Source organism: Ranitomeya variabilis, chromosome 5, assembly GCF_051348905.1.
Source record: "Ranitomeya variabilis isolate aRanVar5 chromosome 5, aRanVar5.hap1, whole genome shotgun sequence".
Taxonomy (NCBI): domain Eukaryota; kingdom Metazoa; phylum Chordata; class Amphibia; order Anura; family Dendrobatidae; genus Ranitomeya; species Ranitomeya variabilis.
In genome coordinates, this window is record NC_135236.1 from 129,784,305 (window position 1) to 129,853,939 (window position 69,635).

The window sequence follows — 69,635 nt, forward strand, 5'->3', positions numbered from 1 at the left end:
TCTCCATTCTTCCTCCAGACTCTGGACCTTGATTTCCAAATGAAATGCAAAATTTACTTTCATCTGAAAACAACACCTTGGACCACTGACAACAGTCCTGTTCTTTTTCTCCTTGGTTCAGGTAAGACGCTTCTGGTGTTGCCTATTGGTCATGAGTGGCTTGACACAAGGAATGTGACACTTGTAGCCCATGTCCTGGATACGTCTGTGTGTGGTGAAGCAATGACTCCAGCAGCAGTCCACTCCTTGTGAATCTCCCCCACATAATTGAATGGCCTTATCTTAACAATCCTTTCAAGGCTGCGGTTATCCCGGTTGCTTGTGCACCTTTTTCTACCACACTTTTTCCTTCCACTCAACTTTCCATTAATAGGCTTGGATACAGCACTCTGTGAACAGCCGGCTTCTTTAGCAATGACTATTTGTGGCTTACTCTCCTTGTGGAGTGTGTCAATGACTGCCTTCTGGACATCTGTTAAGGCAGCAGTCTTCCCCATCATTGTGGAGCTACTGAAACAGACTAAGGAACCTTTTTAAACGCTTAGGAAGCCTTTTCAGGTGTTTTTTGTTAATTATTATAATTTACTGAGATAATGACTTTTGGGTTTTCATTGGCTGTAAGCCATAATCCTCAACATTAACATAGATAAACACGTGAAATAGATCACTCTGTTTGTAATGACTCTATCTAATATATGAGTTTCACTTTTTGTATTGAAGAACTGAAATAAATTAACTTTTTGATGATTTTCTAATTTTGTGAGAAGCACCTGTACCTGGCCTAAAGAGAAAGGTCAAGCTCGGTACTACGGACCCATGCAGTTGTCAGCTCCATCATTGTCAGCTGGAGATTTTTCATCCCTCACAGAACACGTCTCCTCCAGAGTCCAGTGGTGGCCGTTTTACACCACTCCATCCGACGCTCGGCATTGTGCTTAGTGATGTACGGCCGCATGCAGCTGCTCGGTCATGAATCTCCCGGCAGGGGCGCAGTGCTTGTGCTGATACCAGAGGAGGTCTGGACTCTGCAGTTATGGAGTCAGCAGAGCATTGATGACTTTTCTGCCCTCTGTTCCTCAGCTTTGGCCCCCCACTTTCTAACCTTATGGGGTCTCCACTTCATGGCTGAGTTGCTGCGGTTCCTTCCTCTTCTAAATAATATAATTCACAGGTGATGGGGAAGATTCAGGAGGAAGAAATGTCATAAACAGACTTATTGCCCCCGTGGCTCCTATTAAAGGACTACGCTGGTATCAGTGAGCTCTTGCCCACCGGCAGGCGGCATGACGGGGGGCTGGAGGTTATACACCGGGGTTTGAGGGGCCACATGTTATACTCCAGGAGCGAGTGGCCAGAGGTTATACACCGGGGATGAGAGGCCAGAGGTTATACACCGGGGTCATCCGAGATAACTGCTGCCCATATAGTGTGTATGGAGCCTTTAGATGTGGGAAGCAATTCTATTCTCCATATCGGAGGTGTATACAGAAATTTACAGAATGTTTATAATAGTCTATATTCAAAATTGCTTTTTGTTCCGTGATTTGTGATGGATGACTGCAAAAGTGTGCATGCCTTAGTACTAAGCTGTGCAAACACTCCAGGATATGTTATAGCCAGTGACTATTGTATTGGCTGTCAGTGAACGCCTCCTCTGGGAGTTAGAGTATATACTGACTTCTCTATCACCTTGATACAATGTCTGGTTACTTCACTGTCCTAAGTGATACATGTAATCCCTGATGGATAGCAGCCTGCTGATGGATGGCAGCCTGCTGATGGATGGATGGCAGCCTGCTGATGGATGGCAGCCTGCTGATGGATGGCAGCCTGCTGATGGATGGCAGCCTGCTGATGGATGACAGCCTGCGGCAGGACGCACAGAGGAGGTTTCTAGGCAAATATCTGCTTGGTTTATGGAATTATGAAAGGTTCTAGGCGGCGGAATATGGAGATGTGAGAAAAAGTTGGATTCTTGGGATGTATCACCTACAAGTAAACTATACCACTCAGTCTGCGCCTAACCTGAAATGGCTGATAACAGAGAGAACACGACAACCTGGCATGCTTTTGAAACTAGAGCAGAGAATAACTACAAACAAGTCGTCTTGCTCTACTTTATCCAATTTATCTCTGCATTACAAGCATCTTAAAGAGTAACTTTTTTTTTAATAAATCAAGAATACACATAAACATAGCAAACTTTGCATTAGATTTTATTGGAGAAATCTGCTTCTCGCTCCTCCTGGACTGATCTTTCATTGTCAGATTCACAAATAGAATGCGTCTTCGGTGAATACAGGTTTTCTTATTACTGAGATAGGAGAGGACAGTTGGGGCTCATAAAGTTCTATAGAGAACTGTAAGTGTCATTTCAGGAGAACTTGCAGTAGAATATCCGTGCAGCCTCCAGCTCCTCCTCCTCCCCCCATAGAAGATATCAGTTGGTGTTCATACATTCCATGGAGGGAGGAAAAGGATCTGGAGGCTGCACAGAAATTTCTGGAAATGTGAGAAGTCAGATGTATCTGTGTTGCAAGCTCTGCTCGAGAAGTCGTCATGCTGGTCAGGGTCAGATGGAAAATATGGGATAACTTACGACGACTTGAAGCAGAATGAATGTCACTATATCTATCTGTACAGTAATCTCTCATATGGTTTGCAAAAACTGGTAGCGCTGTATGTGATATTTCTCTTGGTCTTTGTATAGTGATTTTTGTATAGTATCAGAATTGAATTTGGTAGCAAAGCCACAGAAGAGGACTAAAAATCCTCAAAAAATACAAGAATACAGCTGAAAAAGGGGCAGCACCGCTAACCTGCCCAGGTCTCTGAACAAATGCACTACAGGATGCAGCCAGCCCATGTAGCAAAGATGTTGGCAACACAGGTGCAAAATACTAAATAGACAGCCACTCACAGCCTACCAGTTCATGGAGGGGGTGACTGCTTAGTATACATTTGTACAATAGGGGACTGTACAGGTTGCTGTTCACATGTAGGTAAGGGCAGTCTCACACGTCCAGATAATTCCGGTACCGGAAAAAAATCGGTACCGGAGTTATCCGTGTCCGCGTGCCCGTGAGCTCACGTAGGCCATACGCGCGGCACACATGTTCCGCCCGTGTGGCGAGTGGGTACCACATGGAGCGTGCAGGAGACAGCGCTACAGTAAGTGCTGTCCCCTGCATCGTGCTGAAGCCGCGATTCATATCTTCTCTGCAGCAGCGTTTGCTGCATAGAAGATATGAATAATAGTGTTTAAATGAAAGATCTATCTGTCCGCCGCCCCCCCACCCCCTGTGCGCCCCCCCCCCCGGCTGTTCTGAAAATACTCACCCGCTTCCCTCGTTGGCTGTCGCTCCTTCCTGGTCTGGCCGCGGCTTCCACTGTATGCGGTCACGTGGGGCCGCCGATTACAGTCATGAATATGTGGCTCCACCTCCCATAGGGGCGGAGCCGACTATTCATGATTGTAAATGAGCGGCCCCACGTGACCACATACAGTAGAAGGCGCGGGGCAGATAGGAAGCAGCGACAGCCAACGTGGGAGCGGGTGAGTATTTTCTGAACAGCGGGGGGGAGCACAGGGGGTGGGAGGGCGGCGGACAAATAGATCTTTCATTTAAACACTATTATTCATATCTTCTATGCAGCAAATGCTGCTGCAGAGAAGATATGAATGGCGGCTTAAGCACCATGTGGGGGGGACAGCGCTTACTGTAGCGCTGTCTCCTGCACGCCACACGGAAACCGTCCGTGTGTGGTCTGTGTTTTACACGGACCCATTGACTTTAATGGGTCCGTGTAATACGTGCGCTCCCACGAACACTGACATGTCTCCGTGTTTGGCACACGGAGACACGGTCCGCAAAAAATCAATGACATCTGAACAGATGCATTGATTTTAATGGGTCTACGTGTGTCAGTGTCTCCGGTACGTGAGGAAACTGTCACCTCACGTACTGGAGCCACTGACGTGTGAAACCGGCCTAATGCAGAGTGTCTGCTTCTCAGCCTATTAGTCACACCCATACTATTCGATTAGGCGGGCTGGCCAGCACCCTCTCAATGCATCCCATGTGAACACCCCTGTATACAAGTATTATTCCCATAGTCCTAATTTAGCTACGGCTAAGGTCACTTCAACATTATATCAAAACATATTCCAATATGGTAGGTGCCACAAAAGAAACGAAGTGAGAGGAGAATACAATTAAAATCAATATATTTATTTATGAAAAATTTAAAAAGATTTTTTTTAACAATAATAAAGACAAAGAAATGGGGTAACAGAAACCTCCAAATACCAGGGGAAACCTATGAGGCACAAATACCAAACAGTATAGTAGGCAAAGGAAATGCAGACCTCAATGTCACTAGTACTTTATAGTTCACCAAAATATATCTGATAGTATTCAGCACACAGGATCCACGCCCCTTTCTGAGGAAGCTAAATGCGAAACGGCACTCGTCAACGGGCGTAGGGGAACCTTGACAGCACTCCTACCATAGCGCACAGATCTTGAAGCATCCACCATCTGCATTTGCAGGTAATTTACTCTTATTTGCACTTTGTATTTTCCCACTTGGCAACAGTTAGGGTACCGTCACACATTGAAATTTCCATCGCTACGACGTTACGATTCGTGACGTTCTAGCGATATCGTTACGATATCGCAGTGTCTGACACGCAGCAGCGATCAGGGATCCTGCTGAGAATCGTACGTCGTAGCAGATCGTATGGAACTTTCTTTCGTCGCTTGATCACCCGCTGACATCGCTGGATCGTTGTGTGTGACAGCGATCCAGCGATGTCTTCGCTTGTAACCAGGGTAAACATCGGGTAACTAAGCGCAGGGCCGCGCTTAGTAACCCGATGTTTACCCTGGTTACAAGCGTAAACGTAAAAAAACAAACAGTACATGCTCACCCGTCGGTGTCCTTCAGGTCCCTTGCCGTCTGCTTCCTGCTCTGAGTGCCGGCCGGAAAGTGAGAGCAGATCACAGCGGTGCTGCGATCTGCTCTCACTGTACGGCTGCACTCAGAGCAGGAAGCAGACGGCAAGGGACCTGAAGGACACCGACGGGTGAGTATGTACTGTTTGTTTTTTTACGTTTACGCTGGTAACCAGGGTAAACATCGGGTTAGTAAGCGCGGCCCTGCGCTTAGTTACCCGATGTTTACCCTGGTTACCCGGGGACTTCGGCATCGCTCCAGCGCCGTGATTGCAACGTGTGACCGCAGTCTACGACGCTGGAGCGATATTCATACGATCGCTGCGACGTCACGGATCGTGCCGTCGCAGCGATGAAAATTTCAATGTGTGACGGTACCCTTAGGCAGTGTAGTGTTTTTCACTCCCCAGGTATATTAGCAGGTAATGCTGCACTTCTGGGTACTTTTGCCTCTACATTGCTAGAAGTGGCAAACATAGCACTTGTACACAATATACTACATATAAACAGCTCTGTGCGCTCAAACTATCAGATATATTTTGGTGAACTATGAAGTACTAGTGACATTGAGGTCTGCATTTCCCAACGTGCTGGGATTGGCTGCACCCTGAGAAATAAAGTGCACAAAATACATACAAATATGTGAGGTATTGGTTGATATTTTGGCCAAGATATGCAAGCTCGCAACCCAACATCAAGGGTCCTCACGCTTGCGAGTCCTATCACTAAGCTTAGTAGCAAAGCCACAGAAGAGGACTAAAAATCCTTCTCTATCCTACTATCATACAGGAAGGATATATATCTTTGTACCGTCTTAGCCAGTAGATAGAAAAATATTTAGAATTGAGAGTCTTCAGTGGTTGATAACTTTTAATGGCTAACTGAAAAGATGGTAACACATTGCAAGCTTTGGAGACTACTCAGGCCTCTTCATCAGGGAGAGACTAATACAACATCTGAAGAATCGCCTATTTACACACAGCACAGCACAGAACTGTCACTATGGGAGAGTGATAAACAGTAGTGTCCATATATATTGGAACAATTCCTTACATCAATTAAGGAATTTGCACTTCAGACCTTCTGTGGCATCATAACAGAACCAGACCCCAATCAGAGGACACCAAAACAATCACTCCTTATCTAGGAATTGTTCCAATATTTATTTACAAGTTTAAACAGTAGCAACTTCTAACAAGCTATAACAAAGAAAAAAGAGTTGAGTCGTACCATGCAGACAAGTGATCAGGCATAAATCAAACATATAGAGTCTTGAGAGTTGGTATAGATTAAGGATTTTATTGCAATCAACTATTTACATTTTCATTTTGCTCAGTCTTTTCTCTGAAGATGTCGGCATCTTGTGTTGCAGCTGATCATTGGCACCGCAGTTTTCTTTCTTTGTAGGAGGAAAAGGATCCAGACAGAACCAGAAAATGGTTTCTCCAACAGCTGCCGGTGTCTAGACAGATTCAGTGCCTGTTCTGTCAGAGCGCAAGTGAGACCTTCTAGTGAGTAGAAAGACCCTGCGCTAAAGCTGTAACACAACTGATCCACGCTACCGGCACGTGTGAAGCAGATTCCCCAAGCTCTTGACACAGTACTGGTTCGCAGCTTACTTCTGGCAGCGGTGAGCACAGTGCATGTGCCAGGAGTCCGGTGGTGCTGCTAGCTTGAGAAGTGGAGAGCACGGTTTGTGTGCTGAGCCTCCGATGGCGCTGCAGGATTATGGCGGAGGGTAGGACGGTGGGAGACCTGGGCAGCCTCCTCCCGTGATGTCAGTTCCCTCCGTGACCTCCGTAAGCCGTGCAGGAGCCCGGCAGTGAACTCCAGCCGAAAAGCTCTGCCGTGCAGTGGTTAGGTTGGAGGGGAGCGCTGTCTGGGTGACATCACCAGAACTGGGGGACGGATGAACGAGAGGGCCAGTAAACCAACGCGTGTCCAAGGACTCGGTCCTTCTTCTTCAGGGCTGCTGACCCAACCTTGAACCCGGACATATATACACCCCCCAACGGTTTCCCACTGATATCTATTTTTGAAATGCGCATCTAGTTAACCCCCTTTCTGGCCTCGGATGGGAGGTCAGAACCCCCGCTTTGATGCGGGCTCCAGCGGTGAGCTCGCATCAAAGCCGGGACATGTCAGCTGTTTTGTACAGTGGACATGTGCCCGGAATAGCGGAGGGTGGTATCGCGATCCGCCCGCCGCTATTAACTAGTTAAATGCCGCTGTCAAATGCTGACAGCGGCATTTAACTAGCGCTTCCAGCCACCGGGCCAGAAATGAGGGTATCGCTGACCCCCGTAAAATGCAATAATGGGCTATCCAAAGAACGTATCTGCAGCAAAATGGTATAATTAAAAACGACAGCTCGGCACGCAAAAAATAAGCCCTCACCCTACCCCAGATCACGAAAAATGGAGACGCTACGGGTATCGGAAAATGACGCAATTTTTTTTTTTTTAAGAAAATTTCAAAAAGCAAACAAAAAACAAGTGTGGGATTGCACTATTTTTGCAATTTCACCGCATTTGGATTTTTATTCCCGTTTTCTAGTACACGACATGGTAAAACCAATGGAGTCGTTCAAAAGTGCAACTCGTCCCGCAAAAAATAGGCCCTCACATGGCCATATTGGCGAAAAAATAAATAAAGTTATGGCTCTGGGATGGAGGCAGGGCCGGCGTTAGGGGCAGGCAGACCAGGCAGCTGCCTGGGGCCCCCACTCCCCCAGGGGCCCCCAGCTAGCGGCAAGTCACACAGCCGCTATGGGGCCCCTGTGAGGCAGGGGGGCCCGCCTGCCGCCAGCGCTGACTCCCCGCCGCATTGAACTATACCGGCGTCTGCCGGTACAGTTCAATGCAATGATGGAGGAGAGAGCGTCACCTGACGCTCCCTCTCCCATCATTCCCCGCTCTGCCTCTGACACAGCGGGTGCACGTCATCGCGTACTCACTGTGTCCCAGGCAGTGCGGCGGCAGCCACCGACACAGGAGCAGGGAGCAGCGCGGGCTCGGGGAGAGGTGAGGAGCTTGTGTTTTTTTTTTTGTTTGTTTAGTACTGGTCTGTGCGGCCATTCTCGGGAGGAGAGAGGCGGGGAGGGAAGGGGGATGTGAGCTCTGCTGTATACTACTGTGGGCTCTGCTGTATACTACTGTGGGCTCTGCTGTATACTACTGTGGGCTCTGCTGTATACTACTGCATAGCTCCCAACCGTCCCTCATTGTGCGGGATTGTCTCGGTTTTCAGCCTCTGCCCCGCACTCCCGCACGGGGCACTCTAATCCCGCGGCGCAGACAGCAGGACCGACACACCCCCTTGTATAGTTAAGCCATGCCCCCGGCCCTTACCCTTCTGTATGGCTACCTGCTTTCTGCGCACAGGACCTGTGATGAGGTCACAGGAGGGGAGGAGTCAGCGGTCACATGATCGGCAGATCGGGACCTCCGTGGATTGCAGGACTTGCTGGTTGCTGCCACCTTGCCACATGGTCCTGCAGGAGGTAAGTAATGCCTTGTATGGGGTCAGGAGGTGTACAGTGTGGATGTAGCAGAGCCGTGTGTGTACGAGGTGTGCGGAGCGGAGCCGTGTGTACGAGGTGTGCGAAGCGGAGCCGTGTGTGTACGAGGTGTGCGGAGCGGAGCCGTGTGTGTACGAGGTGTGCGGAGCGGAGCCGTGTGTGTACGAGGTGTGCAGAGCGGTGCCGTGTGTGTACGAGGTGTATGGAGCGGAGCCGTGTGTGTACGAGGTGTGTGGAGCGGAGCCATGTGTGTACGAGGTGTGCGGAGCGGAGCTGTGTGTACGAGGTGTGCGGAGCGGAGCCGTGTGTGTACGAGGTGTGCGGAGCGGAGCCATGTGTGTACGAGGTGTGCGGAGCGGAGCCGTGTGTGCACGAGGTGTGCGGAGAGGAGCCGTGTGTGTACGAGGTGTGCGGAGCGGAGCCGTGTGTGTGCACGAGGTGTGCGGATCGGAGCCGTGTGTGTGCGCGAGGTGTCTGGAGCGGAGCAGTGTGTGTACGAGGTGTTTGGAGCGGAGCCACGTGTGTACGAGGTGTATGGAGCGGAGCGCGTGTGTACGGAGCGGAGCCGCGTGTGTAGGAGTAGCTATGTGTGGCCATTATATGGTACGAAGTATCATGTGCAGCCATTATACAGTATGGAGCATCATGTGCGGCCATTATACAGTATGGAGCATCATGTGTGGTCATTATACAGTATGGAGCATCATATGCAGCCAATATACAGTATGGCGCATCATGTGCAGCCAATATACAGTATGGAGCATCATGTGCAGTCATTATACAGTATGGGGCATCATGTGCGGTCATTATACAGTATTGAGTATCATGTGCAGCCAGTATACAGTATGGAGCATCATGTGCGGCCATTATACAGTATGGAGCATCATGTGCGGTCATTATACGGTATGGAGCATCATGTGCGGTCATTATACGGTATGGAGCATGATCTGCGGTCATTATACAGTATGGAGTATCATGTGCAGCCAGTATACAGTATGGAGCATCATGTGAGGTCATTATACAGTATGGAGCATCATGTGTGGCCATTATACAGTATGGAGCATCATGTGTGGCCATTATACATTATGGAGCATCATGTGCGGTCATTATACGGTATGGAGCATCATGTGCAGCTAGTATACAGTATGGAGCATCATGTGCGGTCATTATACGGTATGGAGCATCATGTGCGGTCATTATACGGTATGGAGCATCATGTGCGGTCATTATACAGTATGGAGCATCATGTGCAGTCATTATACAGTATGGGGCATCATGTGTGGTCATTATACAGTATGGGGCATCATGTGTAGCCATTATACAGTATGGAGCATCATGTGTGGCCATTATACAGTATGGAGCATCATGTGAGGTCATTATACAGTATGGAGCATCATGTGTGGCCATTATACATTATGGAGCATCATGTGCGGTCATTACACGGTATGGAGCATCATGTGCAGCTAGTATACAGTATGGAGCATCATATGCGGTCATTATACAGTATGGAGCATCATGTGCAGTCATTATACAGTATGGGGCATCATGTGCAGTCATTATACAGTATGGGGCATCATGTGTGGTCATTATACAGTATGGGGCATCATGTGTAGCCATTATACAGTATGGAGCATCATGTGTGGCCATTATACAGTATGGAGCATCATGTGCGGTCATTATACAGTATGGAGCATCATGTGTGGCCATTATACATTATGGAGCATCATGTGCAGCCAGTATACAGTATGGAGCATCATGTGCAGCCAATATACAGTATGGAGCATCATGTGAGGTCATTATACAGTATGGAGCATCATGTGTGGCCATTGTACATTATGGAGCATCATGTGCGGTCATTATACGGTATGGAGCATCATGTGCAGCTAGTATACAGTATGGAGCATCATGTGCGGTCATTATACGGTATGGAGCATCATGTGCGGTCATTATACGGTATGGAGCATCATGTGCGGTCATTAAACAGTATGGAGCATCATGTGCAGCCAGTATACAGTATGGAGCATCATGTGCAGCCAATATACAGTATGGAGCATCATGTGCAGTCATTATACAGTATGGGGCATCATGTGCAGTCATTATACAGTATGGGGCATCATGTGCAGTCATTATACAGTATGGGGCATCATGTGCAGTCATTATACGGTATGGAGCACCATTGGTGGTCATTATACGGTATGGAGCATCATGTACGGTCATTATACAGTATGGAGCACTGTGTGGCCATATTTTTTTGTTTATAATTATTGTATATGAAACAGTGTGATCAGCAGTGCTAAATGATTGTGGTTGGGACGTGGATATGGGTGTGGCTAATTATGAATGGGTGTGGTCAGAGGCGTGGCCTAAAATTCGCCGCGTTGCGCGCCGCAAACTTTATCCCTCTTTCCCATCTTCAAAAGTTGGGAGGTATGCTACTGTGGCCTGTGCTGTACACTACTGTGGGCTCTGCTGTACACTACTGTGGGCTCTGCTGTACACTACTGTGGGCTCTGCTGTACACTACTGTGGGCTCTGCTGTACACTACTGTGGGCTCTGCTGTATACTACTGTGGGCTCTGCTGTACACTACTGTGGGCAGTGCTATATACTATTGTGGGCTGTGCTGTATACTATATGGAGGACTATGGGAAGTGTATAATACTATATGGAGGACTATGGGGCACATTATATTATATGGAGGACTATGGGGTGTATTATACTAAACAAGCAAAATGCTGCATATTCATTGGGTGATTGGATTGTTTATGCTGGAATAAAAATCATTGTTCTCAGCAGCACATCACCGGTGTAAACTGTAGATGTGCTGCTGATAACATGATGCTGTATGGTGATCTGTAGTGATCTATTAGTGATCATTCTGTCCCCTTCATTCTTTCTCAGATGGTGGAAAGAGGAAGGGAAACAAGCGTCCATGACTTGACTATTGGTGCAGTCCACCAATAAGACGGACATCTTATTCCTGAAGTCTACTGTGAGCTGTCCTGGGGGACTCTCTTCCTATCTTCCTTTCCTCCTAAACCATTCCTCTTACCAAAGTGAGGTTTGAAAAAGACCGCGCCAGGTCGAAACGTTCCTTATGGTCCGCAACCACTTGTTGTTTCTGTATATTCACTGGGTGGTGCTTGTACACTTGAATAAAAAACAAAGAAAATTTTCCACATTTCCAAGACTTGACTTTGACACATATAAACATCAAAGGTCGTTAAAGGGCTAAAGACAAAAATACAAAAACTATTTTTCACTTTGTGCAATATTCACAAACCAAGTGCGCGTTTTTGAAGAGTTACTCGCAAAAAAACCCAGCAGCAAACAAGAAAAAAAAGAAAAATAGCTGATAAAAAACCCACAAATGAATTGGGGCCTAAGACTTTAGTAAAGGTGAGTGCAAAAATTACCTTCTTATCTGAAATCTATATATTATAATTTAGTATCACTGCTGCTATTCTTGCAATTAAATATATATGATAAAGACTTGGTAAATTGTGAAATGTTCGGATATTTGATGACTCAGACACTAACATTTAAGTCCAAATTTCAGATGGCACTTGGCAAGGAAAGGAAAAATACAATTAAGAAAAAGAAATGGCTGGAGCAGAGCGCCCCTCCCCCACGGCGTAGGCGGAGGACAGCATGACAATGGGATGGAGGGTGGGGTGAGGGTGATGAAGGGGGCGGCCTGGAAGGGATGGTACTTAGGGCAGAGTTGGGGGTGGGGTCTCTTCAGTTCCCGCTCTCTGGGTGCAGGGACTGTTCAACTCACCATGTCTGCTGTTGACAGGATCCTGGAGAGCTTGAGGGCTGCGGCGGCATCGCACCCTCAAGGCTGGCTGGAGGAGCAGGTGGCTGGCGTCATCGGAGGGAGTGCGGTGTCAACGGCTCCATCTTCATCTCCGGTATGGTGTTCTCGGCGGACTAGGCCCACCGTGCGTTTGTTCCCGGATTCGGCTCCCTCTGCCCCCCGCAGGTGCTGAAGCCCCTCCAGGGACCCTCCGGGTCGGGTGCCAGTATGTTACGTGGCCAGCAGGCCTCGGCCTGGGAGGAATCCTACTATTGCTGTGTGGCTGCACGCTCCGCTCTGGAGTGCCGGCTCCAGAGCTTGGTTTTAACCTGCGGGACTCGGCCGTATCTCGCTGTGTGTGATCCCGGCCTAAGGCCTACTGTGTCGGGAGACCGCGGCGGTGATGTTCCTGCCGCGCAGCCTGCTTCAGCGCCGTTATCAACCAGGCGAGGATGTGCTGCGGATGCAGGGGCGGGCGGCCCGGGGCTTCGGGAAGCCGGGCAGGCTCCTTCTTCAGCGGCAGGGTGTTCTCCTGCCTCAAGGGATCTGGACAGAGAGGCTGATTCTTCCCTGGGGTGTGCAGATGATGGAGGCCCGTGCGCTGCAGAGGCATCTCAGCAGGCACAGCAGAATATGGGCATTCAGCATCCTGCCCCCATTTTCCTTACGTAAAAGTTTATAAAGCGGCTGCTGCAGATCTTCGCTCTGGAGAGACAGGTAAAAATGAAGGAACGTGGATTAAAATCTGCCGGTGGCCCAATGACGAGCAGGAGACAAGATCCGAAGAAATGCGCTTTATTTGTCAATGCGTTGTGAAATGACACACTTGTTCATGTGGTTTGTCCTGATGAAGAAGTGGGTCACTTCCGAACGCACTGACAAATAAACCACATTTCTACGGATCTTGTCTCCTTCTCATCATTGGGCCAAATGAGACAAATGACAATTACTCAGGGGAGCAGCAGAAACTCAGAGAGAAACTGTGATTTCATCAAACAGAAAGCAAGCAGCCCAGTAAGTGATACATCGCTGGAATCAGGGACTCTGCCTCTACATTATGCTGCTCTCAGATGGGCAGCAAAAACCTGGTCATAGATTCCCTTTAAGGGGGTTACAACTTTTTTCAATTTATAAAAATGTTTCCTGTGTAAGCTTAGACTCTGTTGCCATGAAGAACTTTTGCTTTTTTTCTGCAGTCAAGACCTGTTCTCTTGGCAGTAAAGACGTCGAGTACAGAGAACGTGCCCTGCAGCGTTTTGACATATTTTTCAGCGTTTTCTGTGCCAATTACGTGTACACAAGATTGCTCCCTCTAGTGGCAGCTTTCAGGATCTGAATTAATGCCCATACAAAGGCTTCAGTCCCTAATACAATATAGGAAAAATTAACATTTGTATTTCTTAAAAAAAAAAATTGATTTGTGTAGATGTCTCATGTGTCCCTTCTGATTCTTCTTTTTGTTCTTACCTGAGGTGAATGATCGCTCGTGCAGCTCGCTTATACTCTTCTCCTGGCTCGGTACCAGGGGAGGGCGGAATCGGAGGCAACTGATGTTAGCGCCAGTGATGGAATCTGTCGTCCACCAGTCGTCAAAGCAGAGGGAAAAAAGACAGATATCAAGAACCTGTGTGTTTTCCTCCCATCCATCTCACTCCATAGTTTATGTGGGCCATGCGAGTGACGAGGGGCTTGTAGAAGAGTCTCCACTTTCCTGTGCACCCTAAGATAAAAAAAAAAAAAATTGAGAAAAATATACTAAATTTGAAGAGAATTTTGCATTTTGTGGCAAATCCTGACGTCCGGGATTTTTTTCAATATTTTTTTCTTGGTTTTCAGCACACCAAAATACATGGAAATTAGATGAAAATAATCAAACAGCTTTTTAGTCGCAGACCTGTGTATTGATCACCAGTAACAACAGTAACCGTCGGAAGTGACAAAAACCTGCAACCAATCCCGTATCCGGGAAATGGTGATTTAAGGGATTGTGCAGGATTAGAAAAACATACCTGTTTTCTTCCCATCACAGCGCCAGACCTGTCCACGGCTTGTGTGTGGCATTGTAAATCTGCTTCACAGCAGTGAATAGAGCTGAACTGTAATACCGGACACAGCCAACAGACAGGTGTGGCGCTGTTTTTTGAAGAAACAAAGCAGAATTTTTCAAATCTTGTACAACCCTCTTAGATTCTTTACCTTAAGCCAAAACCTTATATCGAAGATATCAATGTAATTATCCAAATATCAAGCAAACATTCACATCACAGAGGAGGAGGACAGGAGCTCTAGTGCCACCCATTGGAGGTGGCAATGCTAAAAGTCAATATCGACCCTTTAATGCGCCGTGGCACATGACGCAGGATAGGAAGCCAAACCAGAAGCTCCATTTACAGACAAGTGTTTCGGGCTTTTTGCTTCCTATCAGTGCAAACCTACAGCCAATAGGGGGCACTAGAGCTCCTGTCCTCTTCATCTAAACGGGCAACTAGCATCTTATAATTCCCAGAGCAGCATTGGCCTATAAGTCTCCTTACACCAACTGGGCCCCTCCACAAGGAACAACTTGAGCTCCTGCACTCTCTAAACATGAAGTAACTGGTAGAAAATAGAGATTTATGGCAATTATGAGATATTCTTAATTGTGAGTAATCTCTACATTGCTCTGCATGTATGGATGGTGGATACAAAGACAGAAGGCCGGTTGCATAAATTACACATTTTGCTCATTAGTGAAATAAAAGTTCAGATATTATTCGAGAATGAGGGAAATGAGGAGCAGAAGTCACAGACAGGAGGGATAGGACAGGACATAAATCAGCAGATAATATGAGGATCCTCACCCTCCGCTAGCTGGAGCCCTCTGAGGATTCCGCTCCCCAGTTGCCGAGTTACCGTCACAACATTCCGTGACCTCATAACCGACAATCACCTGCAGCCAGTGCCCTATACATGGAATGGGCTTCTATCCTCTTATGGACACAGCTGACTTTGGCCTTAAAGGGGTTCTCCGAGACACGGAATAAAATAAATAATACACATTAAAAAATAGAACATTTTTCTAAATACCTTTATTTACCCAAAAGGGATGCTTTATCTAGTGATCTCTGTCAGAATGCTGAAAAAAATTGTCATGCTGCCGTATTCAGACTGTTTCAAATCTGCAAGGCAAAAAATAAGCAAAGTGTTCACGAGATCTCAGAAAAGTCATTCACTTTGCTGCGACAGTAAAATTCTCAGCTATTCACGGCATAAATGTGTCGTGTGCTCCTTCCCTTACACTGTAACAAATAGCGTGTATGTAGTAGTGCGTGTATGTAATAGTGTGTGTATGTAATAGTGTGTGTATGTAGTAGTGTGTGTATGTAGTAGTGTGTGTATGTAATAGTGTGTGTATGTAGTGCCCCAGCAAAATCCCACCCTGTGAGCTACCTATACAGCTGCTCTATAGTGGCTTGCCAAAGTCTTCACCCCCTGGCTTTGGACCGATTTTCTTATAGTACAACTGGTGTTTACATATTTTTGCAATCTGATTTGTGTGTGAGGCGTCAGCACTAAATAGTCTAAGTTGGTGAAGTGAGAGAAATATAGGCCTAAATTATATTTATGGGATCAAATAATCTAAAATTGTCATGTACATATGTATTCATCCCTTCTGTGATGAAGCCCCTAAAAATTCATAGATTATATAAATTCAAACAATTCTAATGTTCATTTTACATACAAACATAATAGCTATTCTATCTCATTTTTGGATCTAGATCTTCAGGGAAATGCAGGGCAAATAATTGAGAGCAAAACTTATCACAAGCCACTGAAAGGAAACACTATATCGCCTGCTCACAGTAGCCACACAATAAATCTATCCCAGTAGGGGAACATATTAGACTAAAAAGAAATTGCTCTAAAGTTAAAGATATGAACCCAGAATTTGATAGTCTGCATAAAAAAATGTAAAAAAAAAAAAGTGTCCGGATTGGTCGCTAAGAAGAGCCAGAAACATAGCCCTCACTAAAAATAGGGATGATTTAATGGAGCCCAAATATAATCCAGTGAGAAAAGCAAAAAAATAAAAAATCCTTTTGTTTGCTTACGGTACAGCCCCCAATTCAATGATATCAAAAATGTTATTTAGAAATGTTTACCAATATTATATGAAGATGAGACTCTAGCTACAATTCTTGATTTGGGAGGAAATGTAGTACAGCTAGGAGAGCTCCCACTATTGGAAACATAGTTTCACCGGGATTATTTTCATGGAAACCACTTGTGCAAAATTGACTGACTCTCAAGGGCTTCTTTAAATGTGGAGCAAATAACTGTAAAACTTGCAAATATCCCAAAAAACAGAAACGTTTAATAATCACAAGGAGACACAGATTTATAATATTAATCAATGTATTAACTGTAACTCAACAAATGTGATATATAGAATAGAATGCACTATTTGTCACTTAGTACCGTATATATTGGATGCACCACGAAAAAAGTAAAAGCTCGTGTTTCAGAACACATCAGAGATATAAATAATAATAATGATGTTATTCGGAATATATCTATGGCTGCCAAACATTTCATTGTGCATCACAATAGGAATACTTCATCTTTAAGTCTCAGGCATAGAGCACCTTAAAAACGTGAAGCGAGGTGGGGGTAGAAAAAGACGTCTGTTAACACTAGAGGGTTCTGGATTTACAACTTGGGAACAAGACATCCCACTGGTCTCAGCAAGAGGAATGAAATGATGATTCATCACTGATGATGTGTTTAAGATAAATGTTACGTATTGTGTTTGCTTATTTTTATATCCTGTTACTTCCGCAGCATATTGGTACAATGCATCAATTATCGAACAATTGATCTGTCAGGACCTTGATGTGCTCGATCACATGAGGTCTGAAATTTATTTGATTGGCTTGTATCACGTATAAAATGTCCATGCTGTGACTTGTAGTTTAGCGTTGACAAACATCCACTGTAGGATCGAAACGCGTCTCTGGACTGTCGCTGCCTGCTGTGCACAGTCACACCCATTGGGGATTCTGCCTATTACCATGTTTTAATCCCTGAAGAATAAAGATTTTGTTTTAGGATCTGGAACGTCTACCCTTGTATTCATGTTTTTTCACTGTAGAAAATGCTCTGTCTACGTTTTATGAAGTAAAATGCCAATTATTGTTCTGTGTAAGGAACCCATTTATTCTGGAAAGAGATTGTTGTTCAGCGGCATTACTGACAGAAACCGTGAAATCAATAACTTCTTATAACAAATATAACAGCTTCCTACGTGTAGGGGGCACTTCAGTGGGTTTGCTGCTGCCTTTTTTACGTATATAACCCAGTTTTTTCTTGCACATCTTGCTTTCCCACTTTGTGTATTTTTCAGGATTTAGTGCGTCAGGTTCTTCTGATGGATTTCCTAACATGGAAGATAAATTTGGACTAATTGTCTAACCTTTGTTGTAAGTCTTGATTTCCCTTGTAGATACAATTATAGTAGATAGGAGGGATTCATATAAAAAAATATATTTATATTACGTAGCAAAGCAAGGAAGGGCCGGGTTAAGTCCTAGCACTGCTGGATTTGACTAGATGCACCTACCTAGCTTTTTACTAGAACGAGGGCCTGTGTTCACTAGGTGCGTCAGTCTGCTGGATGAAGCAGAGTTGTGTGTGCTGGAGCTGGGGAGTGACCAGCCAAGATGTTAGCTGTAGCTCAGAAACGTGCTGGGATCTCTCTCTCTATCTGAATGGAATCAGCAATGGGTCAGTTAGAAAAGCTGAGCAGTCTGTGTGTTAAAGCAGTAGAATAATGTGTGAAAGCTGCAGCCTGATCAGTGTGAACTGTGAGTTGAGTCCTTCTGTTTTGTGCTGGAAGCTGCTGGAGCTCAGGCTGCAGGGAATACCGAGAATGGTGGGATTGCTCCAGGAGAAAGAACTGTTACCTGTTCAGGTGATCCTGCACTGACATATATGTGCCTGATGAATGAACTGTTTATTTCCTGTGATAACTTTGTGCCCAGAAGACACTGTATTTAGTTTTGAATCCCTTGAAGTTTTCCAATAAAACTGCATTGCCTGTGTGAACGCTACCTAATGTGTGAGTGAATCCCTTATACATATATACAGTACAGACCAAAAGTTTGGACACACCTTCTCATTTAAAGATTTTTCTGTATTTTCATGACTATGAAAATTGTACATTCACACTGAAGGCATCAAAACTATGAATTAACACATGTGGAATTATATACTTAACAAAAAAGTGTGAAACAACTGAAAATATGTCTTATATTCTAGGTACTTCAAAGTAGCCACCTTTTGCTTTGATGACTGTGGAGCGCCCCCAGACGCAGGGCCGCAGGGCACTCGGTACCGGGCCCCTCTGTCTCAGTCCTGGGGTTGTCACGGTGGCCAGACCCGGTCCGTGACCCTGCTAAGGGGCGTCCAATTAAAGGTGGTGGTGCGTGGTGCGATGAAATAACAAGGACACAGGGTTGCAGTCTCTTTACCTCTTTACTGAAGGCTTCGGGATCCGCAATCCAGAGCACTGCTAACAGGGCTGGCTGAGACCGGCTGGTCTGAAGGCACCTCCAGAGTTCCCTTTGCAGGTGGAAATCTGTGCCTACCTTCTAGCGCCTGTGTGTTGTAGTACCTCCCTGCTGAGCACCACGGGATAGTCCTCACAACTGTTGTGTCTGTTTCTGATGTTCTTTCTCACAACTCTCATTTCTATTCTGATGTTCGTTTCTCTCCGTCCCCCAGATGATATGGCTAGGACGCACCCGTATGACGGGTAGGCCTGGAATTCTTCCGGGACCCTAGAGTCGCCCCTCTCCCACAATTGCCCCCTATGTCTGCTTAGGTGATTTAGGTGAGACAGCCAACCTATAATTAACTGTCCTGCCGTTGGTTTGAAGTAATGCTTGGAGCCCAATACTTCCTCGGCGTTCCAGCCACCGGCTACGCGCCTCAGTAGGATGTTGCCGATCTCGGGGCACGACTCCTACTGGTATTATCGCCTTTTTGCTGTGATCTCGTTTCTCACTTCTCCACAATATCCTTCGCTTCTTGTCCTTTCTTAAGATACCGCCGCAATGTAGTGCAGGCGCGGTTCCGTAACGTTCTGTTCTGTTCGCTAGGCCTCTGTCAGGATCCCACCCCTGACAGGGACCCCCCTGAATCTTCCCAAGCAACCTCTCCTCTCACTAGATGTTACCTGGGCAAAACCCAGTCAGCTTCTCTCTCACTTCCTATCCAACCCCCAGTTTTACCAGAGTGTGAGGAGTGGCCTAATACATAGAACCTTTTGCTCCCCCTGGTGGCCAGAGTGTGAAGTGTAATGTGTGACTGTGATACCTGGTCAGGTGAACTCTTTTAGTGCAATCAGACGTACCATCACTCCCCTTAGTGGCGGAGCGACAATACTGCAACGACCAGGACTCTGGGGCGCTGCATACACACACACAGCAGCCCTGCCCTGCCCTAGGCTCTGTTTAATTGTGCACCTGTGTATCAGCCTGTCTCACCCTTTATCCGTGGTGCTGGTTGGGCTGTGTGGGGGTTAAACCTGAAATGTCTGTCTGGACCTGGTCAACCTTTATCTGCGCTTGCCCTCTCTGGCACCATGGGAGTGATTCAGAAATGCTTCAAGTACAGCTTGCATTTAATGTGGTCTTGCTTTTTAGAGGCCGTAATGGCACAGCGAATATAAAAAACGTAGAGTAGGACTGCCCCATTATGAGAATGCCGTGAAGTGGCGGGGTGGCTCAAAGAATTGATCAATTGTTTGCTAAATGTCTCATTTTGAAATACAGTTAGAAATTAATATGTGCATGTGCACCTTATGTATTGCATTCTGACCATAAGCAGTGCTGGCTTCTCCCTTTTTTTGCTTTTTTATTTAAGTGCTAAAAAAAAACAACAAAGTTTGTTAAAAAAAATATATAAATTCCAAGACTCGTAGCATCTCCATTTTTCGTGATCTCGGGTTGGGTGATGGCTTATTTTTTGCGTGCCGAGCTAAGTTTTTATTGATACCATTTTGGTGTAGATACGATCTTTTGATCGCCCATTATTGCAAAAAAAGGTAATTTTGCCGTTTTTATATTTTTTCTCGCTACGCCGTTTACCGATCGGATTAATTATTTTTATGTATTGATAGATCGGGCGATTCTGAATACGGCAATACCAAATATATGTATATTTGTTTTTTTTTTTAATTGTTCTATTTTTAATGGGGGGAAAGAGGGGTGATTTGAACTTTTATGTATTTTTTATTTTTTTAATATTTTTAAAAACATTTTTTTTTTTACTTTCTTCAATAGTCTCCATGGGAGACTAGAAGCTGCAATCATCTGATCGCTTGTGCAGCATAGAGCAGGTCAGCCCCGCTCTATGTAGCAGAAATGCTCACTTGCTTACGAGCGCCGACCGCTAGACAGCGCTCATATCTATCTGGCTATGACAACCACAGGGGTCTCCTGCAGACCCCGGGTTGTCATGCCAACCCATTGGCAACTCGCGGTCATGTGACACGGGCGCCGATAGGCGGGGTTAATGATACGCTTCCTGCGCGTGCATGATAAATGCCGCTGTCAGAGTTTGGCAGCGGCATTTAACATGTTAACAGTTGCGGGTGGATCGCAATTCCACCCACAGCTGTTAGGGGCACATGACAGTTGATCAGATCAGCTGTCATGTGCTGGAAAGGGGGGAGGCGTCCAATGTCGGATATATCCGTCATTGGACATTAAGGGTTTAAAGAGGTGTTCTGATAATAAAACTTATTTTAATCCTAAAAGTCTATATATTTAATTTAATAATCTAATCACTTTTCTAATAAACTTTAATAAAAAATTCCCACCCTTAACTCTCTACTTTCTCTTTTTTTTTATTACTTACTGTGATGACACTTAATTTGAAAATCCCAGTAGTCAAACGAACCGTGACCAGGGGGCACAGGCTGCAGTCACTGCCGCAGACTCTACCCAATCCATGATATGAAGTGTCATCAGTAACGCCTGTTTCATCGGCTGGGTTAGTTCCTGCACTTCTGAGCATGCGACGGTTTTTAATTTGAATGCATGCTCCATAGATTCTGTCAGTAGATTCTTTAATAGCTCTCCACTAATGTCATTCCAGTGTGTTTTATCAATTAGCAATTGTAAAAATTATACTTTGATTTAGATTCTCAGTAGATTCTGCACAGTGGCAGTGCGCTCCCTAGATGGCTCTGAGAAGGACTAATGAGCCGACAAGAGAGCGCACTGTCAGTGCACGTTGTAAGATTATCCAGAGTCGTGCAGGCAGAGGAGATACCTGCACGTAATGTCACTTGTAGAGGTGACGCTGGTAAAAGATAAAAAAGTGAGTCCCAATTGTGAACATGTTGCACCATCACACCGAAACATTTAGGTTGAATTTGCACAAGCTGATTTAAGACCATTAAACTAGCTTCAACTATGTTGAAGACGTCCAGCTCTTGTTTATTGGCCTCTTTACACAGTCTGACGAAGAATAATGGGGACAGAATGATTACTAGCGGTGCATTCTATCCCCATACAGTATCAAATTATTAGCGGCTGTTCTAGGAAAAAGGGAAGTACAAAACTGTGTATTTCTGGAAACATTAAAGGGTTATTCCAAGAATCAATTATTTTTCACAAAGCACCAGAAATGCATACTCATTGTTAAATATAGAATAAGCTTAACATAAAGGTTTTTTTTTATTGTACCCTTGTGTCTTTGTCTTTTTTTCATCTGTCTTCCCCTCAGTGAATCCAGATTTATAAGGCAGAATATACAGGTGCTTCTCACTAAATATCATCAAAAAGTTAATTTATTTCAGTTCTTCAATACAAAAAGTGAAACTCATATGTTATACAGAGTCATTACAGAGTGATCTATTTCAAGTGTTTATTTCTGTTAATGTTGATGATTATGGCTTATAGCCAATGAAAACCAAAAAGTCATTATCTCAGTAAATTAGAATACTTAAAAAAAACAAAAACTTGAAGAATGATTTTAAAATCTGAAATGTTGGCCTACTGAAATGTATGTTTAGTAAATGCACTCAATACTTGGTCGGGGCTCCTTTTCGATCAATTACTGCATTAATGCGGCGTGGCATGGAGGTGATCAGCCTTTGGCACTGCTGAGGTGTTATGGAAGCCCAGGTTGCTTTGATAGCAGCCTTCAGCTCGTCTGCATTGTTGGGTCTGGTGTCTCTCATCTTCCTCTTGACAATACTCCATAGATTCTCTATGGGGTTAAGGTCAGGCGAGTTTGCTGGCCAATCAAGCACAGTGATACTGGTATTTTTAAACCAGGTATTGGTACTTTTGGCAGTGTGGACAGGTGCCAAGTCCTGCTGGAGAATGACATTTCAATCTCCAAAAAGCTTGTCGGCAGATGGAAGCATGAAGTGCTCTAAAATTTCCTGGTAGACAGCTGAACTGACTTTGGTCTTGATAAAACACAGTGGACCTACACCAGCAGATGACATGGCTCCTCAAACCATCACTGATTGTGGAAATTTCACACTAGACCTCAAGTAGCTTGGATTGTGGCCTCTCGACTCTTCCTCCAGAATCTGGGACCTTGATTTTCAAATGAAATGCAAAATTTACTTTCATCTGAAAACTACACCTTGGACCACTGAGCAACAGTCCAGTTCTTATTCTCCGTGGCCCAGGTAAAGTCTACGTTCACATTTGCAGTCTGCGCCGCAGCGTCGGGCGCCGCAGCGTCGCCGCATGCGTCATGCGCCCCTATATTTAACATGGGGGCGCATGGACATGCGTCGCACTTGCATTTTGCGCCGCATGCGTCCCTGCGGCGCAGAGGACGCAGCAAGTTGCATTTTTGCTGCGTCCAAAATCAATCAAAAAAAGGACGCATGCGGCGCAAAACGCAGCGTTGTGCATGCGTTTTGCTGCGTTTTTGTTTGCGTTGTGGCGCTGACGCTGCGGCGCACAACGCAAATGTGAACGTAGCCTAAGACGCTTCTGGCATTGTCTATTGGTCATGAGTGGCAAAGGAAGCCTTTGCAGGTGTTTTTTATTATAATTTACTGAGATAATGACTTTTTGGTTTTCATTGGCTGTAAGTCATAATCATCAACATTACAGAAATAAACACGAAATAGATCACTCTGTTTGTAATGACTCTATATATGAGTTTCACATTTTGTATTGAAGAACTGAAATTAACTTTTTGATGTAATTCTAATTTAGCGAGAAGCACTTGTACATACTTATTGTAATGGGGATCTATCAGTGGTTGCTTGGTAGCTCTAAAAATGGCTACCATGGACAATCATAGTGCTATCTGCATCGCCCCCACTGCTGCAGGGCCGAGGGGTACCCGGTACCGGGCCTCTGAGTCTCTGCTCTGGGGTTGTCACGGTGGCTAAGCCCGGTCCGTGACCCTGCCGAGGGGCGTACAGTAAATAAGTATGACAGATGATGGTGGTGAAGCTGTAGTGGTGCGGTGCAGTAAATAACGAGGACACCAGGTTGCAGTCTCTTTACCTCTTTACTGAAGCTCTCTGGGTCCTCAGTCCGGAATCCGGATAACCAGGCTGCGCAAGTCCGGCCGGTCCAATGGCACCTCCAGAGTTCTCTTAGCAGGTGGAAATCTGTGCCTTCCTTCTAGCGCTATGTGTTGCGGTCCTTCCCTGCTGTGCTTACAGAAAGTCCCCACAACTGTTGTGTCTGTTTCTTAAGTTCCCTCACAACTCGATTAGATGATGTTCTGCTAATCCTCCGTCCCTTCCTGATGTTCTGGTTGGGACGGCACCCGTTTGACGGGTAGGCTCGGAGCTCTTCCGGGACCCTAGAGTCGCCCCTCTCCACAAGTTGCCCCCCAAGACTGCATAGGTGATTTAAGTTAGACAGCCCGCCTTAGACTGACTGTCCTGCCGCTGTTTAGAGTATCGCTTGAAGCTTGATGTTGTAATACTCTCTCGGCGTTCCGGCCACCGGTAGTGCGCCTCAGTAGGGTGTTGCCTCGGTCTTACAGCACGACCCCTACTGGTATTCTCCTTATTGCCTTGATCTCGTTTCTCACTCAGCACAATCTATCTCGCTTCTGGTCCTTCCTTGGGCACCGCCGCTATCCTGAGCAGGCACGGTCCCGTTACGTTCGTTCAAGTTGCCAAGCCTCTATCAGGATCCCACCCCTGACAGAGACCCTACTGTATCTTCCCCCACAACACCCTCTGCCACAAGGTGTTGCCTGGTTCCAACCCAGTCAGCTTTCTGACTAACTTCCTGCCTGACCCCCAGTTTACCCACTATGGTGGGGAGTGGCCTAGTGAATAGAACCCTTAGCTCCCCCCGGAGGCCCGGCTGTGAAATGTATTGGTGTCTGTGATACCTGATCAGATGAACTCCTTCAGTGCCATCAGACGCACCATAGCTCCCCATAGTGGCGGAGCCACAGTACTGCAACGACCAGGACTCTGGGGCGCTGCACTCCCCCCTGGTTAAACACAGTACTCCGGGACTGAGAAGAAAACAACAATACAAGTTAGCAAAAAGACATACAGTTTTGTTGAGTGCAATAACAATAAGTATATTTAAACAGAGCTTCCCTTTATGGGAGGTGAGGACACTTGAACGTTACAAACATGGTTAAATAGCAACATGCTATAAATAACTTTCCTTTTACCCAACCGGGTATTCTACTAAGTGCAAAATTGTTGAACAATAGTTTAACATTGCCTTTAAGGACGTACACTCTGAATCCGCTAAAGACCTTCTTATAATCACATTATAAGGCAATTTAACTTTTACATTCTCCTTCTTTAAATCTGCAGGACCGCCTGTCCTAACGGCACCAGACCTACTGCCTCTCCTTCCTTACAGGATCGCTCCTTTCAGCCCGAGCCTTCTGTCTTTTCAACCACTATACATAGTATAGAACATAACATTACTTTCAGTTTAAGAGCACTGAGCCATCTCTATATGGCTCCTAGGAGGACTCAGGGTTCACCTTCTATCCTCGTTGTCTATCAACATTATCAAACATTTTCTATATAACATTAAACCTTCTCATTATCTGCTTACTGACATGTATGCTGGACACTACGTCTACCCCTACGAGCCTACTGCATCCCTCATCTAGCTCTTACTTTCTTTCAGGGAACATTATCAGCATTTCTTTACAATTAACTAGTTGGACACATATAACTTTCTCATGTAAACATTATCATCACTTTCTTTCGTCAAAACATTATTGCTACCTATCTTAAAGCAATATCACCATTTAAGTGCAACAAATGAACATCCCCTTTAAGAGGGGACCAAGTCTCTATGAGGTAGCATATCTTCTCAAGCTACCAGTCCATACTCAGCAAAGGTTCCAGTGTGGTATCTTCACAAAGAGTCCTTTTTGAAGTAAAACCAGTAGGGAGCACCTTTAATAAGGTGCAAACTATTTACAAAAAGTTTGTATCATGCACTGTTCATGATTGCGGCAGTTCTGGAAACTTGTACGAAACTTAGAAAAAACAAACAAAACAATAGGGATCCCGGGTCAACAAAGGGATCCCTTGAAGAGTTAACCCTAGACGGGTTTTAGCAGCAAAATCAGGAAAACAAACAATTAGAAGAACTATGTACATGTCAAGCAGAGTTTTAAAATCTTACTCTTTTGATGCCGAAGGTGGTTTCCTTCCGGGCCTCACCAGACCAACGGGTCGCGCTGCCGATCCAAGGAGCGGTTCCTGTCCCAGCAATGACAGGATCCCTCGCCGTGATGCTTTTCTCATTGATGGGCCGGCACGCCCCCAAGGTACGTGGTGGGTCCGGGTTCCCCGCTGCTCCGCAGGGACGGGTTCCATTGCCTTTTCGGCAGGAGGTTCATCCTCGGATGTTTCGGCGGCGGCCTGGAGTGCGACGCACCGCTGGACGCCCCGAGCCATCCAGCCAGCTTCACCTGTTTCCCTCCTCCACCTGGTGTAGGTTACAGCGTCACCTGGCTCCAGGTCGCGAGTGAACCTTCCTCCGCAGGGCTCTACCTCCTCCCGGTCTACACGGATCTGTAGCGGCTCCCCAATCTCCTGTATAACTCCCCTTCCGTGTCGGGAAAAGGACACCACTACACCCCAGTGTGATGGCGGGGTTTCTTCCACACTGGTCAAATCAATCTGAGCTGCAGGCTGGGGCCGGCTCCGCCACGCCGTCATCAAGTGCCGCAGGTGTTCGGCCTCCGGCAAGATCCTCATGCTCTGTGTTTGCAGCATACCTTCAGCCGCGGCCGGGTCAGGAGGAGCCGGGGACACCGGAGATAGACGGACCTCCGTGGGCTGGCCCAGCCGGGCGAGCACGCGGGCATCAGCCTCCAAGCGGCGTGCCATTTGTCGGGCCTCGGCTGCGGCCACACACTCCTCGGACATCTGCCAGTTGGGTCGACCCATCGGTGGCTCCGTGAGGGCCAGTCCCCGCAACGATGGCATCTCCGAGGCTGTGTCCGGTGATGCGGCTCCATGCCGAGTCAGGCCATCCCCACGCGGTGCTCCCGGCGTCGCCATCTTTATCTCCTCTCCAGTGTCTTCTTCCCGCGGTCTCTTTCGTGGGCGGCCCCGTCTCCATGGTCTCCACCCTCCAAACAGGATCAGGAGGCGGACCTCGGCTGTTGACGGACACGTCCTCAGGACACAGCAATATTTAGACTGGGCGGCCATTGTTGTTCGCGCTCTCCAGCTTGCCTACGCCCACTCCACGCCCCTCTTCTTCTCCTGCGCTCTCCTCAGCGCTGTAATGGCGGCGGATTTTGGCAGCAAGTGGCACAGCACAGTCTTTGCAATAGAGTACAGTCCAAGCACAATAAATCACAGTTCCAAGGCACACATGACCTGATTCTTCAGGCTTAAGTAGATCCTGTTCGTGACGCCAAGTTTGCATCGCCCCCACTGCTGCAGGGCCGAGGGGTACCCGGTACCGGGCCTCTGAGTCTCTGCTCTGGGGTTGTCACGGTGGCTAAGCCCGGTCCGTGACCCTGCCGAGGGGCGTACAGTAAATAAGTATGACAGATGATGGAGGTGAAGCTGTAGTGGTGCGGTGCAGTAAATAACGAGGACACCAGGTTGCAGTCTCTTTACCTCTTTACTGAAGCTCTCTGGGTCCTCAGTCCGGAATCCGGATAACCAGGCTGCGCAAGTCCGGCCGGTCCAATGGCACCTCCAGAGTTCTCTTAGCAGGTGGAAATCTGTGCCTTCCTTCTAGCGCTATGTGTTGCGGTCCTTCCCTGCTGTGCTTACAGAAAGTCCCCACAACTGTTGTGTCTGTTTCTTAAGTTCCCTCACAACTCGATTAGATGATGTTCTGCTAATCCTCCGTCCCTTCCTGATGTTCTGGTTGGGACGGCACCCGTTTGACGGGTAGGCTCGGAGCTCTTCCGGGACCCTAGAGTCGCCCCTCTCCACAAGTTGCCCCCCAAGACTGCATAGGTGATTTAAGTTAGACAGCCCGCCTTAGACTGACTGTCCTGCCGCTGTTTAGAGTATCGCTTGAAGCTTGATGTTGTAATACTCTCTCGGCGTTCCGGCCACCGGTAGTGCGCCTCAGTAGGGTGTTGCCTCGGTCTTACAGCACGACCCCTACTGGTATTCTCCTTATTGCCTTGATCTCGTTTCTCACTCAGCACAATCTATCTCGCTTCTGGTCCTTCCTTGGGCACCGCCGCTATCCTGAGCAGGCACGGTCCCGTTACGTTCGTTCAAGTTGCCAAGCCTCTATCAGGATCCCACCCCTGACAGAGACCCTACTGTATCTTCCCCCACAACACCCTCTGCCACAAGGTGTTGCCTGGTTCCAACCCAGTCAGCTTTCTGATCTAACTTCCTGCCTGACCCCCAGTTTACCCACTATGGTGGGGAGTGGCCTAGTGAATAGAACCCTTAGCTCCCCCCGGAGGCCCGGCTGTGAAATGTATTGGTGTCTGTGATACCTGATCAGATGAACTCCTTCAGTGCCATCAGACGCACCATAGCTCCCCATAGTGGCGGAGCCACAGTACTGCAACAACCAGGACTCTGGGGCGCTGCATATCCACTCCACTTACCAGATCCCATGGGTTACCCTGGCTTTTACCCTTTAACACCTGTACAGTGATAGGAACTTCTAGAGAAACCCTGGGTTGAGGCTACATAGGTAGCTGCTGGCCAGTGGTGAAGGCTGGCAGGAATGTCCAGGTCACCGGATCAGAACCAGCAAGCAGGCAAGGAACAAAATCTGAAGACAGAGAATAGTCAGCAAATGGGCCAAGGTCAGAACATGTAACCTATATTCAAAACAGAGACTGAGAAGAACACACTACTGGTCCCAGCCACCCTAATGTCAATAGCTGGACAGAGCTTGTATCTCCCCAATATTCTGTTCCTGAGGGCTCCTCCACCATAAGCGCCGTCGCAGGAATGATTACAACAGTGACCAGTGAAAGAAACATACATCTCAATAGCAGGCCCAAGAGAAAATGTCTCCGTGCCCCTTCCTTTTAGGATTGGCCTCTGGACCCTTAGGGCCAAGTTTATTCGTGAACAGAAGATTGAACTTCCTGATTAGGTTTTTGGAGTTTATTATTTCTTGCTGCAACCCACGATCTCTTCTCCGGACCATAACCCCTCCAATGCATCAGATATTGCACAGACCCTTTCACTACCCAATAATCCAGGATTCTCTGCATCTCATACACCAGATTTTCTCAGACCCTCACAGGAGGAGGGGGATTTATGACAGGGAGAACCGGTGAATGATATGACTTGAGGAGGAACATATGAAGTACCTTAGATATTTTTAAAGATGGAGAAAGTTTTAGACAGAAAGCTGCAGGGTTAATGACATATTATTTGGTAATGACCAATAAATCTGGAACCCAATTTGTCAGATGAAACCATGAAATTGTGATGTATATGCTCCGACCCCAGCTTCTCCTGTGTGATGTATATGCTCTAGCCATAGTGTCTCCTGTGTGAAGTATAAGGTCCTACAATGTCTCCTATGGGATGTATACACAGCAGCCCCAGCGTCTCCTTTGTGTGTTTCAGCCCCTGCGTTTCTTATGTGATCTATTTGTTTCACCTTCAGCGTCTCTTATGTGATGTATACTGCAGTCTAGGTGTCTCCTATGTGATGTATAGAGCAGTCTCGATGTCCCCTATGTGATGTATATACTGCAGATCTCCCGCTGCTTGAGTTCTATAAAAGTAACATGAGCACGGATTAATTTCCCACTGTGAAGAGACCTGCAGTGTAATGTACTAATGTGTTCTTAACTTACTGCTGCAAGTTCTTTGCAAAACTCAACATCACAAAGTGGACTGCGTCATTCAGTACCATTTTTGGGGGTCAGACAATAACCAGGAAATCAGAGAGGCTGAGTATAATTTTTTACTTTTTTCTTTACTAATAAAAGTAATAGTTCTTTAAAAAATATTTGTTATCCTTTGTATGACCTTGAGGTCTTCCAGGGGGACAATCTGCAGTGTCATGTTACAGTAGCAAAGTGGATGATATGTTCCCAAATCTGTGGTAATCTAAGAAAGAGGCTCAGTTCACATTTATCCTGTGCGCTACGCTGAGCGCTGCGTGTTTCTGTCTCAGTACTTAAAAAAAAAAAAAAAAACGGAATTCAGATCAAACCTCCGATGGCGTCATTCAGTATAATGAGGTGGCGGGGTCACTTTGGCCTCAGTCTTGTCTTTTTTTAGGTGGACATGATAGCTTGGTACACAACACTTTTGTGTTCTAAAAAAGAAGCACATTGCCAGAACGGAGGCCAAAGTGACCCTTATTACACCGAACGGCTCCATTACAGGTTCGGTCTGAATGCCATTATTTTGAGGATTGAGATGGAAAAATGGAAGCAGTGCTCAGCGTACAGCACAGTATAAATGTGAATCAGGTTAAGGATTTAAAAGGGCTGTCCCACTTCAGAAAAGCTTTTCATATAAGCTCCGTTAGTAGTAAAAAATAAATCCCATTTCTCTTCTCACCCTCCCCTGGTCCAGCATTGAATCTCTGAAGTTGCTCGGTGCCTGTTGTTTTCTGCAATGCTGACATCACGTCGACAGAACTGCAGTCAATCAGTGAGCTCAGCGGATCTGCCACTGTAGACAGTACAAGCGGCTGAGGTTACCGATTGCCTGCAACCCTGCAGACAACAGGAGCAGCAGAGACGCAGCACTGGTCCTGGGGAGAGTGATTAAGGCATGGTTTGTTTTTAATTACAGGGATTTCATGAAAAACTTTTTTCAAAGTGGGCAACCCCCAGGTACTTAGAGGAGACCTTCCATTTAGGCAATGAGGCTATATCCACAGATTTACTTAAAACAAGTAATGAACAGAATTAAATAAATTGTTATTACAATTACAATTTTTGCCTCCAGAACTTGGAGACCCAGATTTCTAGTCTTTCGGTTGCACTGAATCACAGCTCTGCCACATATTAGTGACTTTCTATACTGATGACTGATCACAATGTCGCTCAGGTACAGGCGGGTTCAGCTCCCAGTGGCACACAGCTCCCTACACAGTCACACACAGCCCCATACAGTCTCCCCAGTCACACACAGCCCCACAGTCTCCCCAGTCACACACAGCCCCTCACACAGTCTCCCCAGTCACACACAGCCCCTCACACAGTCTCCCCAGTCACACACAGCCCCTCACACAGTCTCCCCAGTCACACACAGCCCCTCACACAGTCTCCCCAGTCACACACAGCCCCTCACACAGTCTCCCCAGTCACACACAGCCCCTCACACAGTCTCCCCAGTCACACACAGCCCCTCACACAGTCACACAGCCAACTCCCCCCGTTACACACAGTCCCCCACAGTCAACTCCCCCCAGTCACACACAGTCCCCCCACACAGACTCCCAGTCACACACAGCACCCCACACAGCAAACTCCCCCAGTCACACACAGCCCCCAACAGTCACACACAGCCCCTCACAGTTACACACAGTCTCCCCAGTCACACACAGCCCCTCACACAGTCACACAGCCAACTCCCCCCTTACACACAGCCCCCCACAGCAAACTCCCCCAGTCACACACAGCACCCCACACAGCAAACTCCCCCAGTCACACACAGCACCCAACACAAACTCCCCCAGTCACACACAGCACCCAACACAAACTCCCCCAGTCACACACAGCCCCTCACAGTCTCCCCAGTCACACACAGCCCCCCCCCCCCCCTGCAAACTCCCCCAGGCAAACACACACACACTCCTCGCAGTCACACACAGCCTCGCGAGACAGGAACGTCGTTGTGGAGCCGCCGTGTTTCATAGGGGAACACATTTGTTGATGCACAGCGACCGGACCGCTGTTAAAATCCTGCCGGGCTGAGAAGCTGAACGGTGAGTGAGGGAGTGAGTAGTAATTGTTGAATGAGTCTAGTACACAACTATATGAATTGGCGCAGGGCATTCTGGTACTCGTAGTTCCACACTGCACCGGCATGTACGGTCTGTATCACCTACGCAGGAATCTGTGCTGCCTGGAACTTGTACTGCAGCACATGTAAACCCCATACAGTCCACCATACAGCTAATAACACAGGTCCAGTGGATTTGTGTCCTGGGATGTGAATTACCATCACTTCTACTTAAAGGGGTCCTCCATGTCTGGTGAGGAGTTGTGTAACTTTCACATATACTTAGTCTTTTTCCTCTGCATTGTCTAGACCTCTGCTTGCAGTCAGTGAATGAACTTTGTCCTTGTTTACATCCCAAACGGAAAATCAGTTTTTCTCATTTCCAGCTGACACGAGTGCACGGCTCCTGGTCACATCTGTGATCTGCTACTGATTCTCAAACCAGAAGATCCTGTTTACATAAATGCTTCTATTCCCTAACAGCAAGCAGAGATAGTCAGCCTGGGGAGGATTGTAACCAAAAAAGAGCCGAATCACCAAGACGGACGTTTTGTGAATGGGTTTTGACACAGGTTGTGCTGAGGTGTGATGCGCCCAATTCATTAAGAGGGTGCGTGCAGCTTTAAATGAATTTGGTGCATTTTCTGCTGCTGATGTGCCGGGATCAGAGCTGGGCTTCACAGGAATGGAGAAAGCACCAGCGGCGCTCTACCAAAGTCCAAAGCTCCATGGAACCTACTTGAAGACAATCCAGTAAATCGTAAGAGACAGAATCCAAGTCCTGGGGGGAAAAGTAAAACAATATTTATTCTGCCATCTAAATGGTAACATTTCAACCTATGAAAAAGGTCTTGATAAATCCAGGACTTGGGCGCTGTCTGTTACTATTTACCGGAACTGTTCTTCAATCAGGGACCAAAGTAGATTTTAGTCTTAATTTACACCTTTTTTTTGTGTTAGAAATTTATAATGGATGTCAGGCTGCACTACAGTCACATTCACGCCCACTAAGCCCCACTGACTTTTCCAAGAGTTGGCAGAGCTGGCCTAAAAAAGGGCAAAAGTTGCAAAATTTTACCTCAACTATGAATTAGACAAAAATATTGGGACATTTCAACTAGTTCTATGCCAGTGGGGGTCTCAGCCATCAGACACCCATGGATCTAAAAGGAAAATATTCTGTGGATAAGTGACGATATTGGCTTATTGAGAATAGAACGTATAGTTAAAGGGAACCTGTCATGTAAAATTACATTATTAAGCTGCAGGAAAGTAGTGTTCTAACCGTTCTAACACTGTGCAACTCCAGGGGCTCCATTATAGCCGCCGCTCTCTATACACAGCAGTGACTAGAACCGTGGCGGCGCCCCTTGACTGAAAGAGCGAGCCTGCCTGGGGTAATAAAGTTAATTTCCTCCTGGCAGCGAAGCTTTCAGTGCAGCCACCCCACAGACTCAGAACACTATTAACCTGCAGATTAACCCCATAGCTGCAGGTTAATAGTGTTATTTTACATGACAGATTAATTTTATCTTATAAATTAATAGTACAGCTGAAAATAGGCAAATATGTAAAATATCAGAGAAATCTGCTGCTTTCTCCTCCTGGACTGTCAATTCATGGATAAAATCTGTATTCAGTGAAGACAGATTCTCCCATTACTGAAATAGGAAATGACAATCTGGCGCTTTTAAATTCAAAGGAGGAAGGAGCTATCAGCAGACACAGACATTTTGCTGTGAGTTCTTCTGAAACAACAGTTCTCCATAAAACTTTATGAGCACCAACTGCCATCTCAAAAGAATATCTGAAAAACTGTATTCGGTGAAGATAGATTTTACCCGTGAATTGATAATTTTGAGACTGAATGATCACTCCAGAAGGGAAAGAGAGGGGTTTCTCTAACAAGATATATTACACCGTTTGTTATTTTCACATGTACTATTGAATTATGAAGAACAAATTAAAATTACGGTTCTCTTTGAATGATTACTTTAGATAAATAATTTATTGGTGTGGTTCTGCCCACTGGGACCCTCATTGATTGCCTGAAGCTGCAATATAAGTTCACTGTTCCCCTTTATGCATCACAATGTATCACATATGCTTCTATAAATATACAGTGATATATAAGTTGTGTACTGCAGGTAATTATAATAACTGATTTTGTATTTTTCTGTTTCCACGTTGCAGATTTCTTCATAGTTTTTCTGTAACATTAAGACAATCACGATGCCCACTGTGGTGGTGATGGATGTGTCCCTCTCCATGACGCGGCCAGTCCCAGTGGAGGGGACAGAGGACTTTCAGCGTAAGCACCTGGCAGCCCATGGCCTCACTATGCTCTTTGAACACATGGCAACCAACTACAAGCTGGAGTTTACTGCACTAGTGGTCTTCTCTTCCTTGTGGGAGCTGATGGTGCCTTTCACCAGAGACTACAACACCCTTCAGGTAGGTTGTCAAGAGAGCAAAAGCCAAATAGATAATGATAGAAAATCTCCCCTTCTCAGGATAAGTGCACCTTAGTTTATATCATGCCTTTTGCTGATCTAAGACATTATTCATTTAAGGGCTGTGCCTACGCCTTCCTCAGTCTGTATAACCATGAATTTCCATTGTCAATTATGTCCATGACATTGGTTGGATAGAGGTAGGGAACCCCATCAGCAACCTGCAGTGAGATTCTGGGGTGCCAATGAGTTGCTATGGCAGCTAGAGGGGCCTTTTAAAATGACCCCAGGGTGTGCAATATGTAAGATAATGTGGACCTTTTTTATCTTGTTCTTCCAATATAGAAATTAAAGTGCATCAATTGTCCTGTGTACCTTTCATAAAGCTGCTCTCCATGTATGAACAGCGTTACATTCACCTCTTTGGGTCTGTAGGAGTCGTCATGCACGTGTGCTCCGTGACTGTTCCTCCATTTATATTATGAATAGTGATGAGCGAATATACTCGTTATTCGAGATTTCCCGAGCACGCTCAGGTGACCTCCGAGTGTTTTTTAGTGCTCGGAGATTTAGTTTTCCTCGCCTCAGCTGAATGATTTACAGCTGCTAGACAGCTTGATTACATTTGGGGATTCCCTAGCAACCAGGCAACCCCCACATGTACTTATGCTGGCTAACAGATGTAAATCATTCAGCTGTGGCAACAAAAACTAAATCTCCGAGCACTAAAAAACACTCAGAGGACCCCCGAGCTTGCTCGAGAAATCTCAAGCAACGAGTATACGCGCTCATCACTAATTATGAAAGCTTTTCTTTTTAGTGCATTTATTTACAATATAATCATAGGAAGCAGCAATATGTTTTACTTGTAATTTTTTTTTTTCAGGAATTTTTTACTTTTATATTTTTTTTGTTGCAGGAAGCGTTGAGTAATATTGATGATTATGACAAGACTTGCTTAGAGTCAGCACTGCAAGGCGTGTCCAGTGTGGTCCAACAAGAATGGGGGGCCTCTATTCCCTGCCAGGTAATTTCAGATATCCCAAGTAAATGCTGCAGTTTAACCCTAAAGGAGTGACAATTTTGTAGATTAGAGTGTACAGTCTTTGGATGAAAGTCATTCTATGTGACTGCAGACTTCCAAATATTTATAGTGGGCGCACTGTATTCTCAGGATTCTCCGGTGTTGCTGTTGAAAGTGGACGCAAATACATGCTGTCAGCTGCCGACTAGACGTGCTTGGTCTTTCTGAATACAAGTGAGATGAGCGAGGCCGGGCACGTTTAGTCAGACTGTGGCCAGAAGTATGCACCTCACTTACTTACAGTTATGAGACTAGGGGGTCTCACTGGCAACACCAGAGAGTCCTGACTGTGCTCGCTGTAAGGATTCAGAAGTTTGCGGTCACATAGAGTGACTGCAGATTTTCATCAGAAGAGTGGACAACCCCTTTAAGGTAGTGTATATTTTTTCTCCATCATTTTTTTTTTATTTAAGGTTTTTTTTAATCTGTCAAAGCAATGTATTGGAAGAGTATTCTGAACTACTGAAATTCTTCCTACAGATATTTGTTGCATTGTACTGATTTATATTATTATGATTAATATTGTGACTGCTGTTGTTACACTGTACTGATTATTTCACTGTCTGCCTCATGTTACTCTTGTCAGGTCGTGCTGGTTACAGACGGATGCCTGGGCATCGGAAGGGGCTCTCTTCACAACTCCCTGTCATCTTTAAACCAGCGCAGCGAGAGCAACCGCTTTCCTCTGCCCTTCCCTTTCCCATCTAAGCTATACATTATGTGCATGGCAAATCTAGAAGAGGTAAGAAAATGCACATTAGATCAGGAATGTGTTCAACACATGTATGCAAATTTCAGTTTCTTCATTGTAGAATTATCATAAATACAGTCATGGCCAAAAGTATTGACACCCCTGCAATTCTGTCAGATAATACTCAGTTTCTTCCTGAAAATGATTGCAAACACAAATTCTTTGGTATTATTATCTTCATTTTATTTGTCTTAAATGAAAAAACACAAAAAGAATTGCCCTAAAGGCAAATTGGAGATAATTCCACACCAAACATAAAAAAGGGGGTGGACAAAAGTATTGGCACCGTTTGAAAAATCATGTGAAGATTCTCTAATTTGCGTAATTAACAGCACCTGTAACTTACCTGTGGCACCTAACAGGTGTTGGCAATAACTAAATCACACTTGCAGCCAGTTGACATGGATTAAAGTTGACTCAACCTCTGTCCCGTGTCCTTGCGTGTACCACATTGAGCATGGAGAAAAGAAAGAAGACCAAAGAACTGTCTGAGGACTTGAGAAACCAAATTGTGAGGAAGCATGAGCAATCTCAAGGCTACAAGTCCATCTCCAAAGACCTGAATGTTCCTGTGTCTACCGTGCGCAGTGTCATCAAGAAGTTTAAAGCCCATGGCACTGTGACTAACCTCCCTAGATGTGGACGGAAAAGAAAAATTGACAAGAGATTTCAACGCAAGATTGTGCGGATGTTGGATAAAGAACCTCGACTAACATCCAAACAAGTTCAAGCTGCCCTGCAGTCCGAGGGTACAACAGTGTCAACCCGTACTATCCGTCGGCATCTGAATGAAAAGGGATTGTATGGTAGGAGACCCAGGAGAACCCCACTTCTTACCCCGAGACATAAAAAAGCCAGGCTGGAGTTTGCCAAAACTTACCTGAAAAAGCCTAAAACGTTTTGGAAGAATGTTCTCTGGTCAGATGAGACAAAAGTAGAGCTTTTTGGGCAAAGGCATCAACATAGAGTTTACAGGAGAAAAAAAGAGGCATTCAAAGAAAAGAACACGGTCCCTACAGTCAAACATGGCGGAGGTTCCCTGATGTTTTGGGGTTGCTTTGCTGCCTCTGGCACTGGACTGCTTGACCGTGTGCATGGCATTATGAAGTCTGAAGACTACCAACAAATGTTGCAGCATAATGTAGGGCCCAGTGTGAGAAAGCTGGGTCTCCCTCAGAGGTCATGGGTCTTCCAGCAGGACAATAACCCAAAACACACTTCAAAAAACACTAGAAAATGGTTTGAGAGAAAGCACTGGAGACTTCTAAGGTGGCCAGCAATGAGTCCAGACCTGAATCCCATAGAACACCTGTGGAGAGATCTAAAAATGGCAGTTTGGAGAAGGCACCCTTCATATATCAGGGACCTGGAGCAGTTTGCCAAAGAAAAATGGTCTAAAATTCCAGCAGAGCATTGTAAGAAACTCATTGATGGTTACCTGAAGCGGTTGGTCGCGTTTATTTTGGCTAAAGGTTGTGCAACCAAGTATTAGGCTGAGGGTGCCAATACTTTTGTCTGGCCCATTTTTGGAGTTTTGTGTGAAATGATCAATGTTTTGCTTTTTGCTTCATTCTCTTTTGTGTTTTTTCATTTAAGACAAATTAAATGAAGATAATAATACCGAAGAATTTGTGTTTGCAATCATTTTCAGGAAGAAACTGAGTATTATCTGACAGAATTGCAGGGGTGTCAATACTTTTTGCCATGACTGTAAATGTTTAATCTCTTTGAAGTTAGAGAACAGAGACTTTTTTTGTTTTAAATCAATCGCCCTCCCTAAATTTTAGACAAAGCTTTAAACATGGATTATAATCATCTAGGTTCATATTTATTTCTTTGATGTGGCAAACGTAGAACAAGTTGGGAGTAATTATTGTATGCGGTTACATTTCTTTTTGAGTCACAGGCACTTACCCACGTGATCAAAATTGTTTGTCCCCCTCGTTTAATGACAGAAAAATCCACAATGGTCACAGAAATAACTTGAATCTGACAAAAGTAATAATAAATTAAAAATCTATGAAAATGTACAAATGAAAGTCAGACATTGCTTTTCAACCATGCTTCCACAGAATTTGTAAAAAACGAAAACTCATGAAATAGGCCAGGACAGAAATGATGGTACCCCTAACTTAATATTTTGTTCCACAACCTTTTGAGGCAATAACTGCAATCAAACGATTCCTGTAACTGTCAATGAGACTTCTGCACCTCTTGACAGGTATTTTGGTTTGGCCCACTCCTCAAGAGCACACTGCTCCAGTTGTCTCGTGTTTGAAGGTTGCCTTCTCCAGACGGCATGTTTCAGCTCTTTCCAAAGATGCTCCATAGGATTTAGGTCAGGGCTCATAGAAGGCCTCTTCAGAATAGTCCAGTGTTTTCCTCTTAGCCGTTCTTGGGTGTTTTTAGCTGTGTGTTTTGGGTCATTATCCTGTTGCAAGACCCATAACCTGGGACTGAGACCAAGCTTTCTGACACTGGGCAGCACATTTCTCTCTAGAATCCCTTGATAGTCTTGAGATTTTATTGTACCCTGCACAGATTCTAGACACCCTGTGCCAGATGCAGCAAAGCAGCCCCAGAACATAACAGAGCCTCCTCCATGTTTCACAGTAGGGACAGTGTTCTTTTCTTGATATGCTTCATTTTTCCATCTGTGAACATAGAGCCGATATGCCTCACCAAAAAGTTCAATTTTTGTCTCATCTGTTCATAGGACATTCTCCGAGAAGCTTTGTGGCTTGTCAACATGTAGTTTGGCAAATTCCAGTCTGGCTTTTTTATGATTTTTTTTTTCAACAATGGTGTCCTCCTTGGTTGTCTCCCATGAAGTCCACTTTGGCTCATACAACGACGGATGGTGCGATCTGACACTGATGTTCCTTGAGCTTGAAGTTCACCTTTAATCTGTTTAGAAGTTTTTCTGGGCTCTTTTGTTACCATTCGTATTATCCATCTCTTTGATTTGTCAGCAATTTTCCTCCTGCGGCCACATCCACGGAGGTTGGCTACAGTCCCATGGATCTTACATTTCTGAATAATATGTGAACTGTATTCACAGAAACATCAAACTGCTTGGAGATGGTCTTATAACTTTTACCTTTAACTTGTTTGTCTATAATTTTCTTTCTAATCTCCTTAGACAATTCTTTCCTTCGCTTCCTCTGGTCCATGTTGAGTGTGATACTCACTGTGCTATTTGGTGATATGGTGTGTATCTGTAGCCCTACATACAGGCCCACTTGCTGATTCCTGTAGACACCTGTGATGCTAGTTAGTGGACACACTATGATTTAACATGTCCCTTTTGTCACATTATTTTCTGGGGTGCCATCATTTCTGTCCAGGCCTATTTTATGAGTTCTATTTTTCTTTAACCCCTTTCTGCCAGCTGACGGAATATTACGTCAGCTGGCAGATCCCCTGCTTTGAGGTGGGCTCCGGCAGTGAGCCCACCTCAAAGCCGCGACATGTCAGCTGTTTTGTACAGCTGACATGTGCGCGCAATGTGCGCGAGCGGAATCACGATCCGCCCGCGCCCATTAACTAGTTAAATGCCGCCGTCAAACGCTGACAGCGGCATTTAACTAGCGCTCCCGGCCTCGCGGCCGGAAGTGCTCGCACCGCGACCCCCATCATATGATCGGGGGTCATCGGTGCATTGCCATAACAACCAAACTATGGTTGTTGATGGCCGATTGTTTTGAGCGCCACCCTGTGGTCGGCGTTCAAAGCAACCCTGCATTTCTGCTACATAGAGGTGATCTGTGCTTCACCTCTATGTAGCAGAGCCGATCGTGTTGTACATGCTTCTAGCCTCCTATAAAGGCTATTGAAGCATGCCAAAATTAAAAAAAAAAGTGTTTAAAAATATTAAAAAAATAAAAAATATATAAAAGTTCAAATCACCCCCTTTCGCCCCAATCAAAATAAAACAATAAAAAAAAAAATCAAACCTACACATATTTGGTATCGCCACGCTCAGAATCGCCCGATCTATCAACAAAAACAAAGGATTAACCTGACCGCTAAATGGCGTAGCGAGAAAAAAAGTCAAAACGCCAAAATTACGGTTTTTTTGGTCGCCGTGACATTGCATAAAATGCAATAACGGGCGATCAAAAGAACGTATCTGCACCAAAATGGTATCATTAAAAACGCCAGCTCGGCACGCAAAAAATAAGCCCTCACCCGACCCCAAATCATGAAAAATGGAGACGCTACGGGTATCGGAATATGGCGCAAATTTTTTTTTTTCTTTTAGCAAACTTTGGAATTTTTTTTACCACTTAGATAAAAGAGAACCTATAAATGTTTGGTGTCTATGAACTCGTAATGACCTGGAGAATCAAAATGGCAGGTCAGTTTTAGCATTTGGTGAACCTAGCAAAAAAGCCAAACAAAAAACAAGTGTGAGATTGCACTTTTCTCCTACGCCTCATTGGGTGACACAGGACCATGGGTGTTATACTGCTTGCCACTAGGAGGACACTAAGTAAACACAAAGAGTTAACTCCTCCTCTGCAGTATACACCCCTTGACTGCCCAGTAACGACTCAGTTCTTGCTTAGTGTCTATAGGAGGCACTTGGGTCTGTTCAGACCCCACCATTTATTTTATTTTCTGTAAATTTTTATTTTTTATCTAACGGAGTGAAGGGGGCGACGGACTCCTTTCCAGGGTCCGCTCTCCCCCGAACCATCAACAGGCGAGCATTGCGAGTATACCTCCCCGTTCCTCTCCTGCGACGTATGGGGCACGCCTAACCTAAACCCAGGGCGACGGTTCCTACTCGGTCCCGATCTCCCCCAATATAGGAGGGCGAGCACAGTATATCTCTCATGTGCATGTCCCGGGCTGCACCGCACTCAAGCCCTCACCTCGGCGTCTTGTAGTCCCCACGGTAGCCATAAGTCCCCTGCGACAGGCACATCTGCACGGTGGCACAGCCATAAGTCCCCTGTGGCAGGCACATACGACGCTCTCCATCCCCCGGCGCAGGGAGGACAGATTGAGCTGGAGGCTCGGTGAGTAGTCCCCTCCTCACGCTACAGCGTTGGAGGATGCGGTCTGGGTCCCTGTGGAGAGGCGCCGCTGTTTGGTGCAGCGGCGATCGTTCGGCGCTACACAGCGCCCGCAGGTGCATGCCGCCGGCCGCCTGCAAATTTAGTCCCCGGCTTTTCAGCCGGACTAGGCCGCGTTTGTAATTCCCGCCCACCGCTGGAGCCCCGCCCACCGCTCAGGCGCTTCTCGTTCTGAACGAGAACAGGCCTGCAAATCTCGGCCGCCATCTTGGGTCTCCTCTCCTGCGTGGGATTCTGCAGCAAACGCTTCCTCCTTCCTCCCTGGGGACACCGACACAGGACCGTGGGTAAGCTGCCCTTCCTATAGGGAAACGCTTAACCCCTTCTCTGCATCCACATCCCAGCTAGGCAGTATTTTGGAGGCACAGGCATACACTATGTCTCAATCTAAGGAGGCAAAAAGGGGCAACAAAAAGCACACTGTATTTTTTACCACATGTGCCACTTGCAATTCTTCTTTGCCACCTGCCCACAATACCCCTTTGTGCCAGAACTGTGACCCGGCCTGTGCGCAGCCGCCTTCTGCCACCCCCAATGTCGCCACCGATCCCGCTGAGCCTAACCCTCCTGAGTGGGCCGCGTCCCTGTCACGTTTAATGGAGTCCTTGGTCAAGGCATTGGACTCTTTTCGAGGGTCCTCCTTAAGCCAGAACTCACCTCCGCCGACTGCGACGGAACCTGGCGACGGTGCGGGGCCGTCCGACCACAGGGGGCGAACCGTTCTACGGGACTCTCGGGGTCCAGGAAAAGGACCCTTCCCTCATCTCCCGTACACGCTCTAGCTTCAGCTTCTGTGAGCTCATCTTCTCGCTCCCCCTCCCCTGAGGGTCGCAGCGTACAGGACTCTGTATATGAGTCAGAGGAATCTTTAACCCAAGACTCCTCTATCGGTCAGGAGACACTTGACTCCCTTATTGAGGCAGTCAACAAAACATTAATGGTGGACGACAATTCTGTTTCCTCTCAGGAACACGTTGTATCTTTTAAAAAGACTAAACGCGTCCAAAAGATATTTGCTAATCACCCTGAGCTTCAGGACATTATCCAAAAACACAGGGAGCACCCGGAAAAGCATTTTACGGCTCAAAAAGCCACGGAAGCTAAATATCCTTTCTCAAAGGATCTGGTGAAGGAGTTGCTTCTCTCTCCTTCTGTGGATCCTGCCGTATCGCGACTCGCATCCAAAACAGTCTTATCCCTGTCAGACGGTTCATCAGTCAAAAATCCTTCTGACCGTCAAATTGATTATTTGGCTCGCTCAGTCTTTGAAGTCTCAGGAGCGGCTCTCCTTCCATTTTTTGCAGCTACCTGGGTAGCCAAGGCAATGGTGGCCTGGGCAGACGTGTTTACCTCTACCGTCCATGGCAGTAATCTTCCCCCAGAGACGGCCAGACTAGCTAACCAGGTAGCTCAGGCCAGAGATTTCGTTTTTTAATGCTTCCATAGATGCGGTTAATTGCGCAGCGCAAGCGGCTGAAAACACAATTTCCATCAGGAGGGCCTTATGGCTCCGCGATTGGCGAGCAGATTCTGCTTCTAAAAAGTCGCTGACTTCTCTACCTTACCAAGCGGGCTGTTTATTAGGGGAGAAACTAGACCAGATCATTTCTGATGCTACCGGAGAGAAGAGTAAATTTCTTCCCCAGCAAAAACCTGCCCGGCCTTTTCGGAATCAACAACAGTTTCGATTCCGGTCCTTTCGTAACAACTCCAGTTGGTCCTCCTCTTCCCCCGGTTCGGGACGACGGGAAAACAGAACTTCCCAGGTCTCATACAGACCAAACCGTTCCTGGAAACCCAGACCGAGACCGTCTGCCCCTAAGCCGTCCGCATCCCTTAAACTTTCTACACAATGACTCGTTGGCGTGTCCGGCGGACACCGACAAAGTAGGCGGACGCCTTATTTAGTTCCGTCAAAATTGGCTCTCGGTCGTTCACGACGAGTGGGTCAGAGAGCTCATGTCTTCCAGGAACAAAATCGAGTTTTCTTCCATCCCCCCTCCGCGCTTCTTCCAGTCTTCTCCTCCCAAATCAAGGGCATCACATCTTCTTCAGGCCATACAGGCGCTTCAAAGGGACGGTGTCATCACTCTGGTACCTCGAGATGAAAGGTTCAAGGGGTTTTACTCCAACCTTTTCGTGGTCCCAAAGAAGGACGGAACTATACGGCCCATACTGGACCTCAAACTGCTGAACAAGTTCGTACGGGTCCGACACTTCAGGATGGACTCGCTCCGTTCCGTTGTCGCGTCCCTGGAAATAGTAGAGTTCCTCGCATCCATAGACATCAAGGATGCTTATCTACATATTCCAATTTTATCTTCTCATCAGCAGTTCCTGCGTTTTGCTGTCCAAGAAGAACACTTTCAGTTTGTGGCCTTGCCCTTCGAACTTGCCACCGCCCCCAGAGTCTTCACAAAGGTCATGGCGGCTGTCATGGCCATTCTTCATGCTCGGGGAGTGGTAGTCCTGCCCTATCTGGACGATCTATTAATCAAAGGTCCGTCCCAGTCTGCCTGCGAGGAGTCGGTAAGCATCACCGTAGATTCTCTTTCTCGCCTGGGTTGGAAGATCAACTTCGAGAAATCATCTCAAGTGCTGGCTCAGCAAATCTGCTTCCTGGGCATGATCTTGGACTCTTCCCGCGGGTTAGTCATTCTCCCTCCGTAGAAGGTCTTATCCTTACAACAAGGAGCACGCAAGCTCTCCCGCCCAGTCCTTCACTCCATTCGCTTCGCAATGCGCATCCTCGGGAAAATGGTTGCGGCCATGGAAGCCGTTCTGTTTGCGCAGTTCCATCTCCGTCCCTTGCAACAGGCGCTCCTGTTAGCCTGGGACAGGAGCTCGGTTTCCCTTGACCGTCGTTTTCGCCTGCCCCCACAGGTCAGGCAGACTCTCGGGTGGTGGACGCTACAGTCCTCCCTGAACCAAGGGAAGTCCTTTCTTCCAGTGCGCTGGTTAGTGGTGACCACCGATGCCAGCCTTTTCAGCTGGGGCGCAGTTTTCAATCACCACACGGCGCAGGGTCGTTGGTCCACAAGAGAGTCGCGTCTCCCAATCAATATCTTGAAAATTCGAGCGATCATTCTTGCTTTGCGCAACTTTCACCACCTTCTCGCAGGCCATCCCATCAGAATTCAATCCGACAATGCCACGGCCATGGCGTACATCAACCGACAAGGGGGAACCCGCAGCAGGTCAGCCATGCGCGAAGTCTCCCACATTCTGCGCTGGGCCGAGACCAATCACTCGCTCATCTCGGCGATCCACATACCGGGCGTGGAGAATTGGGAAGCGGACTTCCTCAGTCGCCAAGGTCTTGCCTCGGGTGAGTGGTCCCTCCATCCGGAAGTCTTCCAGCAGATTTGCCTTCGCTCGGGGATGTCGGATGTGGATCTCATGGCCTCGAGGTTCAACAACCAGGTTCCCCAGTTCATTGCTCGTTCCCGCTATCCTTGCGCCATCGGGGCAGATGCTCTGGTCCTGTCGTGGCATCGGTTCCAGCTGCCATACATATTTCCACCTCTTCCTCTGCTTCCAAGAGTCATCAAGAAGATCAGAGCAGAGGGGAGACCGGTGATTCTCGTCGCGCCCGACTGGCCGCGCCGAGCATGGTACGCGGAACTCGTCCAAATGGTCGCCGACACCCCCTGGCGCCTTCCAGATCGCACGGATCTTCTCTCACAGGGCCCAGTTTGCCACCAGAACTCCGGGGCCCTGTCTTTGACGGTGTGGCTGTTGAATCCTGCATTTTAGCCCAAGCTGGATTCTCTCCAGGGGTTTCTTCTACCATGATTCGCGCTAGGAAACTTGTATCCATGCGCATTTATCATCGCACCTGGCGCATCTTCTTTTCATGGTGCAATACTCATGGACGTTCTCCTTTGGTCTTTTCCATTCCGTCCATTCTGGAGTTTCTCCAATCAGGTTTAGAGTCAGGCCTTGCCCTAAGCTCGCTCAAGGGACAAGTGTCCGCATTGTCTGTTCTTTTCCAACGAAAGATCACTTCCAGACTGCAGGTTAAGACGTTCATCCAAGGAGTCTCTCGGGTGGTCCCTCCCTATAGAATGCCTTTGGCGTCATGGGATCTTAACTTGGTTCTCGGAGTTCTTCAGGAGGCCCCTTTCGAACCATTGCAGGACATCTCTCTCTCACCCTCCTCTCATGGAAGGTGGTCTTTCTCGTGACGATTACGTCAATCAGGAGAGTTTCGGAGTTGGCGGCTCTCTCTTGCCGACCCCCCTTCCTGATTTTTCACCCAGACAAGGTTGTTTTGAGAACCTCTCCCCCTTTCCTACCGAAAGTCGTCTCCTCCTTTCATCTAAATGAGGACATTGTCTTGCCGTCATTCTGTCATACTCTGGATGTGGTTAGAGCTCTTCGGCGGTACATAAATCGCACGGCTCCCTTCCGTAAGTCAGATGTCCTGTTTGTGCTTCCGGAGGGACATAGGAAAGGTCTACCTGCCTCAAAGGCCACTCTAGCCAAGTGGATTCGTTCCACTATTCAGGAATCCTATCGTGTCAGGAACACCCCTGTACCAGCAGGGATTAAGGCGCATTCGACTCGGTCTGTTGGTGCTTCTTGGGCCATTCGGCACCAGGCGTCCGCACAACAGCTTTGTAAAGCTGCGACTTGGTCCAGTCTGCATACCTTCACGAAGCACTATCACATCCATACCCAGGCTTCGGCAGACGCTGCCCTCGGCAGGCGCATTCTGCAGACAGCGGTACCTCAGTAAGCCAGTGGTACATGGGGTTTTAGCAGTGCAATTGCTCTCCACCCAGGGACTGCTTTAGGACGTCCCATGGTCCTGTGTCCCCCAATGAGGCATAGGAGAAAAGGAGATTTTTGTGTACTCACCGTAAAATCTTTTTCTCCGAGCCAATCCTTGGGGGACACAGCACCCGCCCTGTTAGCCTATTGGCTGGTTGTTGTTGGTATTTTGTTCCTTTGTTTTGGACTTGTTTACTTGTCTTGGTTTTACTCCTACTGCTTTACTACCGAACTGAGTCGTTACTGGCCAGTCAAGGGGTGTATACTGCAGAGGAGGAGTTAACTCTTTGTGTTTACTTAGTGTCCTCCTAGTGGCAAGCAGCATAACACCCATGGTCCTGTGTCCCCCAATGATTGGCTCGGAGAAAAAGATTTTATGGTGAGTACACAAAAATCTCCTTTTTTTGCAATTTCATCGCACTTGGAATTTTTTTCCCGTTTTCTGTTACATGGCATGGTAAAACCAATGGTATTGTTCAAAAGTACATCTCGTCCCGCAAAAAATAAGCCCTCACATGGCCATATTCACGGAAAAATAAAAAAGTTATGGCTCTGGGAAGGAGGGGAGCGAAAAATGAAAACGAAATAACGAAAAAAGCTCCGGGGGTGAAGGGGTTAAATTCTGTCTAAGCATAGTTGAAAAGCAATGTCTGAGATCACAGATCTTTTATTTATTATTACTTTTGTCCGATTCAAGTTATTTCCGTGACCATTGTGGGTTTTTCTGTCATTAAACGAGGGGTACCAACAATTTTGACCATGTGTGTATAGGTTCTCCCAGAAATGAAAGTTATTCCAAATCCAAAGGATCAGGGATAACTTATTGTTTGCTGGGGCTTCTACCTCTGGCACCCTGAGTGATGCCCAAAATGCAGCTCTGCAAGACCATGGCTTGAATGGAGCAGGGCATAACAAAGCTCCATTGAAGTAATGTTCACAGAATCACTGGGGGTCCCAGTGGTTGGATCCTGCAAGTTATTCCAGATTGTATGGATAATGGAAAACTTTCAATTCTAGGAATTCCCATTAAATGCCCGAGGAGCTGATGGCCATGCATAATGCATTTGCATAAGACATATTGTTGCATGTGTGTTGGAGGCGTACACTTATTACTCTGTCGCCTCATTGGGGGACACAGGACCATTGGTGTTATGCTGCTGTCCACTAGAAGGCGACACTGTGCATAATCTGAAAAAGATTAACCGTGGCTCCTCCTCTGCAGTACACACCCCTGGACGGAGTGAGCTTTCTCCAGTTTTTGCTTAGTGTCGCATAGGAGGCACACCTAAAAAAATTTTTTATTCTGTTTTTTTCTGTACATATTTTTGTTTATACAATGGAGGAACAGATTAGCAGGGAACACATTTTCTAAATATCTTATAACTAGAAAAACTAGTGGGGTACAAATGATCTGGAAGGGATATATCACTACTAGAAAACAGAAGGGGAGAACTCCATTGTGTGACCCTCACTATCAGGTCAGAAAACTTAACTTGTATTCAGTAACAAAATAATTCCCTGTGAAGAGAGGTCTTGGAGACATGCAACAAAAAAGGGATCACCATCATCTCTGCATGTTTTGTCCCTTTCTCTGATGACACCATGTATACGGTGAAATTTATGGGACTTATGTTTTAATCTGAGTGCCTTTCTTCCTGCAGAGATGACACCCCTGGGTGTCATCATGTGATAATTAGAAGCAATCCCCTTTTCAATATATAGAATGTTAGCAGATTAGGGGCAAATCTTTTTTAAATCCTTCACCTGTAATAACCTCATTTTATTTTGTTACTGAATAAAAGTTAAGTTTTCTGACCTGTTAGCGAGGGTCACACAATGTGGTTCTCCCATTGTTTTCTGTATGTTATAACTAACTGTAATTTTATGGTCACAGAACCTTTGCTCACTCTTACCAGTGGTCTACATAATCATAAACAGACATGCAGAGATGATGGTGATCACTTTTTTGTTGCATGTCTCCAAGCCCTTTCTTCACAGGGAATCCATATAACTTCCCAGGAGTCCTTAGAACTACCAGAATGCAAAAGTGGTGGGTTAAGAATTTTTAGTGACTCAGTGACATGGTCACAGAATGAAAATTTGTTTTTCTTTATTATAATTTTTTTAAACTCTCACAAACAACAATTTTGGATGTCAAAAATGTCATAAATTTAACACAAAAGAATAAAAAAGTAATGTCAGTATGGTCATCAATTCTTTGCTGGTCTTAGTAACTAGGGGTATTTGGGCTTCTTTGATTGCAAAATTGTGATGGGGGCTGTCACTTGAAGTCAGGAGATGATTTTCACTGTTCTGTTATATTAGTAATTATATGTTACTTTATGATTCTTATGTTATTGAAAAGTTGCATGTATTTAACTATCACATTACATGTTTTATGTAACCAGCTCCAAAATTCTGATTCATTGGATTGTCTTGAGCGGCTTATTGATCTGAATAATGGAGAAGGTCAGATCTTCACAATTGATGGCCCTCTGTGCTTAAAGAACGTTCAGTCCATGTTTGGGTAAGTAGTCTGTATATTGCTGTCTGTGGCATTGATTTACACTTGTGGGAGGGTAGATCAAGTATTGTTCTATTTCATTATCTTACAGGAAGCTCATTGATGTGGCATACACACCATTCCATGCGGTCCTCAAGTGTGGGAACCTGTCTTCAGATGTCCAAGTGTTTCCTAGGCCTGAACCAGTTGTCATAGACGAGGAGGTAGACCCTGTGCCTAAATCCATTAATACAGGTAACCGGTTGCAGACAAAATAATGTCAGCAATTGTTCACATATACCTGTAGAAGTGTTGCACAAAACTGTACCTCCATTACATTTTAGAAATTGCATGTTAACACATGATTTTACCGCCAACCTGTTTTTATGCTTTTTTCCCTTGTATTAGCTGATTTTTCCAAGGGAAGTTGCATACTCCTGAAACAACCCCTTTAAACATGTATTCTCAGGTTATTAAATTACTTGTTTTATGTAACCAGCTCCAAATTTCTGAGTCATTGGAATGTCTTGAGCAACTTATTGATCTGAATAATGGAAAAGATCAGAACATTAAATTAAGCAAGTTTGCAATTGACTTTTTTATCTTTCTCCTGATGTGAGAGCTTTTTTATCTTACATAGTCTTCAGCTGGTTTCCATGCAACTTGGCCACCAGTGCTTGCCCATATCCTGGTCAAGTGTGTGCAGTAGTTGCATTGAAGGAGAGGGGTTAATTCTTAACATCTCGGTCATCTCTCTCCAGCCCACTTTCTATACAGCAATTAGCTGCTCCCCTCGCACACCTCTTTTCCTCTCTTCACCTCCTCCCTTCCACCCACTTATCCCATCCCTCCCATCTCATCTGTCTACTCTCCCCACTCTACTGTCTGTCCACTCTGATCCCCGTTTCTCCTGCCTTCCCTTTTCCCCCCTCCTTTCTCTGCCCTGCCCTCCTCTCCTTTTCTGCCCTCCTCTCCTTTTCTGCCCTCCTCTCCTTTTCTGCCCTCCTCTCCTTTTCTGCCCTCCTTTCCTTCTCTGCCCTCCTCTTCTTCTCTGCCCTCCTATCCCACTCTGCTCTCCCCTCCCTCTCTGCTCCTGATCTCCTATTACAAATCTTGCTAAATCACAAGCCCACAGTTTTCAGAGCAGGTCTTCTAACCATGGCTCATGACTTGGAGCCCTGTGTTTGTTCCAGTGCCTTGTTAAATTTACGTCTAAATACAGGAATCACCGTGTAGACTCCAGAATAAACCACTGATAGACAAATGTGTTACAGCAGAACTTGTGCTGAGCGTTATACTTCTACTAATACTACAACTCTGCTACTCCCCAGAGCTGCCAGGCAAGGAGAGCCTGCCCTGCCAGGGGCCAGGATGTAAGGAGTGTGTATATCTCTGAGCTCATCAAGACACAACTTGAGAATACCCCCTTAATGTGTTGGCTTATATAGTGATGTATTGCCAGTGAGGACAGTATATCAGTGTATGTAATGGCTATATACTATTTTGTATAGCTTTACAGTGATAGTTAATGATTTCCTCCTTGACAGCCACGTATTTATATCTGAAGTTTTTGCAGGATGCTATTCTGTTCGATAGGTATAATAAACTGTATACTCATAGTTCAGGCTGTTTTTCAGAATTAGAAATCGTGGGCTTTATTGACATTGCGGATATCTCAAGCCCTCCTGTCTTGTCCCGTCATTTGGTTCTACCTATTGCCCTTAACAAAGGTGAGTGAGAATAATATGGGATTTAGCTCTCCTCCCACCATTATTCCTTATAATGTGTCCTGCCTTGTTTCCTTATAGAAGGAGATGATTTTGGTGCTGGACTCACAGATGATATTGAGGATGAAAATTCTGCGAGCCAAATTGCTGGCAAAATTCCTAATTTTTGTGTCTTGCTCCATGGTAGTCTGAAGGTGGAAGGCATGGTGGCCTTAGTGCAGCTTGGGTAAGAAAGTCCTTGTTGATTTAGTAGGGTAAACAATTTGTTAGTAAATCTGCCGTATCCTTTTCAGATGAGATGTAGAATTACATGCAGACAATTAAAGTAATGGCCGTCCAAGTAGTCCATGGATGGAGCAGACCTTCTTTATAGCTGCGTCCAGCATTGCATAGGCTTATGTATATTTTGTTGTTAGGACTCAGTAAAGAAGAATGTTTCAAGTGTCGCGTTAATTGCCTATTAAGTGCCATTGACCACTATCAGAAGTGATCAAACTGCATCTCTATGCTCCAGTGTAGACCATATTGGTCACATCTACAAATTTGGAAATGGTGACTGTAAAGCTGACTTACCAACAGATAGCTATGGTGTAGTAAAGGGGAATAATTCTTGGGAAACCCAGGTTGTATATGGTTTTTCGTTATCTGTATTTCTTTCCTATCTTCTCTAAAGACCAGACTGGCATGGGATGCTCTATTCTCAAGCTGATAGTAAGAAGAAATCAAATTTAATGATGTCATTATTTGAGCTTGGTATTGAGCCACTACCATGGCTGGGAAAAACTTCTCAGCTTGGACCCATATCAGGTATGATTTAGAAAATAAACTAAATACTTGTTTCTATTGTTGTTGCATCATTAAAGGGGTTGTTCAGATTTGTAATGAAAGTGTTCAGTTGCTCTGTGACTGCAGACTTCTGATTCCCCATAGTGCATGCACTGCAAACTGTCAGGATTCTTCGGTGCCAGCAGCGAGAGCGAGCGGTTATGACTGCAAGTATATGATTGCATACATGCAGTCACGTGCTGACTAGACGTGCTTGGCCTCGCTCCATTCACTTGTATTGATTGAAGCTGTGCAGGTCTAGTTGGAATGTGGCTGGAAGTATGCGTGACTGGCCGCTCTCACCGCAGACACAGGAGGCTCCTGACAGCATGCTGTGCATGCACTGTGAGGACTCACAAGGCTGAAGTCACATAGAGTGACTGCAGACTTTCATCCCAAACCTGGACAACTCCTTTAAAGTACATTTACAGTAATTATTGATATTAACATATATGCTGTCCTTTAGCATCTCCAAGGTATATAAATAATTAGCTTTCCCCCATGAATTCATCTTCGCTTTACATGACATAGCTGATATCTATAAAATTACTAATAGAACTCCATCTTTTTTATATACAAGATGCCAAAGAGAATCCATATGGGGAAGAGGATAATAAGAGTCCATTTCCACTGCAACCCAAGTCAAAAAGAAGCTATGCCCAGAATGTGACCGTGTGGATTAAACCCAGTGGACTGCAGGTAAGATTCGTAGTGTCATGTCCTTCTTTATTTACAAAGGCATACATGTACACAGCGCTGCCTTATGGCGTTATTGTGGATTAGCCTGTTGTCAAGGCCATGTGGCCCACTGCGTTACGATGGAAGCAATATGTTCAAAGCATCTCACAAAGCAATTCAGTATCAAGTATGAGCGCTACGTGCAGAAGTACACGCACTTGCAGTGGAATGTAAAAGTCTGGGCACCCCTGGTCAAACTTACTGTTATTGTGAACAGTTAAGCAAGTTGAATGGGAAATGATGTCTAAGAGAGTTAAAAATGACACACTTCCTTTTCTACTTTAGGCAAGGAAGAAAGATAATATATATATATATATATATATATATATATATATATATATATATATATATATATATATATTAGTATTTTTTTCATTTATTTATTTATTTTTTTAAAAATTACAAAAAGGAAAATGGGCCAATGCAAAAGTGTGGGCACCCTTGGAGATTTGCTCAGATAACTTTGACCTTAATTAGCCTGTTAGGGTTATGGTTTGTTCACTATCACCGTTAGGAAAGGCCAGGTGATGCAAATTTCCCATCTTTATAAAAACCCAGCCTCCTTTAATCTTGTGCCAAAAAACAGCAGCCATGGGTTCTTCTAAGCAGCTTCCTAGTACTCTGAAAATGGTGGAGGCCCACAAAACAGGTAAAGGCTATAAGAAAATAGCAAAGCGTTTTCAAGTTGCCCTTTCCTCAGTTTGAAATGTAATTAAGAAATGGCAGTTAACAGGAACAGTTGAGATCAAGATAAAGTCTGGAAGATCAAACAACATTTCAGTGAGAGCTGCTGGTAGGATACATAGAGAGGCTAATCAGAACCCCTGCTTGACCGAAAGAGACCTTCAGAAAGATTTAGCAGACCTTGGAGTTGTGGTACATTGTTCTATTGTTCAGATACACCTGCACAAATATGGCCTTCTTGGAAGACTCATCAAAAGGAAACCTCTCCTTCATCCTCACCATAAAATTAAGCGTCAGAAGCATGCAAAAGAACATCTAAACAAGCCTGATGTATTTTGGAAACAAGTCCTATGGACCGATGAGGTTAAAATAGAACTATTTGGCCACAATGATCAAAGGTATGTGTGGAGAGAAAAAAAGCACAGAATTTCAGGAAAAGAACATCTCGCTAACCATTAAGCATGGTGGTAGATCAATCATACTTTAAAGTTGCGTTGCAGCCAATGGCATGAGAAACACTTCACGAGTAGAGGGAAGAATGGATTCAATGAAATTTCAACAAATTCTTGATGCAAACATAACAACATCTGTAAAGAAGCTGAAGTTGAAAAGAGGATGGATTCTACAGATGGGTAATGATACAAAAAACACGTCAAAATCCACAATAGACTACCTCAAAAGGCACAAGCTGAAGGTTTTACAATGGCCCTCACAGTTCTCTGATCTGAACACCATTGAAAATCTTTGGCTAGATCTCAAAATAGCAGTGCATGCAATACGATCCAGGAATCTCATAGAACTGGAAGAAGGTTCCAAGGAAGAATGGATGAAAATTTCTGAAATAAGAATTGAAAGACTCTTGTCTGGCTATAAAATGCGCTTACAAGCTGTGATACTTTGGAGTGCTACCGAGTACTAACTATGCAAGGTGCCCAAACTTTTGCATCAGTCTATTTTCCTTTTTGTAGTTTTTACATACATACACATTATATATAATATAATCTTATTGTAAAAAATATTATATAGTATAATATATATAATTTTTATAATATTCTTACAGTAAGATTATATATATTTCTTTGTGTGTGTGTGTGTGTGTGTGCTTAAAATACAAAGGAAATGTGCCATCTTTAACTTTAGACCTTTTAGAGGTCATTTCATCTTCAACTTATTTAACTGTTCCCAATAACAGTAGTTTTGATCAGGGGTGCCCAACCTTTTACTTGCCACTGTACACTCCTTAGCTGCTATCATTGAGGAATGTTCTACCTCACTGGATGCACTTGGGCATCTAACTCATCAAGATCCGCTGTTGGCAGCTCCCTTTTTAATTGTCAGCCAATGGCATCCCAGATGTTCAGAGACAAGTCGAGACGTGCAGGCCATGGTAGCATGTTTAGGACACAATCGCTGCTCATAGTAGCACAAGCAACGTGTGACCTGGCGTGATCATGCTGAAAAATAGCTCCTGGGAAGCTTTGAAAAATGACCGTACCACTTGGTTCGAAGATTGATCAATTGTGTACTGCAAGTACAATTGGACATTGCATGCCAACTTTAAGGTGTCAAATAGCGTCTACACAACCATCAGAAGGCGTTTGCACGACATTGGGCTACAAGCCAGATGTCCATCTACAGGAGTTAAATTGACGTCATGTCACTGCTCTCAAAGGCTATCATTATGTAGAGCAATACGGCAATGGAGGCTTGATTGAAGATCTGTCCTCTTCAGTGACCAGTCCCGCTTTTTTACTGGACGCAATGATAGTCAGAGATTGGTCTGGTAACAATGTGGGCAACGCCCTGACGAGGCCTCACGGGTGAACGTCACACCAGTCCTATTGTGTGGGGTGGAATAATGTACAGTAGCCAGACACCTCTAGTCTTCATTCCAACTACACTGACAGCTTGGCAGTTCATTGATATGGTTGTGGAACCAGTGGTATGACTATTTCTCCAAAGTGTCTCAGGAAGCCGTTTTTCAACACAACACCAGGCCACGTGTTGCTTCTGTTACTGTGAGCAGCCTGTGTGGCCTAAATGTGCTAACATGGCCTGCAGAATCTCCAAACTTGTCTCCCATCGAGCACATCTAGGAAGTCATTGGTCGGCAACTGCAAAGGGAGCTGCCAGCAGTGGATCTTGTTAATAGCAGCCAAGGCATGTAAGTGTGGGGATTTCTGCAATGAAGACTGAATTAACCGAAATGTTAATTTCTATTTTTTTATTATTTGCATATCATTAACACTTCAAATACCACTTTTTTTTTCTTGCTGTTAGAGTTTCAATGTTGTGGAGTGTGTATACTGTAGGTCCCTATTTCATGAAACCATGCTTTGAGATGATATGTGTGGAGTTGAGCGAATATGTTCGGAAATGGTCGCAAAATCTGAATTTGCCATATTCGTGCCATATTGGTATCCTATGTTTGATGATCGGTTCTGAATATATTTGGTAATTTCTACTCCCATTGACTCTAATGACATTTGGCTGTGTTCAGCGACTATTGCAAAAAACAATATTTGCTGCCGATTGTAATTGGAACAAAATGTTAAAAAAATTGCTCAGCTCTAGTTATGTGTCTGTATACAGTGGGGCAAAAAAGTATTTAGTCATTCAGCAATAGTGCAAGTTCCACCACTTAAAAAGATGAGAGGCGTCTGTAATTTACATCATAGGTAGACCTCAACTATGGGAGACAAACTGAGAAAAAAAAATCCAGAAAATCACATTGTCTGTTTTTTTATCATTTTATTTGCATATTATGGTGGAAAATAAGTATTTGGTCAGAAACAAAATTTCATCTCAATACTTTGTAAAATATCCTTTGTTGGCAATGACAGAGGTCAAACGTTTTCTGTAAGTCTTCACAAGGTTGCCACACACTGTTGTTGGTATGTTGGCCCATTCCTCCATGCAGATCTCCTCTAGAGCAGTGATGTTTTTGGCTTGTCGCTTGGCAACACGGACTTTCAACTCCCTCCAAAGGTTTTCTATAGGGTTGAGATCTGGAGACTGGCTAGGCCACTCCAGGACCTAGAAATGCTTCTTACGAAGCCACTCCTTCATTGTCCTGGTGGCGTGCTTTGGATCATTGTCATGTTGAAAGACCCAACCACGTTTCATCTTCAATGCCCTTGCTGATGGAAGGAGGTTTGCACTCAAAATCTCACGATACATGGCCCCATTCATTCTTTCATGTACCCCGATCAGTCGTCCTGGCCCCTTTGCAGAGAAACAGCCCCAAAGCATGATGTTTCCACCACCATGGGGGTCATTCCATGTCAAGTGAACCAATGATTTTTACCACTATATTTTTAATTCTTTTGAGATTTTGTTATTTGGTAATAGTTTGTCAGAGAATGCAAAATGCGAAGAAAAAAAAATTCTTGATTTTTTTTTAAATTTTTTATTGATTTTCAAAGTTCGGAAAAAGTGTGAATTTCGGTGTTGCCTGCCTTTACATTTCTCCCCATAACTCAGGCTAGAAAAGAGATAGAGAAACAAAATAAACACCATTCTACTCAGAACAGTACAGGCTTTCACCAGATATGTCACAAGAGTATCTTTGATAATAATTTACCTATGCGATCACAGGCGCAAAACTTTAAAACGCATTTCCGAAAAAAACGTTTAATTTAAAAATTTCAAAAACTGCACATGTCCCTGCTATGCTCCTATTCACATCTGTACCAAAATACAAGATGGGATCATGATGGGATCATATTTTAAAAAATAAAACTATTACAGTGTCAGTTCAAAAATTTTGATTTCAGATCTGTTCAGCCTGTGGTGTAGTGTGGGGTCCATATTTACCAAATAATCCATGATTGTTAGATATTCCTGTATTATTTTATTATGTTACCACATAGAAGCAGGAGAGGACAGAGGAGAAGCTTTGTTAGGGCTGAGAATGACCAGGGGTAGACGGTGACTGCAGAGCAGATGACCGGCCGGCAGCTCGGGTCTCCAGAGGCCGTATTCACACCAAATCTTATCACCCAGGAGAGGTAACGCCTCAAATGGAGGGAGAAAAATATTCTGAACATCCAGTTCATGTATTGTTCAAACCAGGACTACGGAGAGGAGGAGAGTTAGTTATATTGGTTACAGGAAGCAGAACCCATCACAGGGACTCAGCAATACCGGACTGTCATCCCATGTAGTGGAAATAAAGACAGTGACGTCCATGACGTGGTAGAAGGCGGCACAAGATCGGCAATGGATGACACAACTGGTGATGTGACCTGTGAATATGATCAGCGCTGACGGCTACTGACTCTCCAAAGATTGTGAAAATGAAGACGTAGAAGTGACTTTTCTGCACCGTCTGGTCCAGCGCCGTCCTTTGTGTATCCAAGAAAATCAGACATTGTAAAAGTGAACAAAAATCAGATATAACTCAGGTGGAGCCGAGCACCATGACAGCCGCACATACTCTGACACAGAAGGAAACGGCCATTGCTAGTGAGCGCTTATGGGCAAGATGACATTTCACCCACTAGAAGGGACACATTGATGATAAAAGCCCAGTGTAAAAACCTACTATTAATTGTTTGATTAGTTCATATTTTATAGTACGAGGATTTAACTACTGGACTATTCTTCTTAAACACTTCAGAAATGACATGTTTAGTGATATAGTAGAAAAAAAATTGTTCCATGTATAAATAGGTGGTAGAAATATTGGTTCTTTTAATCTGGTTTTTAACATAATTAGGACGAGACTGTATTTAAAAATCACACTTGAGGATGTGATCACCTTTTATCTTTTGGCTTGTTCAATGAATTCAGGTTGAAAATGCTGAGCAAGTTGTTATGATGATTAAGATGTATTTATTCTGGCACTTCGGTATTTGTTTTTTGTGTTTCTTTATTGTTACATATAAATGTTGAATGCAGTAAGTTGTAATTTGAAAAGAAAAAAGGAAGAAACTCACACAAACATAAAATCAGATGATTTAAGGCTTAAAAAAAATACAAATGTGATAGATCCCAAGTTGAATCCCTGTACAAATATAAACAAGGACACAAGTAACACACATGCATGTTTTCACAATTTTAAAACATACGTTTTTTTCAGAATTGCGCATCAAAATTTTTAATTTGATTTCTCCAAAACAAAATATAAAGAAACATAGTCTTGTGACATATCAAATGAAAGCCAGTACCGTTCTGAGAAAAATGATGCCTCTCCCACCTCTATATCTTAATTCTAACCCGAGATATGATAAAAAATGAAAAGCCATACCAGGCCAAAATCCATGCTTTTTCAAAACTTTAAAAATCTGTAAAAAATTAACTGATGAAGAAAATTTTTTTAAACTTTTAATTTGTAATTAACTAAAGTTGTACTTCATAAAAACAAAAAATAAAAAAAATCTAAAGACGTAAGGTAAAAAAAATATTCATATTTGGATCACTTGATATGGAATGACCCATGCTTTACAGTAGGTATGGTGTTTGATGGATGCAACTCAGTATTCTTTTTCCTCCAAACACGACAAGTTGTGTTTCTACCAAACAGTTCCAGTTTGGTTTCATCAGACCATAGGACATTCTCCCAAAACTCCTCTGGATCATCCAAATGCTCTCTAGCAAACTTCAGACGGGCCCAGACATGTACTGGCTTAAGCAGTGGGACACGTCTGGCACTGCAGGATCTGAGTCCATGGTGGCGTAGTGTGTTACTTATGGTAGGCCTTGTTACATTGGTCCCAGCTCTCTGCAGTTCATTCACTAGGTCCCCCCGCGTGGTTCTGGGATTTTTGCTCACCGTTCTTGTGATCATTCTGACCCCACGGGGTGGGATTTTGCGTGGAGCCCCAGATCGAGGGAGATTATCAGTGGTCTTGAATGTCTTCCATTTTCTAATTATTGCTCCCACTGTTGATTTCTTCACTCCAAGCTGGTTGGCTATTGCAGATTCAGTCTTCCCAGCCTGGTGCAGGGCTACAATTTTGTTTCTGGTGTCCTTTGACAGCTCTTTGGTCTTCACCATAGTGGAGTTTGGAGTCAGACTGTTTGAGGGTGTGCACAGGTGTCTTTTTATACTGATAACAAGTTTAAACAGGTGCCATTACTACAGGTAATGAGTGGAGGAAAGAGGAGACTCTTAAAGAAGAAGTTACAGGTCTGTGAGAGCCAGAAATCTTGATTGTTTGTTTCTGACCAAATACTTATTTTCCACCATAATATGCAAATAAAATGATAAAAAAAACAGACAATGTGATTTTCTGGATTTTTTTTCTCAGTTTGTCTCCCATAGTTGAGGTCTACCTATGATGTAAATTACAGACGCCTCTCATCTTTTTAAGTGGTGGAACTTGCACTATTGCTGACTGACTAAATACTTTTTTGCCCCACTGTATATAGTAGGTCAGTGGCACTTTTCTGTTGGCATTGCATTTCACTACGAAGCCACACAATCTTTGTTCTAACATTTCACAGTTTAAGGGAAAGAGGATTTGGGCCTTAGTAAATACGACATTAACATTTGCTGTGAGTGTGATTGTGGCAGTACAAGCTCATATGCCCAATTAGGTTTCCACTTTGTATAAGTGTTAATTTGCACAAAAAATTATATTCAGTTCCTGCATGTATATGCACTTTTTGTTGCATTTCATGTGCATTTTTTTAACTCAGTCGTAGATTATACACCGACTTCACAGACTGATCACACCATGATATACTGTAAAGGAAAGTAGAAGTCAGAAAGAGGAGTAAGGTTGCTCCATGCATAATGGTATGGGATGATTCTTGGGTCAGAAAATCTACTGCATGTGATGTTACCTACATGGTTGATGTCTTGTAGACTGATGTGCAGAAGATCCTAAGGAACGCCAGGAAACTTCCAGAGAAGACTCAAACCTTCTATAAAGTAAGATCTAGCTGACCCCCATCTACTGTGACTGTCTGATTACCCATTAACGTCAGTGTCTCCATAGTCATCGTCACTAGGACATGGAGTTCAAATGAGGAACTGGAAGAAAAATAAAATCTCCAAATTATGTGCGCAGCTTTGCTACTGTGGATTTACACCATACAGATTGCATTCTCTTTATTCAGGGGATTGTTCCTCTCTTGGCTAATGTCCCATCCATATATTCATATGTTTTCACTGCTTTATAACACTTTTGTATGATTTGATATCCAGGAACTGAACAGACTGAGGAAAGCAGCCCTTGCGTTTGGATTTCTGGATTTATTAAAGGGAGTGTCAGATATGCTGGATAGAGAGTGCACTTTGCTGCCGGACACAGCACATCCGGATGCCGCCTTCCAGCTGTCACATGCGGCCGCACAGCTCAAGCTTGCCAGCACCGGGAGCTCTGAACATGCTGCATATGACCATAATATCGTACCTCTGCAGACAGACTTCTCAGGACGAGGGTCTGATAGGATGTGAGACTCTGCACTTATGTTCTTTAGTGAAGATTTAGTATCACAGTGCAGCTTGGCTTCTGCCGACAACTTACACTCCAAGAGTGAAGAATATATTGCCCCACAACAGGAGGAAGCGAACAGTGGGATTGCAAAAGACTGTCATGGCTGTAGTAGCGCAATGACCCTAAGAAAGGACAGTGGGTCAAAATTAGGTTGCTTTCCATAAAGATTACAAGAAGAAATCTGCAGATTTTGCGTATATGAGCAACAGAAATACTTGACCGCAACTTTACTTGTAAATAATTATACAGACTTACAACTCTTAAAGGCTTCAGGTCTGGTGAAAGAACACAACAGCAATGCTTCTCTCCAAAAATGATGGTTTCTATCACTTTAATATTCCAGTTGTCCCAGCACAGATCAGAGGATGGACGTAATAGAACTGGAGTGATAGGGACTGGACTATCTAACGAGATTGGTATTGATTATTAATGGCGGGGCACAAAATCCAGACTACATAGAAACTGATTTGTATCTTTACTGTTTGTACAGGAGGACAAGTTTGACTTCATTGTTGCTGTGGGCAAATAGCCATTTTTATATGTTTGGGATTGACCTCATTATTGGTTCTGTGTATAAATGCTTTCTTGAATAGTACCAGTTCTCTAGTTGTCATTAATTTCTTGATGAATATTGATTATTATGACCTAGCAACATGAACTGATAGAGATAAAGTATACAAAAAACCTTGCATCATTACATTTTTGTTTTTCCTAGTCAAATGTATATATTGGCAGCCCCTAATGTTTGAAGGCGGACAGTGGTCTTACATTCTCTATTCTCACTAGCTGATCAGCCCCATTACATTTTAGTGAACAGCTTCTACCCTAAGAATACCAACAGAAGGAAAAACGAGAGACTATTTGTCCAAAATAGTACCCATATTTTATGTATCACATCTTTAAAACTAACAATATATGACTACATAACATTTTGAATGACAAAAGCTAGATAATGTGAAGCACCTGTACCACATTTACATATTACATATCACAAGAAAGTGGATGGGTGGACCCATAAGGTTAGCAGCAATAAAAATAAAGTGCTAGTGCTTAACTTGATCTAATCGTTCATTCAATGCCCCTATGCAGTGTTTAATAATCCCTAAGCATATGGATATATACTAGCTATTCAGTGCAATCTCACACATAGTAACACATATGCTGGAAGGTCAGTATATCACTGCAGAGCATTCACCATAAAATGATATGCTGCCACTAACATTACATTTCAGGGTTCTTACCCATAGTCTCCATACGGGGTCAGGTGCAGACAGCCCCGACGCGCTTTTCGCGTGGGCTTCCTCAGGGAAGTGACATCATGCACTGCTTACAAGCCGAGAATAGTTGCCGGAATACTTAATGCTCTCTACGCCGGGACTATGTGCGTGGAGAGCAGTGAGTATCCATTGCTCTTTAATAGCGGACATGCTGTTAGCCGCAGGTGCCGGGCTTTTGTGTGTCCCCAATACTAAAGGGAGTGAATATTCACCTTATTCCATGCCTATGGGAGTGGGGAGCAGTGAATATTCATTCCCTTAAGTAGCGGGGACACGCGAAAGCCCGGCAGCTGCAGGAATTCGGCTGCTGCGGCTAACAGCGCGTCCGCTATTTAACCCCTTCACGACCTTTGACGCATACGCTGCGTCATGAAAGTCGGTGCCAATGCGACCTATGACGCAGCGTATGCGTCATGGAATGATCGCGTCCCTGCAGATCGGGTGAAAGGGTTAACTCCGATTTTACCCGATCTGCAGAGACAGGGGGAGTGGTGCTTCAGCCCAGGGGGGGTGGCTTCACCCCCCCGTGGCTATGATCGCTCTGATTGGCTGTTGAAAGTGAAACTGCCAATCAGAGCGATTTGTAATATTTCACCTAAAAAACTGGTGAAATATTACAATCCAGCCATGGCCGATGCTGCAATATCATCGGCCATGGCTGGAAATACTCAAGTGCCCCCCCCCACACCCACCGATCGCCCCCCCAGTCCTCCGTTATGGGGTCCGGTCCCCTCCATCCGCCTGCCGGCTCCCCCGTCCTCCTGTCCGCTCCCTCCTTGCTCAGATCCCCCCCCCCTGTGCTCCGATCACCCCCCCTGTGCTCCGATCCACCCCCCCACCACCCCTTCATACTTACCGATCCTCCCGGTGTCCGGCCGTCTCCTCGCTGGGCGCCGCCATCTTGGAAAATGGCGTGAGCATGCTCAGTGCGCCCGCCGAATCTGCCAGCCGGCAGATTCCTTACAAGTACATTTTGATCGCTGTGGTAGGTTCTATCACAGCGATCAAAATAAAAAAAATAATAAATAACCCCCCCCCCCCCCCTTTATCACCCCCATAGGGACAATAATAAAATAAAGAAATTTTTTTTTTTCTTTTTCCACTAGGGTTAGGGTTAGAACTAGGGGTAGGGTTAGGGTTAGGGGTAGGGTTATGGCATGTGCACACAGAGCGGATCGGCCGCGGATCCGCAGCGGATCGGCCGCGGATCCGCAGCGGATCGGCAGCGGATCGGCCGCGGATCGGCGGCGGATCCGCGGCGGATCGGCGGCGGATCGGCAGCGGATCGGCCGCGGATCCGCAGCGGATCGGCCGCGGATCCGCAGCGGATCGGCCGCGGATCCGCAGCGGATTGGCCGCTGCGAATTCGAAGCAGTTTTCCATCAGGTTTACAGTACCATGTACACCTAAGGAAAACCAAATCCGCTGTGCCCATGGTGCGGAAAATTCCGTGCAGAAACGCTGCGTTGTATTCTCCGCAGCATGTCAATTCTTTGTGCGGATTCCGCAGCGTTTTACACCTGTTCCTCAATAGGAATCCGCAGGTGAAATCCGCACAAAAAAACACTGGAAATCTGCTGTAAATCCGCAGGTAAAACGCAGTGCCTTTTACCTGCAGATTTTTCAAAAATCGTGCGGAAAAATCTCACACGAATCCGCAACGTGGGCACATAGCCTTAGGGTTAGGGTTGGAATTAGAGTTAGGGTTGGAATTAGGGCTAGGGTTTGAAATAGGGTTAAGATTAGGCTTGTGGTTAGGGTTACGGATAGGGTTAGGGGTGTGTTGGGGTTACAGTTGTGGTTAGGGTTGGGATTAGGGTTACGGTTGGGATTAGGGTTAGGATTAGGGTTGGAATTAGGGTTACGGGTGTGTTGCGGTTAGGGTTGTGGTTAGGGGTGTGTTGGGGTTAGGGTTGTGATTAGGGTTATGGCTACAGTTGGGATTAGGATTAGGGGTGTGTTGGGGTTAGTGTTGAAGTTAGAATTGAGGGGTTTCCACTGTTTAGGCACATCAGGGGTCTCCAAACGCAACATGGCGCCACCATTGATTCCAGCCAATCTTGCGTTCAAAAAGTAAATGGTGCTCCCGCCCTTCCAAGCCCCGACGTGCGCCCAAACAGTGGTTTACCCCCACATTTGGGGTACCAGCGTACTCAGGACAAACTGGGCAACAACTGTTGGGGTCCAATTTCTCCTGTTACCCTTGCAAAAATAAAAAATTACTTGCTAAAACATAATTTTTGAGGAAAGAACAATTATTTTTTATTTTCACGGCTCTGCGTTATAAACTTCTGTGAAGCACTTGGGGGTTGAAAGTGCTCACCACACATCTAGATTAGTTCCTTGGGGGTCTAGTTTCCAAAATGGGGTCACTTGTGGGGTGTTTCTACTGTTTAGGCACATCAGGGGCTCTGCAAATGCAATGTGACGCCCGCAGACCATTCCATCAAAGTCTGCATTTCAAATGTCACTATTTCCCTTCCGAGCCCTGACGTGTGCCCAAACAGTGGTTTACCCCCACATATGGGGTATCAGCGTACTCACAACAAACTGGGCAACAAATATTGGGGTCCAAATTCTCCTGTTACCCTTGTGAAAATAAAAAATTGCTTGCTAAAACATCTTTTTTGAGGAAAGAAAAATGATTTTTTATTTTCACGGCTCTGCGTTGTAAACTTCTGTGAAGCACTTGGGGATTGAAAGTGCTCACCACACATCTAGATTAGTTCCTTGGGGGGTCTAGTTTCCAAAATGGGGTCACTTGTGGGGGGTTTCTACTGTTTAGGCATATCAGGGGCTCTGCAAACGTAACATGATGCCCGCAGACCATTCCATCAAAGTCTGCATTCCAAAACGTCACTACTTCCCTTCCGAGCCCTGACGTGTGCCCAAACAGTGGTTTACCCCCACATATGGGGTATCAGCGTACTCAGGAGAAACTGGACAACAACTTTTGGGGTCCAATTTCTCCTGTTACTCTTGCAAAAATAAAAAATTCTGGGCTAAAAAAATATTTTTGAGGAAAGGAAACACGTTTATTATTTTCACGGCTCTGCGTTATAAACTTCTGTGAAGCACTTGGGGGTTCAAAGTGCTCACCACACATCTAGATAAGTTCCCTTGGGGGTCTAGTTTCCAAAATGGAGTCACTTGTGGGGAGTTCCTACTGTTTAGGCACATCAGGGGCTCTGCAAACGCAACCTGACGCCCGCAGAGCATTCCATCAAAGTCTGCATTTCAAAACGTCACTACTTCCCTTCCGAACCCCGACGTGTGCCAAAACAATGGTTTACCCCCACATATAGGGTATCAGCGTACTCAGGAGAAACTGGACAACAACTTTTGGGGTCCAATTTCTCCTGTTACCCTTGGGAAAATAAAAAATTGTGGGCTAAAAAATCATTTTTGAGAAAAGAAAAATTATTTTTTATTTTCATGGCTCTGCGTTATAAACTTCTGTGAAGCACTTGGGGGTTCAAAGTGCTCACCACACATCTAGATTAGTTCCTTGGGAGGTCTAGTTTCCAAAATGGGGTCACTTGTGCTGGAGCTCCAATGTTTAGGCACACAGGGGCTCTCCAAACGCGACATGGTGTCCGCTAATGATTGGAGCTAATTTTCCATTCAAAAAGCCAAATGGCGTGCCTTCCCTTCCGAGCCCTGCCGTGCGCCCAAACAGTGGTTTACCCCCACATATGGGGTATCATCGTACTCAGGACAAACTGGACAACAACATTTGGGGTCCAATTTCTCCTATTATCCTTGGGAAAATAAAAAATTCTGGGCTAAAAATAATTTTTGAGGAAAGAAAAATTATTTTTTTATTTTCACGGCTCTGCGTTATAAACTTCTGTGAAGCACCTGGGGGTTGTAAGTGCTCACTATGCATCTAGATAAGTTCCTTGGGGGGTCTAGTTTCCAAAATGGGGTCACTTGTAGGGGAGCTCCAATGTTTAGGCACACAGGGGCTCTCCAAACGCGACATGGTGTCCGCTAACGATTGGAGCTAATTTTCCATTCAAAAAGTCAAATGGCACGCCTCCCCTTCCGAGCCTTGCCGTGCACCCAAACAGTGGTTTACCCCCACATATGAGGTATCGGCATACTCAGGAGAAATTGCCCAACAAATTTTAGGATCCATTTTATCCTGTTGCCCATGTGAAAATGAAAGAATTGAGGCTAAAAGAAATTTTGTGTGAAAAAAAAGTACTTTTTCATTTTTGCGGATCAATTTGTGAAGCACCTGGGGGTTTAAAGTGCTCACTATGCCTCTAGATGAGTTCCTTGGGGGGTCTAGTTTCCAAAATGGGGTCACTTGTGGAGGAGCTCCAATGTTTAGGCACACAGGGGCTTTCCAAACGCGACATGGTGTCCGCTAACGATGGAGATAATTTTTCATTCAAAAAGTCAAATGGCGCTCCTTCCCTTCCGAGCCTTACCATGTGCCCAAACAGTGGTTTACTACCACATGTGAGGTATTGGTGTACTCAGGAGAAATTGCCCAACAAAATTTAGGATCCATTTTATCCTGTTGCCCATGTGAAAATGAAAAAATTGAGGCTAAAATAATTTTTTTGTGAAAAAAAAGTACTTTTTCATTTTTACGGATCAATTTGTGAAGCACCTGGGGGTTTAAAGTGCTCACTATGCTTCTAGATAAGTTCCTTGGGGGGTCTAGTTTCCAAAATGTGGTCACTTGTGGGGGAGCTCCAATGTTTAGGCACACGGGGGCTCTCCAAACGTGACATGGTGTCCGCTAAAGATTGGAGCCAATTTTTCATTCAAAAAGTCAAATGGCGCTCCTTCCCTTCCGAGCCCTGCCGTGCGCCCAAACAGTGGTTTACCCCCACATATGAGGTATCAGCGTACTCAGGACAAATTGGACAACAACGTCCGTGGTCCAGTTTCTCCTTTTACCGCTGGGAAAATAAAAAAAATTGTTGCTAAAAGATCATTTTTGTGACTAAAAAGTTAAATGTTCATTTTTTACTTCCATGTTGCTTCTGCTGCTGTGAAACACCTGAAGGGTTAATAAACTTCTTGAATGTGGTTTTGAGCACCTTGAGGGGTGCAGTTTTTAGAATGGTGTCACTTTTGGGTATTTTCAGCCATATAGAACCCTCAAAATGACTTCAAATGTGAGGTGGTCCCTAAAAAAAATGGTTTTGTAAATTTTGTTGTAAAAATGAGAAATCACTGGTCAAATTTTAACCCTTATAACTTCCTAGCAAAAAAAAAATTGTTTCCAAAATTGTGCTGATGTAAAGTAGACATGTGGGAAACGTTATTTATTAACTATTTTGTGTCACATAACTCTCTGGTTTAACAGAATAAAAATTCAAAATGTGAAAATTGCGAAATTTTCAAATTTTTTGCCAAATTTCCATTTTTTTCACAAATAAACTCAGAAATTATCGACCTAAATTTACCACTAACATGAAGCCCAATATGTCACGAAAAAACAATCTCAGAATCGCTAGGATCCGTTGAAGCGTTCCGGAGTTATTACCTCATAAAGGGACACTGGTCAGAATTGCAAAAAACGGCAAGGTCATTAAGGCCAAAATAGGCTGGGTCATGAAGGGGTTAAAGAGAAATGAGTATTCACTGTTTTCCACTCCCATGGACCTGGAATGCAGTGAATATTAATATTTCTTTAGCTGTGGGCACAGAAGTTAGCCGCAGCCGCTGGCTCCTGCCTCCTGTGACCCGCTGCTCCCCCACATCCAAATGCATAGCCAGAGCAGCTACATCCAGACTATAAGACACCCTCCCATTTTCCTCCACATTTTTTGAGGAAAAAGTGCGTCTTATATTCCAAAAACTATGGTATCTTCCAGGCAATGTCCTCCCCATAACCTGGAAGAGGTAATTTTCATAAAGTGATAAAAACAGAATTTTTGGTTACTCACCGTAAAATCTGTTTGTCAGAGCCTTGATTGGGGGACACAGGAAAACATGGGTGTATTCTGCTGCCATGAGGAGGCTGACACTATGCGCAAAAAATGTTAAGCTCCTCCTCAGCAGTGTACACCCCACCAGCACTGTTCATCAGTTATTGAGAAAGCAGTAGGAGAAGCAATGTGTAAAAGAGAAAACACACAAAAACTGCAACAATATAACACAGTTAATAGAGCTGTTAAAACGTGGCAGGGTGCTGTGTCCCTCAAAGAAGAGAAACAGATTTTACGGTGAATAACCAAAAATCCTGTTTTTTCTATCTCTTCATTGGGGGACACATGAAACCATGAGACGTCCCAAAGCAGTCCCTGGGGAGGGAACAGCGCAAACTCCGTTCAGGTCGCAGAACTAACCATTGCCACCTTCAAGATCCTACTGCTGGTGTCTGTAAAATTTGGCGGACGTGTAGATGCATCTACATATCTCACCTCTTGATGATCCAATATGGAGAAACACATTGAGGTTTCATGACTATCATCTAATCCTAAGTATCCCTAAGCTTACTGTTATCAATATTTGGCACTTAGGGTACCGTCACACAGTGCAATTTTGATCGCTACAACGGCACGATTCGTGACGTTCCAGCGATGCATTTACGATATCACTGTGTCTGACACGCTACTACGATCCGGATCCCCGCTGAGAATCGTACGTCGTAGCAGATCGTTTGAAACTTTCTTTCGTCGTCTAGTGTCCTGCTGTGGCGGCATGATTGCATTGTGTGACACAGGTTGTATACGATGTGCGCACAGTAACCAACGGCTTCTACATCGCAAATACGTCATGAAATTATCGCTCCAGCGCCGTGTATTGCAACGTGTGACCGCAGTATACGACGCTGGAGCGATACTTATACGACGCTGCAACGTCACGAATCGTGCCGTCGTAGCGATGAAAATGGCACTGTGTGACGGTACCCTTATCCTGTGCCTTAAATGCTAATTAGGGCATCGGCTTATGGCATTGTTCTGTATGTTTACTTACCTCACACTTTGTTAATGGCTGCCCTTGTATTATCAACCTAGTGATATCAGGGATTTCAAGGGACAGCCACCAGGAGCAGGGGCGCCATTCCACTTACCAGTAGGGTGCCAACCTCTGCTTTAGGTACGTCATACAGTTACAGGGAACAGGACAGCAAGGGATCATTTGTTTGCACTTGTCACTTTGTCTGTGTAGTATTGTCTTCACTGTCTTTGCACATTTTTCTATTGATTTGCCTACCTCATTATAAGTCCACTAAATGGCAATCCCTATACACTCCTTTTTCCTTGTTTGCATAAATGGGTGTCTGCATGACCCACTAATACAGGGATATCTAGGAGACTGAGGGATAGCCGTCGAGCGGGGGCGCCAATCTCGCAATTTGTGTTTAGGGTGCCAACCTACGCTGTTAGGTAGGTTTTTGTCTAATAGGTGACAAATATTAGGGTGGTGGTAGCCAGCACAGTTAATTGATTGTGTATACTTTTAGATAGAATAAAAGTTATGTTTTATCTCTTTAAAAATCTGTAATATATAAGGTTCCGTATTGACGTAGTTGACTCTTTGAACTTATATGCATATTTGAATACATATTTAAATTAAAAAAAACAACAACTATTCACCTACTGATCCCCTATTGATACTCCATAGTACTGCTGGGATCTCCTGCTTTTCTCCTTGCATACTTTCCATAAAAAAAAGAACCTGTGCAGCTTTCCAACAGATGATGAGAGAAGAAAGAGCCATGATGAGTTTCAATGCCCAAATGTTTTGTTATTGAAAACCTACAGTATGTACGATCTGCAGAACCAAGCGTTCATGAGTATGGGAGGAAACCATGGGTGTATGCTGCTGTCACTAGACAATGAAAAACTTAGCTCCTCCTCAGTAGTATACACCCACCGACCGAAGCCAACCCAAATAATTTTAGGTTAGTGTCAGTAGGTGGTGGACACGAGGCTGCTCTCAGCCTCATTTCTACCTCATGTTTTTTGTGTTTTATTGATGATTCCTTTTTGCAGATACAGCTTGTGATTATGGGCAACAGAGTATAATTGGTTACTCTAATCTTCCACCTACAGACCGAGAAAACATAGTGGGATTGGGTCACTACTGTACCCTCTCGTGTCTACCAGGTAGGACCCTATCCCCCTAACACATCGAGAGTGTTTAGGTCATTCACACATTAGGACAGGTGGACAGTCCTCGCCACAATTCCCGTCACGTGCGCCTCCCAGAGTCAGACGTGCAGGGTGGGAAGACGGAACCGTTATGTTCCAGGCACCCGACAGATAGCCTGTGAGACTCGATACTCTCCAGCCGCTGGACAGTTGCCTGATGACCGTCTTCCCCATTGTGCTGAGAAGATGGATGACGGAGCCTTCAGGACAGGTATCCATCCCCATAGTTCCGGGAGAAAATAAGGTGGGGGCTCCCTATATATATACTATATGTATAATCGTCTAAGGGGCACTTCCGTCTGTTTGTCTATCTTTCTGTCTGTTTGTCTGTCACGGAAATCCCAAGTCGCTGATTGGTCGCGGCAAAACGGCCACGACCAATCAGCGGCGGGCACTGTCCGGCGGCAAAATGGCCGCTCCCTACTCCCCTGCCGTCAGTGTCCCCTCCATACTCCCCTCCAGTCAGCGCTCACATAGGGTTAATGGCTGCAT

At 45.1% G+C, this 69,635-nt stretch overlaps 1 protein-coding gene and 1 long non-coding RNA gene across 6 annotated transcripts; one reads left to right on the forward strand and one right to left on the reverse strand.

Moving 5' to 3' along the window:
* Nucleotides 1-11,975: 11,975 nt before the first annotated feature.
* On the reverse strand, nt 11,976-15,163 carry LOC143775310 (uncharacterized). Its single transcript, XR_013215620.1, has 3 exons — nt 15,118-15,163; nt 13,745-13,997; nt 11,976-12,982 (listed from the first exon to the last, which is right to left on the reverse strand). It is a non-coding gene; the product is annotated as an uncharacterized LOC143775310 (long non-coding RNA).
* A 16,240-nt stretch (nt 15,164-31,403) lies between these two features.
* INTS14 (integrator complex subunit 14) lies at nt 31,404-60,335 on the forward strand. 5 transcript variants are annotated; one of them, XM_077263296.1, is made up of 12 exons: nt 31,404-31,650; nt 33,861-34,121; nt 35,040-35,147; nt 35,791-35,946; nt 48,224-48,342; nt 48,431-48,573; nt 49,956-50,048; nt 50,127-50,271; nt 50,719-50,852; nt 51,451-51,569; nt 59,107-59,172; nt 59,449-60,335. In XM_077263296.1, the coding sequence occupies exons 2-12, from the start codon at nt 33,900-33,902 to the stop codon at nt 59,698-59,700; spliced, it is 1,557 nt and encodes a 518-aa protein (XP_077119411.1). In that variant the 5' UTR covers nt 31,404-31,650; nt 33,861-33,899; the 3' UTR covers nt 59,701-60,335. The 5 variants fall into 5 exon arrangements, with proteins under 5 accessions (XP_077119411.1, XP_077119414.1, XP_077119412.1 ...); XM_077263299.1 differs by having other exon boundaries at nt 31,639-31,813; XM_077263297.1 differs by having other exon boundaries at nt 31,648-31,920.
* The last annotated feature ends 9,300 nt before the right edge of the window (nt 60,336-69,635 follow it).

Excerpts from the sequence above, each read along its gene's own strand:
- INTS14 (XM_077263296.1), top strand. The coding sequence starts at position 33,900 with ATGCCCACTGTGGTGGTGATGGATGTGTCCCTCTCCATGACGCGGCCA. Across the intron at positions 34,122-35,039 it reads GAGACTACAACACCCTTCAG|GAAGCGTTGAGTAATATTGA; the intron begins GTAGGTTGTCAA and ends TTTTTGTTGCAG. Across the intron at positions 48,343-48,430 it reads AACGTTCAGTCCATGTTTGG|GAAGCTCATTGATGTGGCAT; the intron begins GTAAGTAGTCTG and ends ATTATCTTACAG.